Raw genomic sequence first — 67,913 nt, forward strand, 5'->3', positions numbered from 1 at the left:
TGATGGAATCGTTTCAAATTATTAACAATCTCGACCAGACTTTGGAACAGCTTGTTTGTTACGAGACAAGCTTTAAGCAATTGCTTTGACGAATAGAGCTTAAAACTAAGGCTCATATAGAGATTTTGATGAAATGAAAGGGTCTAGCTAACGGGCATGATGATGTATATATTCAATAGTTGTGGTCACGTGTTTAAGAAATTAAAGTTAAATTATTTGTGAACAAACAGAGATTGATTTGTTTGTAAACAAACATAAAATTTGATCTTGAACAGTTTATTATCAAACAAACAACGATCTAAATATTTTTATTTGCAAATATGATAAAAGAGCAAAATACATGGCTGAAGATTTTTACATAACATATACGTTACTTTTGTTGATTTAACTAATCCCTTAATAAGCAAGTTTTATGCGAAATTTAAAAAGAATTTATTGAGGATATAAACTAATCTGCCTATACCTTATAAAATTTGCGAGTATTGATTAATAATAAAAACAGAAAGTCAACTATTTTTTCAGACTAAAATTGAAAAAAAAAAACGAAAAAAATAGAAGGATATAAAAGTAATTTTTTCAAATAAAAATTGCCTAAATAATTCAGATCGGCTAGTTATTTAAAATTATGTAAATTATGGCTATATATTAATTGTTGTGCAATTCTAAGAAATACCATCTTCAAAATAAGTCGTTTATTGAATATCCGTGATGAAATATCCGGAAATGGCATTTGCATAAGATCAACCGTTGTGATTTTTTGGGCTTGGCATTAATGACACCAATACTTTGGGCCAATATTCTTCCTACGTACTAGGCTGAAGTGGTGTGTTCAGTTGGATGGGCCTTAGTTTTATGGGCCATTAGAAACTTTCTAAAGATTATTATTCATTATTTTATATAATTACTCGTTATTACGATAAACTTGTTTATGTTTTTTTTAATAATTTTTTACGTGCTCTAAAACTTTGAATATAGTTTTTACATTGTAATAATTTTTTTTGAAATTTACATGCATGCAATTTTTTATATGCAAAATTATCTAATGAAGTTCACAATTAAATTATTTAGTTCAATGGCATGTATTTTATTAAAAGTGTAAAATACCTATAATATATTACGAAGTACAACTGATTAATTATCCATGTGAGTGAACATCCCGTACAAACCTTTTTCTATATCTACATATTTTTATTGCCTAAGCTTTTTAATGGCTCATCTATAATTAAGGGCAATATTCTTAATAAAATTGGCAAGTATAATTTGTAAATTCGTAAGTTGCGTTATTAGAAAATATAATTATTTAAATAAATTGTAGCTAATTAAGAGCATTTAAGATCTGGAATGGATGTATAATTCTCATAATCGTACAACACTTCATCTTAGGTTGAATCATTGAGATTGAGGGAAATATATTTAGATAGATTAGAATATATAAAGATCTTAAATGATCCCATAAGATTGACATTAAAGTAGTACAATCGTTTATAGTACTCATAAAAGAGAGATATATAGAAATACAGAATATTTCCAGATTCATCTAGGCATAATGCCGTAGCTCAATTATAATACTAAGGAGAAGATATTTGGTGCAACAAAGTGATTACGTCACTTAAACTATAGATAAAAATATATAAACGATATGGAAAAGGAGAGATAATGAGCGAATCTTTCACACAACTTCTGCGCAATTGCCGCTGATAGATGGCTTTGGCTTGGAGTTCCTCACTAAAGCTTGAGAAATTTTGTAAGCCTGAATTTAAGGAAAAATAATAATCATTTAAAAGTAAGCTATAAGAAATAATTGCATGAGAAAATTAGAAGCCGTTTGCAATAAATACGACAGAAAAATTTACCAAAAATAAAAATAAAAAACTATTTGTACCCTTGGATACATATGGACATATATTTCTTTAGATGTAATAATAATAAGAATAATAGTAGTAGTAGTAGTAATTGTAGTAGTACCTCACTTTGGAGCACAATAATACAAAATAATGCAATGTATGTCAGAAGCCTTTATAGGCACGGAAAAAAATGATATTTACAAACATCATATTCAAACATAATGATTTTGTATATCTCCCACATTCTTTTTCTTTGTTAATTTGGCCGGTGGTGATAGGTACTAGATATCAAAATATCAAATTGGAATAGTACACGTCATGCATGTGCAATTTCTCTAGGATTAGGAAACATGATAAGAAGATGAATGGATTGTTCAGCTTTTATGACTCAGAACATTAATAAGGCTTAAGAGAAGAGAACCCAAGTTTTCTAGCCAAAAAAAAATAATAATAAGAAGAAGAGAACCCAAGTCTTATTTCACTTGATCGAATTGCAAAAAAACTAAGAAAAACAAATATATTGCGCTTTTTTTGTCCACTAGTCTTTCCCCTATTAAACTAGCGTTTGAAGTTTATATAGTTTATACAAAAAATAATAAACCATTATAAAGCTAGAAAACTCTCCACCTTTTAATATTTTGGACCACGTGAGCAAGCGATCACCAATGACTTTAGCTACCCACTTTTTCTCTCTTTTATATATATATATATATATATATATATATTGGATTGAATAGTTTGAAGTTTGAACAGGTCAATCACGTAAGAGCAGGTCCCACGGGGAAATAGAATTCGTTATTTTAATATATTATTTTACATAACATATTCACTCATCACTCTTTTTAGTATACTCGATGATGATATATATATATATATATTCTGCTATAGCTCTACGATGCCTTATTAGTATTTAGTAGTGTTATGCATGCATGCATGAAAAGACAAAAACTAGTAATTTTAATATAAAATAATCAATATATGTAATGTAACTACCTGTCTTCTTCGTCGTGGCCAGAAGACCTGTAATTAGGGATGGGAATACGATCGGACTCGATTTGGAGAAGATCCACGATGAGGATCTGGTAGTGACGGCGGACCTCATTGGCGGTTTTTCCGCCGCCGACGGCCTTGGCCACATTCTGCCACCTGTCCGGCGTGTCCTTGTCGTACAACGCCAAAGCCGTCTCAAACAGCTTGTTCTGTTTCTCGGTCCAAGATGAGCTAAAGCTTTGCTTGGTCATAGAGCTTGTTTCCATTTTTTTTTATTTGAGAAAAAAATAAGAGAACAAATATTTGAGATAAGAGACTGTGGTTTGGGTGTGGGAAATAGTGATGAGATTTGGGGTGTATTTATACACGATTTTCAGGAAGGTAAAATTTAGTTGGAGAATCTTAATTGACCCCAAAATTAAAAAAAAAAATGAAATTAAAAGAAAAAAAAAAAAGGTTAAGGTGAGAGAAGCGAGTACGTGACTCGTTTATTTTCGAACCACAAAATCAAGCAGAGAGATCAGGCGGAACCAGATACTTTTGCAGCGTTTCTGATTTATTTTATCTATGTATTTTTGGAATGGAATAATAAATTTATGAAGAAAAATCTAATGCACTTTGGTATATATTGTATCCTTTTTCTTTTTCTAATTATTGTAGTCCTCTTAAAGTGCATAAAAGTAGCATATATATATGCATACATATATACATCAACATGATCGCACTTATAATAATAGAATTTATAGTGACGTTCGAGCAGACATATGATTGTTTTTGTTATATATACTATATATGCGTGAGTGATGTAACCTACGTCCCTTTATTAAAGAAAGGAATATTAATAGAATAATAATAAATTTTAACCATGTTTTGAATTTTTAGTTTGCAATATATATAAATTTCTCTTTGATTTTGATTTTCCTGATTAAATTATTGGGGCTACTAAGACCTTTGACATATCTTTTAGCCTATTACACAAGTCGCTCAAATGTGCAATAGACATCTAAATCTTCTCCACAATCATGTCGACTATTATTTTCCATAATTAAAATGAGACATTTCATGTATTATCGACTATTGTCTTATTTAATAAAAAAAATTAGATAACTTATTTAATAACTTTTATTTTTGGAAAGCTACGGTTATTTTATGATTGTGTTTTTTTTTTTTCAGCCCACCCAGCTACATCAGACTCAATCAGCTTTTTTTATTATGTCACTACTTCAGACACATAATTCACATGGCATATGGGAAAGCCCTTGGAATGTTGTTAAGGACAATAGTACATTTTGAAAAGAAAACACCCGATAGCATGGCATGGAAGGTTTATTTATTACAGCATAAAGCTGTTAAAATAAAAGTTACCTAAAGAGATAAAACATATAATATTAGTTTTTGTTGTTTCACTTTCACCCGTGAAAGGATCTGTACTGGTTTGATCTTGTGGCCTAATTCTAGATCCTTGTAAGGATTAATATCAAACACATAATTCACCCCGTGAAAGGATCATAAACACATAATATATTATGATCGTGTTTTTTTTTTCAGCCCACCCAGCTACATCAGACTCAATCAGCTTTTTTTTATTATGTCACTACTTCAGACACATAATTCACATGGCATATGGGAAAGCCCTTGGAATGTTGTTAAGGACTATAGTACATTTTGAAAAGAAAACACCCGATAGCATGGCATGGAAGGTTTATTTATTACAGCAGAAAGCTGTTAAAATAAAAGTTAGCTAAAGAGATAAAACATATAATATTAGTTTTTGTTGTTTCACTTTCACCCGTGAAAGGATCTGTACTGGTTTGATTTTGTGGCCTAATTCTAGATCCTTGTAAGGATTAATATCAAACACATAATTCACCCCGTGAAAGGATCATAAACACATACAACACTAGAGTAACAACAAGAGCTACACATATTACTTATTTAGACAATTACGTTAAAATTTTAGTCTAATTATCTAATAACTTAAAAAATAGTCTTAATTAAAACAAGATGTGTACGCCATTTTATTTATGCATGAACTAGACTATGATTTTCATATTTTTATAAAGCATAATTTTAATTGAGCGTAAAAGTTATTTGACTATCTTTAAATAATATTAGGGTATGGAAAAATTGTATTCAATTTAGTGAAGTAAATACTCAAAATTTGAGATCTCACATGCAAATATATGATCGTGTAATGATTGATTGCTATATTGACGCAAAACCATGAAGAAACTTGGATTTGTCACGAAAGCAGATATATTTAAAGAGAATATTCTAGCTGTTATTAGCTTACAATATCTTTTAACACTTTTATTCATTTTCACTATTTTTAGTGGGGTTGTCTTTAAACACCAAAATATTTATTATTTTTCTAATAGTCAGATTTGGTTTAACATTTTAACTAAATTTGATATATCTAATTATATTTTAGATTGTCTAGATTAAGCAACTATCTTTAACAATATATATGAAAAAAAGATATATTCGGAAGTTGTATAATTACCTCTCTCTCGGATACCATTTAGATATTTCTAAAAAAAATAAAATGATACCATTTATATTTATTTCAAATGATTCTTTTCTAATTATTGAGAGGCGACTAAAGGAGGAGCTGGGTGGTGCAAAAGAAAAAAAAAATGCACTGACTTCATCCATGTGATCGACTGAATTAGCGTCTTCAATTGAACCAATAAGCACAATATTATTTCACGTCCTACTTGAACAACTACCACCAAATTCAGGAGTATATATATCCGTACCACCAAGTGCCAATTTGGGTGGAGTTACATAAGCAATATTGCCAACCTTTTCATTCAAGGACAAAAAGCATATGTTGGTGATGTTCGATGTCCAGTTGTGGAACTAGAGACTTTATGGACGTAAAGATCAACATAATTCAAGTGACTGAACATGTTATAAAACCAAAAACGCGTTTATTAAAAGGAACTCTTGTGTGCTTATTATACTTTCATCGCCATGTTTCATTAGTGAAGGCTAAATCGTAACTGTTTTACGTGTCTGTAATAACTAAGAATCTTGATTAACTTTTTTTTTTAATTAAGATTTACCAAATGATACTTGACATATGAACCTTTTTTTTTCCTAGGAGCTATATCAAATAATTATTGCTATTGGCTTTGCTAAAAGAGACGTCACTCAAAACGTCCTTATTTTTGACATCATAAAATTAAAGGATAAACAAAAAAATGGGACTATCAGTTTCAAATAGTGGAAAGAACTTTGAACAACAAACAAAAGAAAGAAGAAAAAAAAGTTGCGGAAAGGACTAATAGCTCGCAATACATGCAAATGCAAGTGTACATATATATATTTTTTTCATTATTACACAAGCGAGCGTACTATCTATTCCTTAAGGCATATTCTGCTACCCAAGATGTTCGAACTTGGAGAGATTTTAGAAATATACGCCCCTAATAAGAAATATATACTCGTCCGATTACAGCACATAAAATGAAGGGGCGTGAATGAAAACAAGTCAACTATGAAACTTTTATATCAATTTATTAATATTTTATAAAATAACTTAAAATAGTGGTTTATCGCAGAAATCAAGGAATAATCTCAATACTTACAGTTATAGTGGCGATATAGTAATTAAATATATTATATATAAATATAATAATTTTGGAGCCCATATCCAAGTATCCAACACAAGACAACGGAATTATAATCATATATTTCTGCCCAAAAAAAAACCAACAATAACTCCAACACAAAGACAAACATGATTTGACACCACCAGGACGTGCTTGTACAATCTATTGCAGATACCTAACTAGCTCGGTCACAGTGAGAGATTTATTTGACTGGGCTCAGCTTGCAAGATTTCTACAACTGTTGAAGAAAAAACAAAAACAAAAATGCTTGCAAGATTCGTTGCAGCCTATGAGCAGCTGATAGCTAGCTAGTTTCGTACCAGGCTTTATTAGAGATAAAGAAAAGCTTTCTACCATAGTTATTTCTTCCGGACATTTTTAGTAGAAACGTGTCGATATATAATAGGGGCTAAGCTTATAGCCATGCAAAATAAATAAAAAATAGCCATGCAGCTTAAAGAACGTTGCAAAGAACTTTCATTATACTTCCCGTACGATACGACCCTACAAAACCATGCGCATCTCGGAAATTATGTTATATATGGAAATATGCGATCAAAATTAACGAGCGTGTGTTTAAGGGGTCCATAAAATTTTATCCAACATTTCGTATTGGTAAATAAGAATTTATGCTATTTGGTCACATAGCTATAATTTGTAGGATTATGTTGCTGTGACCATAAATAGTCAATTTATTGTGATAATTTTATGGTAGTAAAAAACTTGCAGTAAAAATAGAGTACTGTTTTAGAGACTTTAAGTCTTAATTGACTAATTCCTAGTAAGTCTACGACTATATTATCAATATCTATATGCGCTATATATGTGTACATTGTTTTATATTGTTAATTTATTTATTTCAGAAAGTCTATTCTAAGTAATTCAATATAGACCGTCCCTTAAAATTATAGCTCAGTTATCTTGATATTAAAGATATATAGGCAAAACTCAAACGTAATTAGATAATTATTATATATATTTCTTAATAATTAGATAATCAGATTAAAATGTCAACGTAAGTGGTATAAATGAGTCATAAATCTAGCTTTTCGTTTATTAATTTTTTTTATGTCTATATATTTATTATTTAAAATTTAATTTTTCTATCTATTCTGAATTATTTTTCTTGAAATCAAAGTAATTCTATTAATTAATTATAACGAACCTTTGAATAAAATAAACTATTACAATAAATCTTGCATATTAACAACCAAAATTTGTGTGATACCTAGTTTGATCTATTGGTAAATTTCACACCACCTTTAAAATATGGGTTATGGATTCAATCCCTACCGACAGCAAATTCTCTTTAACAAAAACATACAAATTTTTTATATCATAATATATGTCAAATGTTTTAATGTTGTATTGTTGATTTACAACATTGATGTTACAACTTGAGGATATAATGGTTTCGAATTAAAAAAAATTATATATTAACCTCAAATACCCTTACTTATTCTAAAGAATAATGACCCCATAATTTATTTTAAAAATAATTACAACTTATAACTTCAATAATAAATTTTTAATCGATCTTTTTTACTGGATATATAATAATAATAGATATTATCCCCAAGGGCTTAACTTGTGTGGCAAGACCTTCTGCCTGTGAAGTGACCTCTGCGAGAGGACAATGGTTCAATCCTAAAAAACGTATTATTGACGTTTGAATATTAGATTTTGTAATTTGTGCTTAAATGTTTAATGTAATTGATGATATGATGTATGATATAAAAATTGAATTATATTAAAAAAAAAAAGTAATTATTAATAATCTACGATGTTACAAATTTATATTTAACCTCCCTGGAAAAAGTTCCTAACTTCATCTCATTTGAGAAAGACAAAACTTGACTTCACACGTGTGTTACACACGTGACCCAATATTCTTACACACTGATAGTACCTCTACATGAAGAAGAGATTATTCGTATTTTGTGAAATCAAGACGTTCTTCATTTTGAATAATGACATCGAGATATTTATAAATATTTTTTGATAACATTTCATTTTAATTTTATATAATACGTAGTAATTATCATCGACCACTTTTATCGTCGCTATACAATTAGCGACGAAGAAATCGTCGCTAAATGTTTTCGAATTTTGGCGAATTTTAAAGAGGGAAAAATCCCTCCCATTAAATTACAACGAAATGATTTAGCGACGATATTATCGTCGCTAAAACTCTATGATTCGTCGCTAAATGCCTGGTTATTTAAGTGCATTTAGCGACGAAATTTAATCATTGCTAAATGTCTTTAAATACCAGATCGCGAATCAGTTTCCCCATTTCGTTTTTCCTGACCTAAATCGAGTTTTTCTCTCAGTTTCGCCTCTCCCGCCGTTCGTCCGCCGTGTGCCCTCCTCCGCCGTGTGCCGCCGACGCCGTCGAAGCCGAAGTCGTCCTCTCTGGTAAGTCTCTCTCTCTCCTCAGTTCTCTCTCTCCTCACAGCTCTCTCCTTACCTCTCTCTCTCCCATTGCAGCTCCTCCGCCGCGCTCCGCCACTACTCCGCCGCTCCGTCGCCGACGCCGTAGCCGCTTCCCCGCCGACGCCGTCCTTGACCGCTTCCCCTTCTCTCTAGCCGCGCGCTCTCCCTCTGGCCGTGGATCAGTAAGTTTTTTTTAAAAAAAACTTTATATATATAATATATATATATATATATTAGTTAGTTATAGAATTAATATATTAGTTATAAATTTATTTTAATTAGTTATATTTACATAATTTATATTTTTAGAATTATATATTTGTTATAAATTTTATAAATTATAAATGAATTAATTAGTTATAAATGAATTATATATTTGTTATAAATTTTATAAATATTGAAAATAGTTTAATTAGTTATATTTACATAATTTATATCTTTAGAATTATATATTTGTTATAAATTTTATAAATTATAAATGAATTAATTAGTTATAAATGAATTACATATTTGTTATAAATTTTATAAATATTGAAATTAGTTTTGTTTACACAAATATTTAAATTAGTTATAAATTTTAATATTAGTTATAAATATTTATATTTGGTAAAATTATGTAAAAACATGTAAAAACAATTAGTTAGTTTATGTAAATTAAATGGAATTGTATTTAATTGTTGTTAGAAATGATTAAAAATGTGATGGATTATGAATTTTAATAATCGAACCACTGAGGTTGGATTTATTGTTAGTTTTAGGATGTTTCTATGCAGGTTTTAAAGTTAAAGGCTTGATGTCGGGTTGTTAAGTTTATAGGGGAGGTTCTGCCGAAATTTCGGTAGGATCGTGAAATTATAAAAAAATCTGAAAACTACTAAATTTTGAAATGTTCAATCTATAGGTAAAATGAGTTATCCAAATAGGAATTGGATAATCGAGGACCAACGTTTGAGCATTGAGTTTGCGGCTGGCATGACAGAGTTCATGGCAATGGCCCGACAACACGTAAATTTCGAAGGACGAGTTAAGTGTCCATGCAAGAGGTGTAACAACGTGTTGATGCAAAAAATTCCTGATATAGAGAATCATCTCTTTATCAGAGGATTTAAGAGGAATTACACGAGGTGGAACTTTCACGGGGAGGAAGAAGATGACGTAATGCAGTATCAGACGAATTACAGAGGAGGAGGCGGGATGTTTGATGCTGTACACGATATCTTAGATCACAACGACGTAGACGGTGACGATGACAATATTGACCCGATTGCAGAATACCAGAGTGGACAGTTCGATGACCTTTTCAACGACCTGAACACAGAATTATGGCCGGGTTGTACGGAGTATTCGTCACTCTCCTTTGTTGTCACGTTGATGCATTTGAAAACGATGAACAAGTGGACGAATAAGTCGTTTAATCAGCTACTGAAAGTACTGAAAAAGTCTCATCCGATCGGCAACACGATTCCAGAGTCACACTACGAAGCAAAGGCGAAATTGCGTCGATTTGGTATGGGTTACGAGTCGATTCACGTCTGCAAACACGATTACGCGTTGTTTTGGAAGGACAACGCCAATCTAGACGAGTGTCCAGTTTGTAATGAGAGCCGGTGGCTGAAGAAAGACGGTGGAAAAAAGTAGCGCATAAAGTGTTGCGCTACTTTCCACTGAAAGATCGACTTAAGCGACTGTACGCGAGTCGGCACACAGCTCTAGAGATGCAGTGGCACGAGAATGAACGCATTAAAGAGGATGGTGTACTGCGACATCCTGCAGACGGAGCAATGTGGAAGGAGATCGACCGAAAATATCCCACGTTTGCGGCAGAACCGAGGAACGTCCGGCTTGGACTTGCCGCCGATGGTTTCAACCCATTTGGTGACATGAGTTTATCGTACATTATGTGGCCGGTTGTCTTGACTGCGTACAATTTACCGCCGTGGTTGTGCATGAAAACATCGTACTTGATGTTAACATTGCTTATACCAGATCGTAGTGCGCCGGGAAAAGACATGGACGTTTTCTTACAACCGCTGATTGATGAGCTGAAGGAATTGTGGGAAACCGGTGTTGTGTTGAGAGATGGTTCGACCGGTGAGCTATTCAGGTTGTTTTCCGTACTTCTATGGACGGTGAATGATTTTCCAGCGAGAAGCAGTTTGTCGAGATGGAGTGGTTAAGGGTACCTTGCTTGTCCGACGTGTAACAACGACACACCATTTTTCAAGGCTCGAAAAAGTCGTCGCTAATTACCTGTTTCAAAATGACAAAAAAATTCCTGTCACGACATTTAGGGACGACATTATCGTCTCTAATATCGTCGGTAAATATTTAGCGACGAATAAATCGTCGCTAAATATATTTAGGCACGGACATTTAGCGACGATAATAATTGTCGCTAAAATCGTCGCTAAATACATTTAGCGACGATTCGCGGGTTATTACCGACGAAAAAAATCGTCGGTAAATGTTGTAATTGTTGTAGTGTTAAAATAAATACATTTTTAAAGGATTAAAATGTAGTGTTGTTTTAAATAAAGACTAAAATGTAAAATGAGAAAATTGAGAGTAATTTAGTTTTTAAACTCATAAAATCTTTCAAACTATATTCTAAATTTATATATGAAAATTACATATTAAAATTATATTACAAACTATATATGAAGAAGAACAAAAAAAAAGTGAACCACTGGAAGGAACATTTTCGTACCATTTTCACTTATTTTCGCTGGTCAACGGAAGAAATAATTCCTACCACGCTTTATCAGTGGAAGAAAAATTCCATTCCTTAAAATCGACCGGAAGGAATGGAATTCCACCCTATTTCCATTCCAAATGCACAGGTTTAAGCGGGACAGTATATTTAAGATTTTTTAAAAAATAATTGATAAGTGATGTCTTATATAAAAATAAATAAATAATAGGTAAAGACAGTGGCGAGGATAGTTGAAGGGGAAGCTGGGAAAGTGATATGCAATGAAGCAGCGAGGCTTAAACCTGCGTGCGTGATCATGGGCACCCGAGGCAGAACCTTAATCCAAAGGTTCATATTATTTAATTTATTAAACTATATATAATACTTTAGATAAATAAGTAATTAATATACTGTTTTGATTTTGTTACAGTGTACTACAGGGAAGCGTGAGCGAATATGTTTTCCACAACTGCAAATCAGCTCCTGTAGTTATTGTTCCTGGGAAAGGTAATTTTTTACTTCTCCTATTCTCAATTATGTATTTATTATTTGTATCACAACATAATTCATGGATTTTCATTTTGAGAGTTTTAATTCATTTTGTTTTGGTTGATGCTGAATTGCAGAAGCTGGTGATGAGTCTTTAGTCTAGTCGGAGCTCTGCTTTGTTTGTAATGAAGTCTATGTATTTTTTTTATATTTGTAGTAAGCTCCTAGTTTTTTTTTTGTGTTTTTTTTAATCTACGTTTTTTTTTAAATTTTATGGCTCCTAGTTGTGTTGTAGTAATAGTGTTATATTCAGCGTCCAGATTTATGACCATTTTTCTCCTTAAAATTTCCATCCTTACCTATGCCTAGCCAAGGTAGTTTGAGTTCGAAACAAATTATAGCATTTGAATCTAAACCACATGTGACAAAGAAAAAAAATTGAGCATAGAGAAAAAATAATTGAAGATCCGAATGAAAACAAATACAAAATCAGACCTATACTTTGACATCAAGTGGAGATGTATTTACTATCAAAATCAGACTTATATGGGATCCCGATCAATACATGAGATATACGAAATAACTATATTATAAAAAAATGGTACATAAATTTTGTCACATGCAATCCGGATAGTGGGATGAAGCTTGGATCGCCGGTCAGTCTCATTTAGTACCATTTAGTGTTTTTTTTTCAATTTATGATTTTTCTGCTTAGGTAATTTACTTTATTTGAATAATTAGTAAAAAAAAATTAAAAATAAAATATAGTACTACGCGACGCGTGAATTATTTCTAACAATGAGCAAATGAATTATCTGACATAGTACTACGCGTAGCGTTATTATAATCATAGTACATATTTTCTAGATTAATTATTAGGTCTCAGAGATGACAGAAGAGTGAGTGAGTGTGTGTACTATAAGAACATGAAAGTAACGTTAGCAATTGAAAATTGTTGAAATTAATACAAAACAGAATAGATATGTATATATGTCCACACTGCAACTGCTTTCATAGGGTAGATTTTTTTTTCTTCTTTTTTCTCAGCTGAAATATGATATATCAGCGTCCCTATCGACAAATATTATTGAATATTCTGGCACAAAAGAGAGAGGGTTTTTTAAGGTCCACCAATTTAGGGTATGTCTCTTATCAAATTGGAAAGCAAGTGGTTTGGTTGGAGTTTTGTCTTGTGAGGATGGCCAATCAGAGAGACAGAGCTTAGAAGTGGATTAATTGCGAAGAGCGACACTGCTTAGGCTCAGTAGTTATGGATGACTCTATTCAATGAAAGTTTGTAGTTATATATATATATATATATATATATATATATATATATATATATATATAAACTTCTCTTCACTTGTAACGAGTGGTGACTGAAATTAAAAAAGTTGACAAACGTGACCTATTTTCTAGGTCAAAATCGCCATACGATGTGATTATATATTTAAATTCATCTTGTTTACTATATATCAACTCCAGTAGTTATGGATGTCTTGTACCCGACGGTTATGCCGAGCACCCGAGGAACAACCACCAACTACATATGTTCTGGGAGCGGTTATTTTATAACTATCAAAACGTCTATAAATAAAAGAGAAGCTCACCGAAAAAGGACACTTCATTTTTTTTCACGTACAAAATCTTACCTAATTACTTAGAATTATCGAGACTGCGTTCTCGATACCAAGTTGTACTAATTTTACTTGTCAACAATAACATAATTAAACATGAATTCAAAAGTCTTGAAGAAACAAATAGGAAATTAAGTCTCAACAAATAAAACAGTGAATTTAAAAGGATCTCGGCTTAGGCGGTCGCGCGAGGGGTCTTCTCGGTCTTGCGGCCACTCTTGGACTCCTAGTAAAAACAGAAAATAACGGTAAGATTTAAAAACAATAATCAATTGAGGGATTATAATTTCAAGATTCAACTTTTCTGCAAGAGAAAATGTAAGAAATTTTACATGGTCAGATTAGGCAAAATTGAAAGAGGTAATTGGTGGATCTTAAAAGCATATTGGATTTGTAATGCTCTCCTTGAAGTGTCTAGCCTCGACGAAAGCGTTATATGATTATATTTCTACACCACGTGAACGTGAAGATGTGTTACAAGAAAATAAAAATTATAATTAATTTGATGTTATTATAATTATTTTTTTAGGTGTGAGAAACCATCTCGTCTACGAGGCAACTCAGCATTTGATGGAGAAGCTTGCTGTTGATGCCTTCGAAATAGCCATAGTTTGTTTGTGGTTTAATTTGTTAATTTTTTTTAAAAAATTATTATTACTATTTTGTGGTTGTTTGTGCGAATTTTTAACGATTTCTGATTGAAGCATTACTAAAACAAAAATGAAAAACGCTTGGGTTATTTATTTATTTATTTTGTTTTTTTTTTTTGGGTTTTTAGACATCAAATTGTGGCTTTCACTCTGTTTATTATGATATACCTAATTCCTTCTATTTTCAATTTTCTTACGCAAAAAAAAAAAAAAAAAAGTCAAGATATACCCTTTGGCTTTTTAGCATTAGGCAAAGTGTTTGAAAAAAGAAGAAACAGTTGTTTTTTTTTTTTAGTAAGAAAATCGAAAATTTAAAGGAATAAATATCTTATCTTAAGTAAATATAAACAGGGAAAATATATATAACGGACTCAATTCCAAATAAGTGAAGCGTTTCATTTTTTCTTCTCCACTCTTTGATTTTTCCAAGACCAAGGGAACAAATAAGGTGCTACTGATACATTACTTAAGTCATATGGTACTCAATAAATGAAACATTTTCAAAATCACTTACCCTGGTCCAACGATAACGCCGAGCAACGTCCCGAACGCTTTTGTCGTCAAACTCAGCCGCGACCTTCACGTACTGCTCGATGGTGGGTTGAGTACCATACCTAGAACACACAGAGAAAATCAACACATGAAACTATGAAGCTAAATGATACTGATAATGATAATAAGAATGTATATATAACAAATGACATACTTCAGCATCTCTCTCTCCAGCTGGATCTGCTCTTCAGCAGACCACTGGACCACCTCATCGCCGCTCGTCAACAGCCCCGTACACTACTACAAATTAACATATTAGATGCGGAAGGGTATTAGGTGCGACATGTCGCACCTAAGCACATATTAGGTGCGACATGTCGCACCAGATAATCTTCCAAGCGACTAAAAATTTCGCTGATGATTAGTGCTATCCGGTGCGACTTTGTCGTACCCGATATGATAATGTCGCACTTGATACTATTGGGTGCGACAGTTGTCGCACCTAATACAATTAGATGCGACAAGTGTCGCACCTAATGGGTTTAAAAATTTAAAACGGTCAGAAATTCCCACCGAATATTTTTGGTTCTGGAATTTCACATTGGGTGCGACACTGATGACTATTAGGTGCGACAGTGTCGCACCTAATAGTTTTAGGGTATTTTAAATACCCGAGCGTCTTCTTCCTCGCCCAAACCACCTCTCTCTCTCTCTAACTCTCTCTCTCTCTCTCCGACGCTCGTTCTTCTTCCTCCGCCGTGACCTCCCCCGCCGCCGTGACCTCTTCGTCGTCCTCCTCCAAGGTACGTCTCTCTCTCTCTCTCTCTCTCTCTCTCTCTCTCTCTCTCTCTATCTATCTATCTATCTCTCTATCTCTCTCTTATTCTCTGTGTCTCCGACTTGCATGTCGTCCCCCGCGCCGCCCGTGACCACCTCGGCTCAGTCCGGTCATCCCCCGCCGCCCGTGACCTCCCCGCCGCCCGTGCGCCTCTCTGCCGCTGTGACCTCACCCGCACCGTGACGTACGTCTCTCTCTCTCTCTCTCTCTCTCTCTCTCTCTCTCTCTCTCTCTCTTATTTCTGTCTTTCTCCGACCTGCAGGTCGTCCCCCGTCGCCCGTGACCACCTCGGCTCAGCCCGGTCGTCCCCCGCCGTCCGTGACCATCCCTCGACTCAGCCCGGTCCTCCCCCCGTACCCGCTGCCACCCTAACAGCCCTCGGCCCGCCCTCGGCCCACCCGCTGCCGCCCAAATAGCCCTCGGCCCTCTCTTGGCTCAGCCCCGGCCTCGCGTTTAGCTCGTCGCCTCGTCGTCGTCTCGGAAAAGGTTAGATTAGAAATGGATTGAAATTATGTGTTTGAAATGGATTGAAATTAATTAGTAAGTTATATGAAAATAGTAATATGTTAGATTAGAAATGGATTGAAATTATGTGTTTGATGTGGATAAATGTTTAGTTAATTAGTAATTTTGAAATGGATTGAAATTAATTAGTAATATATATGAAAATAGTAATATGTTTAGTTAATTAATTAATTAATATTGAAATTGAATTTGAAATGGATATATGTTTAAATTAGAATATTGAGTTAAATGGTTGAAATTAAAATGAATAAATGTTGAAATTGGAATGTTGAGTTAAATTGTTATATGTTGAAATTAGAAAGTTGAATTGGAATATTGAAATGGATATTCGTGTGTTAATTAGTTAATTAGTATCATATGTAGTTAGATTAATTACTAATATATTTTAAAATGATTAGTAATAGGATAGACCTGGTTGGTTATATTAATATGCAATATATATGTGATTCATATTTTTTCGTTGAAAAATTACAGCGAAGAGAAGATGGGAGTATAGGCTCGGCTTTAGCGATATGGTCAGAAAAACACCATGACGCTAAGGGATCGTGGACGACGGACTTCGCGAAGACGCAATACGTAAGTTAATTTTTTTATTTACTATATTTAATTACTTTATTTCTTCTTATCTGATAAGTTTTTTGTGGTTTTATTTTGAAGGATCAAATCACCGCCCAGACGATAGATATTATGCGGCAAGCGGCGGAGCAAAACGCTGTGATCTCCCAAGAAGATGCGGAGATGTACGCGATGCGCGATGTTTTGGGAGTACGCAGAGACTGTGAAGTCGGTTTAGGGCCTTCGATCCCAAGGTCATCGTTGGGTGTTGTCCAAACGCTAGATAGAGGCTCGTCAAGTTCGTCATCTCAGACCGATCCATTGGTTGCCAAGATGCGAGCTCAGATGGATGCCCAACAAGCCGAGCTGCAAGTGATGCGGCAACAGATCGCCTTCCTCGGCCAGCAGCACAACCAGCCTCCCACGACTCCTCAACCTCCGCCTGCATCGCAACCAGGTGGGACGGATCATCAAATTCCAGGTTCCACGCCGGGTTCTACGCCTGGTTCTATGGATTACTTGCGAGACCGTCATTACGGAAGCGGCGGAATGAGCGGCAGCGCGTCAGGCAGCGGTGGACGAGGACGCGGAAGCGGTTCTCGAAGTTCTGGCAACTTATTCGGTAGAGGAAATTCTACTATCGATAAGTTTTATAGGAAAAAAAATTAGGAATTCATTTTTTTCGCTTTTTTTTTTGTAAGAATTTGTATTTTTAATTAAGAATTCTATTTTCAGAATATTATTTCTAATACATTTAGAATTTTGTTAATTAATTTTTATTTAATTTTAAATGAATTTTAATTTACTTTTTTAATTTTGAATTTTTTTTTAATTTAAAAAACATATTCGGTGCGACATTGTCGCACCAAATATCATGGCGGGAACGTCATTAGGTGCGACACTGTCGCACCTGATATGAATTTACCCGCCAATTTTATAAAATTTGGCAGGAAAATAACTTGAGCATTAGGTGCGGTAAGTCGCACCTGTAAATGTCGCACCTAAAGGGGTACTTATTAGGTGCGACATGTCGCACCCAATACCTTCTGCGACGGGTTATCCGGTGCGACGCTGTCGCACCCAATGTCGCACCTAATAAACTTTTAGGTGCGACATTTTAAGCATTGGGTGCGACATTCGTCGCACCGGATAACGTATTTTGTCATAGTGGTAACTGAATCGATTTGGAGCCATTTCGAACATTCTTTTCCACCACGATAGCCCATCGCCAAAGTGTATAGAGAGTAAGAGAGAAAGAGAGTTTCTTTTGACAACGCAATAGAAGTAGTGTGAAGAGAGTGTTTCTTCGACAATTTAAATAGAATGTATGTGGGTGTGTGAGAGAGATTTTTTTTACCGAGGGGTGATAATAAAGAGAGAAAATTACTCTACTAACATATTTATGTGAGTCTACATATGTGAGTCTAACATATTTTTATAAGTACCCTTATAAAAATTACCTACCCCTTCGTTGGTGTATATATGTGAGTCTCTACTAACATATTTATTATGATGGACGGACACGTGTGAGCTTTCACCAACCCTAGCTAGCTTATGTAGCCTATTCCTCACAGTCTGAAGCACAGCAGCGAGATGGATGGACGCAAACCTCTTTGCTCTCATTTTATGTCATTATTTATTTATATATATATATATATTGTTGAGAAATAATAAAACTGATGTCCCCATGTAATAATTACCAACCCTAGCTAGCTTATGTAGCCTATTCCTCACAGTCTCATCACATATAATATATATAATTACATTACATACACACACTCGCACGCAAGCGATCGATGTTAAGTTGAGGTTTGCCATATGCCATGCCTCTTGGCTGTCGCTCCATCACCTCCAAGTCCAAACCACCGCACCTTAACCCTATAAAACCGACTTCTCACATTATTGTATTCGCATATCGCATGTTCAGCTTGCTTTTCAAAATTAATACATACGGGAGGCCTTAATTAATATACTAATAAAATAATTATAAATGAGGGATGCAAAAAACAAAAGAGCAAGTGTTTGTGCGAGAGATTAGTGGTCCTAATGATTCGTAGGTATAGGTGAATAAAGGCAGGGACAGAGGAGGATTTCCAAGTGGCGGTTTCTAACATTTCTTTAAAAAAAAAAAAAAAAAAAATTGTTCATCCGAGGAAATTTTATGATTTCTTTCATATTTTTATTCCTGAAAAAAATATTTTATTCCGTTAGATATATGTTCACGAAAATAGTTTTCCTCCAACTATTGAGATTTACAGCAAGGTATTAAAGTAAAGTCTACCTACCTATTTTCCCTAAAAAAAAAAGTCTACCTACCTATTTTAATATAATTTAATGGAGAAGCATGCGTTTTTTATTTTATTTTTTGGGAGCAAGAAAACGTTAACCATGGTGAAGTATTAGACAGAGAACACAAGTACACAACAGTCAACACTCTCTGTTTGGTGTTTGTCAAACAGTTGCTATACTCTCAAATTCAATGGTCCCCAAAAAACAAACAAAATCCAATAGTTTCTCACTCATCTCATCTCTATCTCAGATTCTGAAATTCTCAAAAACCCAACTCACACTGAGAATAAAATACTTCTACACTCAAGTGTCAAAATACAAATGATGGCTACACAAATAAAAGTATCTAGATGATTTTATATCCGGGTTTATTTTACTCTTTAAATCACATATTTTCATAATCTATTAGTTTCTTTAGCAAAATCTAAACTATGCGTACTCATCACTTACAAGACTTACAAGTTACAAAAGAAAAAAAGTGCGCAAGTACTTCACTACTTTACCGGTCAATAAAAACTAATATAAATATAAAAAAGGAAGAAAAAAAAAACTATAGTTATATATGAAGACATAATTTCTCCTCATTTTCGGAGCTGCACTACATTCATGGCTTCTTAAAGAGAAGCAAACGACCAACAAAACTATAGTTTTCATTTTAAAGTCCATGTTGTTATCTAACTAAAACATTGAAAAGCCATTTCTCTCACTTATTTATATTATGTTTGGTGTATATCTGCCAGCCTCGATCAGCCATAGCTAATGAGATAACCATAAAATGAGTTAAGATATATATGCCTTTGTAGATATTAATTAATATTGTCTGTATTTTCATTCAATGAGACATTTATTTCCCATATTGATGAAGTGATAAGGTTTCACCATAATACAACAATTCATAGCATATAACGGGAAGAGAAACAAATAGAAAAGGGTTTGCAATGTAATACACTGTATTTATAAGCATGTTCAATGTTAACACATATTCATTGTTATATCATTGGTCAATTCATTTCACTATCAAATAGTCAAAAGTGATGACAACATTTTAGTTTCTTAATATTAACTAATATGCATTAAAGCTTAGTGGAAAATAACAAACTACATCACTATTCATTTATAGAGTGCAAATTGGCATATAAATATATTTTGATGTAGACCGTAGAGTGCTGTTTGGAACAGTCAGTCATAAATAACAAAATTAAATTTACGGATTAAAGAGAATGCGGCGACCACATAACGGCCACAATTACGGTGGGAGAAAATGACGAAAAAACATGAAGAATTTTTTTTAATAATTTATACGAGGAGGCACAGCCAAGACGTGGCGGAGGAAATTCCTGCCAAAGGGACGAGCGACGAAAGATGCGATGGAAGGAGATACGAGTCGTGTCGGATCTCATATTAGATCATGTGGACGCATTTATTGTAACATTAGTACCATCTGAAAAATAAACTAATATTCTAAAAAATTATATCGAGATTTTTTTTCCAGTATCCTGCGGAAAGTAGGACGGAATTGATATCATCATTCGTTCCCATTTCGTAATGTTGTAGTGTTTTTTTTAAGTTGTTTATGATTTTTGCTTATATAAAATACATTAAAATTGAATTAATTAGTAACAAACTAAAAGAAAATAAAAGTATGAACTCCTAGAATCGTAAAATATGGTACAAGAAATTTTCGATTCCGTGGAAAATGGTTTGGGAATTCATTGGTACCGTTTTTTATGATTTCGGGGGTTCCATTTTCCGCAAACTATGAGATGGATAAAGGGATCCTATTTCCTCGGTTCCATATATATGGCCAACTTTATGTATGATCAAGTGGGCCGGTAGAAGGAAGGTGGCTAATTAGCCGATTAATAATTTACCACCACGATCAAATAAAGTTTAGCTGATTATATATATAACCATGATTGGCGGTTAAACATAACGGTGCAGTTAAACTTAACCGATCATACTTTGGCTAAACCGACGCGCTATTAATAAGGGCTAGCGGTGTGAATATCCTATTTTTTCGTCAAAGACTTGGACAGTGTGTTTATTTGTTATTTTACTTCAACTTCGATAATAAATGTTTAGTACATATACCAACGGTATGTGTATGATTTTTTTTTTCATAAATGTAAATTTTTTTAGGGAATTTTTTTTTTCATTTTTGAAACTTAAGTCAAATCTATAATTTTGTATTTCGTTGGAGGACCAAACGTTTTTATGTCAAAGGCTTGGTGGGTGTTGTATCTATAATTTTATATTTTTATTAATGTAGTTTTTTATTTTATTTTTGTCATTTCAAGGATGTGTTGTTAAAACTTGAATCAAATTTCGAATCTATACTTTTGTTTTCCGTTGGATGACCAAATATTCCCTCGCGCATTTTTGTGACATTAGTTACAAGGATTAAGTATTTCAATAAAATAAACAGTGGATGAGAGAAAAAAAAGGGTCAAATGTGTGCAAAGGTAATAAAAATCTCTCACTATTTTCGTATACAATGCTCAAACACGAATATAAAGACGGTTAACTGTGAAAAAATCGTGGTACCTAGAATAGCCTAGTGGTAATTCCACACCACCTCCCGTGTGGTGGTCGTCGGTTCAATCTCCTCTGCAGCAAAGCTGCCTTAAAAAAAAAAAAAAAAAAAAAAAAAAAAAAAAAAAACTGTGAAAAAATCAATTGAGAGACGGGAAAAAGAAGAATCCGAACATTGATTTAACCTATAGGTCGGACTGTAGCGACATTGTCGACAATGACTCTATAGAATATAAAAAATCATTGATGGTAAAGTGATCGAGATTCAATAATAACATTAAAAGGAAAAAAAATCACGGCTTAAGATTTTGCCAAATTTTTTAAACATAAAATGAATCTTCCTAAAATATTTCAAAATTATATACCGACAAAGATTTCATAAAATATAGCACCAAATAATCACATAATTTATTTAGATTTTTGACATTCTTTGATTGCCACGCATGATCAAATAATGTCAAAGACCTGTGAATTAACAAACTTTTTAATATGATTTTTTTTTTTTTTTACAATTTGTTATATGATTTTTTTTGGTTCGCGGGGACTATGTCGTCGCTGATTCCTTGATATCATCAATAAATACATACGCATTTATTCTGCCTTAATTCCATGATTTGTTGTAATGATCACCATAGGATAAATAAATAAATCAGTTGCTGTTCCCAGGACAAGTCTCTGTAAAAATATTTTTATGAGTTAACATCCACCATATGCTAAACACTAAGTTAAAATAATAATTCATTTAAAAATGCCAAATTTTTTAAACATAAAATGAATCTTCCTAAAATATTTCAAAATTATATACCGACAAAGATTTCATAAAATATAGCACCAAATAATCACACAATTTATTTAGATTTTTGACATTCTTTGATTGCCACGCATGATCAAATAATGTCACAGACCTGTGAATTAACAAACTTTTTAATATGATTTTTTTTTTTTTTACAATTTGTTATATGATTTTTTTTGGTTCGCAGGGACTATGTCGTTGCTGATTCCTTGATATCATCAATAAATACATACGCATTTATTCTGCCTTATTTCCATGATTTGTTGTAATGATCACTATAGGATAAATAAATAAATCAGTTGCTGTTCCCAGGACAAGTCTCTGTAAAAATATTTTTATGAGTTAACATCCACCATATGCTAAACACTAAGTTAAAATAATAATTCATTTAAAAAATAAATCGTTATTAGTCTCATCTCATGAATCATTTTTCATTTTATCAATTTTCATTTTCTAAATAATTAATCAATAATTGCGATGACTTGCGTGTTGAAGAACAATAAATATAGGGGTTGGTGCACGTGCATTGCATTACATTTTCATTTACGTATCCCTTTAAAAAAAAATTTGCTTTGCAGTCAAACATTCATGAGACCTAATAACGTGAACGAAGCAAATATAAAGGTATACGAATATTTGCGTGGAAGAAACTATGGAAGAAATTATATTAATATATAACTTGTCAACAAACTCAACCACCGCATTACATTCACACAGTGGTCCAAAATGGCATTTTCAACTTTGATTTTGAGTACACTTCTGATTGAATACTCTCTTTTTTTTATCAACCCGTATGTGTGTGAATCAATGAGACAAGCTGTGACGAGGGATTCTCTTTTGTGTTGTCATCTCTTGGCAACGTGAGTGTTGTCATTGTAACATTAATTATTAACCTTATCTCTTTCTGAAAAAAAAAAAAAAAACTTATCTCTTGCAGCCTTTTTTTTTTTTTTACCTCAATGCTTTTATCTTCTGCCAACCGAATTTTTTTACATTTCATTCATGTTTCAAGACACATGAATGTGAACTAAAATAAATATCCACTTTCTATTCAAAAAGCCATGTTTAGGCATGAAACATTATATATAATACGACACCAATATATATATATATATATATATATATATATATATATATATATGTGTGTGTGTGTGTGTGTGTATATATTGAGCTAAAATAAAATTTCAGGAAAGGCAGATGTGTCTAAATTTATTTCATAAGGGTAAATTAAAATAATTATTTTATCATATGCTTAATTATTTCAACTCATTTAATTGTTCACTTGATTAAAAAATATGATTATAAGTATATACTTGTAATGTGTAAACATATAAGATATATGTATGTCTATGGAATTTATGTATGGTATTATATATGTATTTGTGTTATTATAAACCAAACCATTAAAAAAAAGGGAGAAATTGTCAAAATAGTCAACGTTATGTTTATTTTGTACAATAGTCGATAAACCACATAAACTCACTTGAAGAGATAATAATACCTTTCATTTAAATTGAAGAGTTACCGAATATAAATTAGTTAATAAAAATAAATAAATAAATGAAAAATATTACAATAAATAACTCTTTCATTAATATATTAAGAAATTCTCTAAAGATATTACGAGGTCTTCACCGACGATCTTCACCGTCGGTCCCAACTTGCGTAATTTTCTGCCGATCTTCACCGCTGATCTGTCTCGAACCGCCAATTCTCCGACGGGAGACACAGAGTCGCCGATTCTCCTACAAATAAATCGAAATTAATACGAATAAACATAAATAAACTGAATTAACATGAATTAATTACGAAATAAACTGAATTCATGCATTAACACGAATCAACACAAATTTTCTTACATATATCGGCGGCATGATGGTCGTCTCGCTACTGGTGCCGCAGATTTGTGTCAGTGCGTCCGGAGACCGTGCGAGTCTTAGCCCGCAGATCTTTGGCTCAAAATCAATGAAGGCAAAATGTCGTTCGTCGATTCGAATCCTTTGATCCATATAGTTTACGTCTTCACCGTTTGAATCCTTTATGGCAATCAGAACAGCCAACTTTGAGATTCTCCGAGAGCTCTCCGACGGAATTTTTCGCCGCCGCGATATAGGCTCCTCTCCTAGAAGATGAAGCCGAACAAAGGCTACGAATCGGTGGCGATCCGTGCCATCGCGGAGGAGCTCGGATCAGTCGCATAAATCTCGGATTGAATTCAAAATGAAACAAGCAGGAATTAATTGTACATGTATGTATAATATGCTCAGTTGGGAGATTTGTTAATCCTTTTTTTTCACCCAAATTTAATGTACTTAACAAGGTGGGAGATCTTTTGGTGGAGGAAAAACAGATTGATCTTTACCTTTCTAATTTTCCACAAATGCTGTTTTCAAACCCCAAAATTTAGTTGGAGAATCTTAATTGACCCCAAAATTAAAAAAAAAATGAAATTAAAAGAAAAAAAAAAAGGTTAAGGTGAGAGAAGCGAGTACGTGACTCGTTTATTTTCGAACCACAAAATCAAGCAGAGAGATCAGGCGGAACCAGATACTTTTGCAGCGTTTCTGATTTATTTTATCTATGTATTTTTGGAATGGAATAATAAATTTATGAAGAAAAATCTAATGCACTTTGGTATATATTGTATCCTTTTTCTTTTTCTAATTATTGTAGTCCTCTTAAAGTGCATAAAAGTAGCATATATATATGCATACATATATACATCAACATGATCGCACTTATAATAATAGAATTTATAGTGACGTTCGAGCAGACATATGATTGTTTTTGTTATATATACTATATATGCGTGAGTGATGTAACCTACGTCCCTTTATTAAAGAAAGAAATATTAATAGAATAATAATAAATTTTAACCATGTTTTGAATTTTTAGTTTGCAATATATATAAATTTCTCTTTGATTTTGATTTTCCTGATTAAATTATTGGGGCTACTAAGACCTTTGACATATCTTTTAGCCTATTACACAAGTCGCTCAAATGTGCAATAGACATCTAAATCTTCTCCACAATCATGTCGACTATTATTTTCCATAATTAAAATGAGACATTTCATGTATTATCGACTATTGTCTTATTTAATAAAAAAAATTAGATAACTTATTTAATAACTTTTATTTTTGGAAAGCTACGGTTATTTTATGATTGTGTTTTTTTTTTCAGCCCACCCAGCTACATCAGACTCAATCAGCTTTTTTTATTATGTCACTACTTCAGACACATAATTCACATGGCATATGGGAAAGCCCTTGGAATGTTGTTAAGGACAATAGTACATTTTGAAAAGAAAACACCCGATAGCATGGCATGGAAGGTTTATTTATTACAGCATAAAGCTGTTAAAATAAAAGTTACCTAAAGAGATAAAACATATAATATTAGTTTTTGTTGTTTCACTTTCACCCGTGAAAGGATCTGTACTGGTTTGATCTTGTGGCCTAATTCTAGATCCTTGTAAGGATTAATATCAAACACATAATTCACCCCGTGAAAGGATCATAAACACATAATATATTATGATCGTGTTTTTTTTTTCAGCCCACCCAGCTACATCAGACTCAATCAGCTTTTTTTTATTATGTCACTACTTCAGACACATAATTCACATGGCATATGGGAAAGCCCTTGGAATGTTGTTAAGGACTATAGTACATTTTGAAAAGAAAACACCCGATAGCATGGCATGGAAGGTTTATTTATTACAGCAGAAAGCTGTTAAAATAAAAGTTAGCTAAAGAGATAAAACATATAATATTAGTTTTTGTTGTTTCACTTTCACCCGTGAAAGGATCTGTACTGGTTTGATTTTGTGGCCTAATTCTAGATCCTTGTAAGGATTAATATCAAACACATAATTCACCCCGTGAAAGGATCATAAACACATACAACACTAGAGTAACAACAAGAGCTACACATATTACTTATTTAGACAATTACGTTAAAATTTTAGTCTAATTATCTAATAACTTAAAAAATAGTCTTAATTAAAACAAGATGTGTACGCCATTTTATTTATGCATGAACTAGACTATGATTTTCCTATTTTTATAAAGCATAATTTTAATTGAGCGTAAAAGTTATTTGACTATCTTTAAATAATATTAGGGTATGGAAAAATTGTATTCAATTTAGTGAAGTAAATACTCAAAATTTGAGATCTCACATGCAAATATATGATCGTGTAATGATTGATTGCTATATTGACGCAAAACCATGAAGAAACTTGGATTTGTCACGAAAGCAGATATATTTAAAGAGAATATTCTAGCTGTTATTAGCTTACAATATCTTTTAACACTTTTATTCATTTTCACTATTTTTAGTGGGGTTGTCTTTAAACACCAAAATATTTATTATTTTTCTAATAGTCAGATTTGGTTTAACATTTTAACTAAATTTGATATATCTAATTATATTTTAGATTGTCTAGATTAAGCAACTATCTTTAACAATATATATGAAAAAAAGATATATTCGGAAGTTGTATAATTACCTCTCTCTCGGATACCATTTAGATATTTCTAAAAAAAATAAAATGATACCATTTATATTTATTTCAAATGATTCTTTTCTAATTATTGAGAGGCGACTAAAGGAGGAGCTGGGTGGTGCAAAAGAAAAAAAAAATGCACTGACTTCATCCATGTGATCGACTGAATTAGCGTCTTCAATTGAACCAATAAGCACAATATTATTTCACGTCCTACTTGAACAACTACCACCAAATTCAGGAGTATATATATCCGTACCACCAAGTGCCAATTTGGGTGGAGTTACATAAGCAATATTGCCAACCTTTTCATTCAAGGACAAAAAGCATATGTTGGTGATGTTCGATGTCCAGTTGTGGAACTAGAGACTTTATGGACGTAAAGATCAACATAATTCAAGTGACTGAACATGTTATAAAACCAAAAACGCGTTTATTAAAAGGAACTCTTGTGTGCTTATTATACTTTCATCGCCATGTTTCATTAGTGAAGGCTAAATCGTAACTGTTTTACGTGTCTGTAATAACTAAGAATCTTAATTAACTTTTTTTTTTAATTAAGATTTACCAAATGATACTTGACATATGAACCTTTTTTTTTCCTAGGAGCTATATCAAATAATTATTGCTATTGGCTTTGCTAAAAGAGACGTCACTCAAAACGTCCTTATTTTTGACATCATAAAATTAAAGGATAAACAAAAAAATGGGACTATCAGTTTCAAATAGTGGAAAGAACTTTGAACAACAAACAAAAGAAAGAAGAAAAAAAAGTTGCGGAAAGGACTAATAGCTCGCAATACATGCAAATGCAAGTGTACATATATATATTTTTTTCATTATTACACAAGCGAGCGTACTATCTATTCCTTAAGGCATATTCTGCTACCCAAGATGTTCGAACTTGGAGAGATTTTAGAAATATACGCCCCTAATAAGAAATATATACTCGTCCGATTACAGCACATAAAATGAAGGGGCGTGAATGAAAACAAGTCAACTATGAAACTTTTATATCAATTTATTAATATTTTATAAAATAACTTAAAATAGTGGTTTATCGCAGAAATCAAGGAATAATCTCAATACTTACAGTTATAGTGGCGATATAGTAATTAAATATATTATATATAAATATAATAATTTTGGAGCCCATATCCAAGTATCCAACACAAGACAACGGAATTATAATCATATATTTCTGCCCAAAAAAAAACCAACAATAACTCCAACACAAAGACAAACATGATTTGACACCACCAGGACGTGCTTGTACAATCTATTGCAGATACCTAACTAGCTCGGTCACAGTGAGAGATTTATTTGACTGGGCTCAGCTTGCAAGATTTCTACAACTGTTGAAGAAAAAACAAAAACAAAAATGCTTGCAAGATTCGTTGCAGCCTATGAGCAGCTGATAGCTAGCTAGTTTCGTACCAGGCTTTATTAGAGATAAAGAAAAGCTTTCTACCATAGTTATTTCTTCCGGACATTTTTAGTAGAAACGTGTCGATATATAATAGGGGCTAAGCTTATAGCCATGCAAAATAAATAAAAAATAGCCATGCAGCTTAAAGAACGTTGCAAAGAACTTTCATTATACTTCCCGTACGATACGACCCTACAAAACCATGCGCATCTCGGAAATTATGTTATATATGGAAATATGCGATCAAAATTAACGAGCGTGTGTTTAAGGGGTCCATAAAATTTTATCCAACATTTCGTATTGGTAAATAAGAATTTATGCTATTTGGTCACATAGCTATAATTTGTAGGATTATGTTGCTGTGACCATAAATAGTCAATTTATTGTGATAATTTTATGGTAGTAAAAAACTTGCAGTAAAAATAGAGTACTGTTTTAGAGACTTTAAGTCTTAATTGACTAATTCCTAGTAAGTCTACGACTATATTATCAATATCTATATGCGCTATATATGTGTACATTGTTTTATATTGTTAATTTATTTATTTCAGAAAGTCTATTCTAAGTAATTCAATATAGACCGTCCCTTAAAATTATAGCTCAGTTATCTTGATATTAAAGATATATAGGCAAAACTCAAACGTAATTAGATAATTATTATATATATTTCTTAATAATTAGATAATCAGATTAAAATGTCAACGTAAGTGGTATAAATGAGTCATAAATCTAGCTTTTCGTTTATTAATTTTTTTTATGTCTGTATATTTATTATTTAAAATTTAATTTTTCTATCTATTCTGAATTATTTTTCTTGAAATCAAAGTAATTCTATTAATTAATTATAACGAACCTTTGAATAAAATAAACTATTACAATAAATCTTGCATATTAACAACCAAAATTTGTGTGATACCTAGTTTGATCTATTGGTAAATTTCACACCACCTTTAAAATATGGGTTATGGATTCAATCCCTACCGACAGCAAATTCTCTTTAACAAAAACATACAAATTTTTTATATCATAATATATGTCAAATGTTTTAATGTTGTATTGTTGATTTACAACATTGATGTTACAACTTGAGGATATAATGGTTTCGAATTAAAAAAAATTATATATTAACCTCAAATACCCTTACTTATTCTAAAGAATAATGACCCCATAATTTATTTTAAAAATAATTACAACTTATAACTTCAATAATAAATTTTTAATCGATCTTTTTTACTGGATATATAATAATAATAGATATTATCCCCAAGGGCTTAACTTGTGTGGCAAGACCTTCTGCCTGTGAAGTGACCTCTGCGAGAGGACAATGGTTCAATCCTAAAAAACGTATTATTGACGTTTGAATATTAGATTTTGTAATTTGTGCTTAAATGTTTAATGTAATTGATGATATGATGTATGATATAAAAATTGAATTATATTAAAAAAAAAAGTAATTATTAATAATCTACGATGTTACAAATTTATATTTAACCTCCCTGGAAAAAGTTCCTAACTTCATCTCATTTGAGAAAGACAAAACTTGACTTCACACGTGTGTTACACACGTGATCCAATATTCTTACACACTGATAGTACCTCTACATGAAGAAGAGATTATTCGTATTTTGTGAAATCAAGACGTTCTTCATTTTGAATAATGACATCGAGATATTTATAAATATTTTTTGATAACATTTCATTTTAATTTTATATAATACGTAGTAATTATCATCGACCACTTTTATCGTCGCTATACAATTAGCGACGAAGAAATCGTCGCTAAATGTTTTCGAATTTTGGCGAATTTTAAAGAGGGAAAAATCCCTCCCATTAAATTACAACGAAATGATTTAGCGACGATATTATCGTCGCTAAAACTCTATGATTCGTCGCTAAATGCCTGGTTATTTAAGTGCATTTAGCGACGAAATTTAATCATTGCTAAATGTCTTTAAATACCAGATCGCGAATCAGTTTCCCCATTTCGTTTTTCCTGACCTAAATCGAGTTTTTCTCTCAGTTTCGCCTCTCCCGCCGTTCGTCCGCCGTGTGCCCTCCTCCGCCGTGTGCCGCCGACGCCGTCGAAGCCGAAGTCGTCCTCTCTGGTAAGTCTCTCTCTCTCCTCAGTTCTCTCTCTCCTCACAGCTCTCTCCTTACCTCTCTCTCTCCCATTGCAGCTCCTCCGCCGCGCTCCGCCACTACTCCGCCGCTCCGTCGCCGACGCCGTAGCCGCTTCCCCGCCGACGCCGTCCTTGACCGCTTCCCCTTCTCTCTAGCCGCGCGCTCTCCCTCTGGCCGTGGATCAGTAAGTTTTTTTTAAAAAAAACTTTATATATATAATATATATATATATATATATTAGTTAGTTATAGAATTAATATATTAGTTATAAATTTATTTTAATTAGTTATATTTACATAATTTATATTTTTAGAATTATATATTTGTTATAAATTTTATAAATTATAAATGAATTAATTAGTTATAAATGAATTATATATTTGTTATAAATTTTATAAATATTGAAAATAGTTTAATTAGTTATATTTACATAATTTATATCTTTAGAATTATATATTTGTTATAAATTTTATAAATTATAAATGAATTAATTAGTTATAAATGAATTACATATTTGTTATAAATTTTATAAATATTGAAATTAGTTTTGTTTACACAAATATTTAAATTAGTTATAAATTTTAATATTAGTTATAAATATTTATATTTGGTAAAATTATGTAAAAACATGTAAAAACAATTAGTTAGTTTATGTAAATTAAATGGAATTGTATTTAATTGTTGTTAGAAATGATTAAAAATGTGATGGATTATGAATTTTAATAATCGAACCACTGAGGTTGGATTTATTGTTAGTTTTAGGATGTTTCTATGCAGGTTTTAAAGTTAAAGGCTTGATGTCGGGTTGTTAAGTTTATAGGGGAGGTTCTGCCGAAATTTCGGTAGGATCGTGAAATTATAAAAAAATCTGAAAACTACTAAATTTTGAAATGTTCAATCTATAGGTAAAATGAGTTATCCAAATAGGAATTGGATAATCGAGGACCAACGTTTGAGCATTGAGTTTGCGGCTGGCATGACAGAGTTCATGGCAATGGCCCGACAACACGTAAATTTCGAAGGACGAGTTAAGTGTCCATGCAAGAGGTGTAACAACGTGTTGATGCAAAAAATTCCTGATATAGAGAATCATCTCTTTATCAGAGGATTTAAGAGGAATTACACGAGGTGGAACTTTCACGGGGAGGAAGAAGATGACGTAATGCAGTATCAGACGAATTACAGAGGAGGAGGCGGGATGTTTGATGCTGTACACGATATCTTAGATCACAACGACGTAGACGGTGACGATGACAATATTGACCCGATTGCAGAATACCAGAGTGGACAGTTCGATGACCTTTTCAACGACCTGAACACAGAATTATGGCCGGGTTGTACGGAGTATTCGTCACTCTCCTTTGTTGTCACGTTGATGCATTTGAAAACGATGAACAAGTGGACGAATAAGTCGTTTAATCAGCTACTGAAAGTACTGAAAAAGTCTCATCCGATCGGCAACACGATTCCAGAGTCACACTACGAAGCAAAGGCGAAATTGCGTCGATTTGGTATGGGTTACGAGTCGATTCACGTCTGCAAACACGATTGCGCGTTGTTTTGGAAGGACAACGCCAATCTAGACGAGTGTCCAGTTTGTAATGAGAGCCGGTGGCTGAAGAAAGACGGTGGAAAAAAGTAGCGCATAAAGTGTTGCTCTACTTTCCACTGAAAGATCGACTTAAGCGACTGTACGCGAGTCGGCACACAGCTCTAGAGATGCAGTGGCACGAGAATGAACGCATTAAAGAGGATGGTGTACTGCGACATCCTGCAGACGGAGCAATGTGGAAGGAGATCGACCGAAAATATCCCACGTTTGCGGCAGAACCGAGGAACGTCCGGCTTGGACTTGCCGCCGATGGTTTCAACCCATTTGGTGACATGAGTTTATCGTACATTATGTGGCCGGTTGTCTTGACTGCGTACAATTTACCGCCGTGGTTGTGCATGAAAACATCGTACTTGATGTTAACATTGCTTATACCAGATCGTAGTGCGCCGGGAAAAGACATGGACGTTTTCTTACAACCGCTGATTGATGAGCTGAAGGAATTGTGGGAAACCGGTGTTGTGTTGAGAGATGGTTCGACCGGTGAGCTATTCAGGTTGTTTTCCGTACTTCTATGGACGGTGAATGATTTTCCAGCGAGAAGCAGTTTGTCGAGATGGAGTGGTTAAGGGTACCTTGCTTGTCCGACGTGTAACAACGACACACCATTTTTCAAGGCTCGAAAAAGTCGTCGCTAATTACCTGTTTCAAAATGACAAAAAAATTCCTGTCACGACATTTAGGGACGACATTATCGTCTCTAATATCGTCGGTAAATATTTAGCGACGAATAAATCGTCGCTAAATATATTTAGGCACGGACATTTAGCGACGATAATAATTGTCGCTAAAATCGTCGCTAAATACATTTAGCGACGATTCGCGGGTTATTACCGACGAAAAAAATCGTCGGTAAATGTTGTAATTGTTGTAGTGTTAAAATAAATACATTTTTAAAGGATTAAAATGTAGTGTTGTTTTAAATAAAGACTAAAATGTAAAATGAGAAAATTGAGAGTAATTTAGTTTTTAAACTCATAAAATCTTTCAAACTATATTCTAAATTTATATATGAAAATTACATATTAAAATTATATTACAAACTATATATGAAGAAGAACAAAAAAAAAGTGAACCACTGGAAGGAACATTTTCGTACCATTTTCACTTATTTTCGCTGGTCAACGGAAGAAATAATTCCTACCACGCTTTATCAGTGGAAGAAAAATTCCATTCCTTAAAATCGACCGGAAGGAATGGAATTCCACCCTATTTCCATTCCAAATGCACAGGTTTAAGCGGGACAGTATATTTAAGATTTTTTAAAAAATAATTGATAAGTGATGTCTTATATAAAAATAAATAAATAATAGGTAAAGACAGTGGCGAGGATAGTTGAAGGGGAAGCTGGGAAAGTGATATGCAATGAAGCAGCGAGGCTTAAACCTGCGTGCGTGATCATGGGCACCCGAGGCAGAACCTTAATCCAAAGGTTCATATTATTTAATTTATTAAACTATATATAATACTTTAGATAAATAAGTAATTAATATACTGTTTTGATTTTGTTACAGTGTACTACAGGGAAGCGTGAGCGAATATGTTTTCCACAACTGCAAATCAGCTCCTGTAGTTATTGTTCCTGGGAAAGGTAATTTTTTACTTCTCCTATTCTCAATTATGTATTTATTATTTGTATCACAACATAATTCATGGATTTTCATTTTGAGAGTTTTAATTCATTTTGTTTTGGTTGATGCTGAATTGCAGAAGCTGGTGATGAGTCTTTAGTCTAGTCGGAGCTCTGCTTTGTTTGTAATGAAGTCTATGTATTTTTTTTATATTTGTAGTAAGCTCCTAGTTTTTTTTTTGTGTTTTTTTTAATCTACGTTTTTTTTTTAAATTTTATGGCTCCTAGTTGTGTTGTAGTAATAGTGTTATATTCAGCGTCCAGATTTATGACCATTTTTCTCCTTAAAATTTCCATCCTTACCTATGCCTAGCCAAGGTAGTTTGAGTTCGAAACAAATTATAGCATTTGAATCTAAACCACATGTGACAAAGAAAAAAAATTGAGCATAGAGAAAAAATAATTGAAGATCCGAATGAAAACAAATACAAAATCAGACCTATACTTTGACATCAAGTGGAGATGTATTTACTATCAAAATCAGACTTATATGGGATCCCGATCAATACATGAGATATACGAAATAACTATATTATAAAAAAATGGTACATAAATTTTGTCACATGCAATCCGGATAGTGGGATGAAGCTTGGATCGCCGGTCAGTCTCATTTAGTACCATTTAGTGTTTTTTTTTCAATTTATGATTTTTCTGCTTAGGTAATTTACTTTATTTGAATAATTAGTAAAAAAAAATTAAAAATAAAATATAGTACTACGCGACGCGTGAATTATTTCTAACAATGAGCAAATGAATTATCTGACATAGTACTACGCGTAGCGTTATTATAATCATAGTACATATTTTCTAGATTAATTATTAGGTCTCAGAGATGACAGAAGAGTGAGTGAGTGTGTGTACTATAAGAACATGAAAGTAACGTTAGCAATTGAAAATTGTTGAAATTAATACAAAACAGAATAGATATGTATATATGTCCACACTGCAACTGCTTTCATAGGGTAGATTTTTTTTTCTTCTTTTTTCTCAGCTGAAATATGATATATCAGCGTCCCTATCGACAAATATTATTGAATATTCTGGCACAAAAGAGAGAGGGTTTTTTAAGGTCCACCAATTTAGGGTATGTCTCTTATCAAATTGGAAAGCAAGTGGTTTGGTTGGAGTTTTGTCTTGTGAGGATGGCCAATCAGAGAGACAGAGCTTAGAAGTGGATTAATTGCGAAGAGCGACACTGCTTAGGCTCAGTAGTTATGGATGACTCTATTCAATGAAAGTTTGTAGTTATATATATATATATATATATATATATATATATATATATATATATATATATAAACTTCTCTTCACTTGTAACGAGTGGTGACTGAAATTAAAAAAGTTGACAAACGTGACCTATTTTCTAGGTCAAAATCGCCATACGATGTGATTATATATTTAAATTCATCTTGTTTACTATATATCAACTCCAGTAGTTATGGATGTCTTGTACCCGACGGTTATGCCGAGCACCCGAGGAACAACCACCAACTACATATGTTCTGGGAGCGGTTATTTTATAACTATCAAAACGTCTATAAATAAAAGAGAAGCTCACCGAAAAAGGACACTTCATTTTTTTTCACGTACAAAATCTTACCTAATTACTTAGAATTATCGAGACTGCGTTCTCGATACCAAGTTGTACTAATTTTACTTGTCAACAATAACATAATTAAACATGAATTCAAAAGTCTTGAAGAAACAAATAGGAAATTAAGTCTCAACAAATAAAACAGTGAATTTAAAAGGATCTCGGCTTAGGCGGTCGCGCGAGGGGTCTTCTCGGTCTTGCGGCCACTCTTGGACTCCTAGTAAAAACAGAAAATAACGGTAAGATTTAAAAACAATAATCAATTGAGGGATTATAATTTCAAGATTCAACTTTTCTGCAAGAGAAAATGTAAGAAATTTTCCATGGTCAGATTAGGCAAAATTGAAAGAGGTAATTGGTGGATCTTAAAAGCATATTGGATTTGTAATGCTCTCCTTGAAGTGTCTAGCCTCGACGAAAGCGTTATATGATTATATTTCTACACCACGTGAACGTGAAGATGTGTTACAAGAAAATAAAAATTATAATTAATTTGATGTTATTATAATTATTCTTTTAGGTGTGAGAAACCATCTCGTCTACGAGGCAACTCAGCATTTGATGGAGAAGCTTGCTGTTGATGCCTTCGAAATAGCCATAGTTTGTTTGTGGTTTAATTTGTTAATTTTTTTTAAAAAATTATTATTACTATTTTGTGGTTGTTTGTGCGAATTTTTAACGATTTCTGATTGAAGCATTACTAAAACAAAAATGAAAAACGCTTGGGTTATTTATTTATTTATTTTGTTTTTTTTTTTTTTGGGTTTTTAGACATCAAATTGTGGCTTTCACTCTGTTTATTATGATATACCTAATTCCTTCTATTTTCAATTTTCTTACGCAAAAAAAAAAAAAAAAGTCAAGATATACCCTTTGGCTTTTTAGCATTAGGCAAAGTGTTTGAAAAAAGAAGAAACAGTTGTTTTTTTTTTTTAGTAAGAAAATCGAAAATTTAAAGGAATAAATATCTTATCTTAAGTAAATATAAACAGGGAAAATATATATAACGGACTCAATTCCAAATAAGTGAAGCGTTTCATTTTTTCTTCTCCACTCTTTGATTTTTCCAAGACCAAGGGAACAAATAAGGTGCTACTGATACATTACTTAAGTCATATGGTACTCAATAAATGAAACATTTTCAAAATCACTTACCCTGGTCCAACGATAACGCCGAGCAACGTCCCGAACGCTTTTGTCGTCAAACTCAGCCGCGACCTTCACGTACTGCTCGATGGTGGGTTGAGTACCATACCTAGAACACACAGAGAAAATCAACACATGAAACTATGAAGCTAAATGATACTGATAATGATAATAAGAATGTATATATAACAAATGACATACTTCAGCATCTCTCTCTCCAGCTGGATCTGCTCTTCAGCAGACCACTGGACCACCTCATCGCCGCTCGTCAACAGCCCCGTACACTACTACAAATTAACATATTAGATGCGGAAGGGTATTAGGTGCGACATGTCGCACCTAAGCACATATTAGGTGCGACATGTCGCACCAGATAATCTTCCAAGCGACTAAAAATTTCGCTGATGATTAGTGCTATCCGGTGCGACTTTGTCGCACCCGATATGATAATGTCGCACCTGATACTATTGGGTGCGACAGTTGTCGCACCTAATACAATTAGATGCGACAAGTGTCGCACCTAATGGGTTTAAAAATTTAAAACGGTCAGAAATTCCCACCGAATATTTTTGGTTCTGGAATTTCACATTGGGTGCGACACTGATGACTATTAGGTGCGACAGTGTCGCACCTAATAGTTTTAGGGTATTTTAAATACCCGAGCGTCTTCTTCCTCGCCCAAACCACCTCTCTCTCTCTCTAACTCTCTCTCTCTCTCTCCGACGCTCGTTCTTCTTCCTCCGCCGTGACCTCCCCCGCCGCCGTGACCTCTTCGTCGTCCTCCTCCAAGGTACGTCTCTCTCTCTCTCTCTCTCTCTCTCTCTCTCTCTATCTATCTCTCTATCTCTCTCTTATTCTCTGTGTCTCCGACTTGCATGTCGTCCCCCGCGCCGCCCGTGACCACCTCGGCTCAGTCCGGTCATCCCCCGCCGCCCGTGACCTCCCCGCCGCCCGTGCGCCTCTCTGCCGCTGTGACCTCACCCGCACCGTGACGTACGTCTCTCTCTCTCTCTCTCTCTCTCTCTCTCTCTCTTATTTCTGTCTTTCTCCGACCTGCAGGTCGTCCCCCGTCGCCCGTGACCACCTCGGCTCAGCCCGGTCGTCCCCCGCCGTCCGTGACCATCCCTCGACTCAGCCCGGTCCTCCCCCCGTACCCGCTGCCACCCTAACAGCCCTCGGCCCGCCCTCGGCCCACCCGCTGCCGCCCAAATAGCCCTCGGCCCTCTCTTGGCTCAGCCCCGGCCTCGCGTTTAGCTCGTCGCCTCGTCGTCGTCTCGGAAAAGGTTAGATTAGAAATGGATTGAAATTATGTGTTTGAAATGGATTGAAATTAATTAGTAAGTTATATGAAAATAGTAATATGTTAGATTAGAAATGGATTGAAATTATGTGTTTGATGTGGATAAATGTTTAGTTAATTAGTAATTTTGAAATGGATTGAAATTAATTAGTAATATATATGAAAATAGTAATATGTTTAGTTAATTAATTAATTAATATTGAAATTGAATTTGAAATGGATATATGTTTAAATTAGAATATTGAGTTAAATGGTTGAAATTAAAATGAATAAATGTTGAAATTGGAATGTTGAGTTAAATTGTTATATGTTGAAATTAGAAAGTTGAATTGGAATATTGAAATGGATATTCGTGTGTTAATTAGTTAATTAGTATCATATGTAGTTAGATTAATTACTAATATATTTTAAAATGATTAGTAATAGGATAGACCTGGTTGGTTATATTAATATGCAATATATATGTGATTCATATTTTTTCGTTGAAAAATTACAGCGAAGAGAAGATGGGAGTATAGGCTCGGCTTTAGCGATATGGTCAGAAAAACACCATGACGCTAAGGGATCGTGGACGACGGACTTCGCGAAGACGCAATACGTAAGTTAATTTTTTTATTTACTATATTTAATTACTTTATTTCTTCTTATCTGATAAGTTTTTTGTGGTTTTATTTTGAAGGATCAAATCACCGCCCAGACGATAGATATTATGCGGCAAGCGGCGGAGCAAAACGCTGTGATCTCCCAAGAAGATGCGGAGATGTACGCGATGCGCGATGTTTTGGGAGTACGCAGAGACTGTGAAGTCGGTTTAGGGCCTTCGATCCCAAGGTCATCGTTGGGTGTTGTCCAAACGCTAGATAGAGGCTCGTCAAGTTCGTCATCTCAGACCAATCCATTGGTTGCCAAGATGCGAGCTCAGATGGATGCCCAACAAGCCGAGCTGCAAGTGATGCGGCAACAGATCGCCTTCCTCGGCCAGCAGCACAACCAGCCTCCCACGACTCCTCAACCTCCGCCTGCATCGCAACCAGGTGGGACGGATCATCAAATTCCAGGTTCCACGCCGGGTTCTACGCCTGGTTCTATGGATTACTTGCGAGACCGTCATTACGGAAGCGGCGGAATAAGCGGCAGCGCGTCAGGCAGCGGTGGACGAGGACGCGGAAGCGGTTCTCGAAGTTCTGGCAACTTATTCGGTAGAGGAAATTCTACTATCGATAAGTTTTATAGGAAAAAAAATTAGGAATTCATTTTTTTCGCTTTTTTTTTTGTAAGAATTTGTATTTTTAATTAAGAATTCTATTTTCAGAATATTATTTCTAATACATTTAGAATTTTGTTAATTAATTTTTATTTAATTTTAAATGAATTTTAATTTACTTTTTTAATTTTGAATTTTTTTTTAATTTAAAAAACATATTCGGTGCGACATTGTCGCACCAAATATCATGGCGGGAACGTCATTAGGTGCGACACTGTCGCACCTGATATGAATTTACCCGCCAATTTTATAAAATTTGGCAGGAAAATAACTTGGGCATTAGGTGCGGTAAGTCGCACCTGTAAATGTCGCACCTAAAGGGGTACTTATTAGGTGCGACATGTCGCACCCAATACCTTCTGCGACGGGTTATCCGGTGCGACGCTGTCGCACCCAATGTCGCACCTAATAAACTTTTAGGTGCGACATTTTAAGCATTGGGTGCGACATTCGTCGCACCGGATAACGTATTTTGTCATAGTGGTAACTGAATCGATTTGGAGCCATTTCGAACATTCTTTTCCACCACGATAGCCCATCGCCAAAGTGTATAGAGAGTAAGAGAGAAAGAGAGTTTCTTTTGACAACGCAATAGAAGTAGTGTGAAGAGAGTGTTTCTTCGACAATTTAAATAGAATGTATGTGGGTGTGTGAGAGAGATTTTTTTTACCGAGGGGTGATAATAAAGAGAGAAAATTACTCTACTAACATATTTATGTGAGTCTACATATGTGAGTCTAACATATTTTTATAAGTACCCTTATAAAAATTACCTACCCCTTCGTTGGTGTATATATGTGAGTCTCTACTAACATATTTATTATGATGGACGGACACGTGTGAGCTTTCACCAACCCTAGCTAGCTTATGTAGCCTATTCCTCACAGTCTGAAGCACAGCAGCGAGATGGATGGACGCAAACCTCTTTGCTCTCATTTTATGTCATTATTTATTTATATATATATATATATTGTTGAGAAATAATAAAACTGATGTCCCCATGTAATAATTACCAACCCTAGCTAGCTTATGTAGCCTATTCCTCACAGTCTCATCACATATAATATATATAATTACATTACATACACACACTCGCACGCAAGCGATCGATGTTAAGTTGAGGTTTGCCATATGCCATGCCTCTTGGCTGTCGCTCCATCACCTCCAAGTCCAAACCACCGCACCTTAACCCTATAAAACCGACTTCTCACATTATTGTATTCGCATATCGCATGTTCAGCTTGCTTTTCAAAATTAATACATACGGGAGGCCTTAATTAATATACTAATAAAATAATTATAAATGAGGGATGCAAAAAACAAAAGAGCAAGTGTTTGTGCGAGAGATTAGTGGTCCTAATGATTCGTAGGTATAGGTGAATAAAGGCAGGGACAGAGGAGGATTTCCAAGTGGCGGTTTCTAACATTTCTTTAAAAAAAAAAAAAAAAAAAATTGTTCATCCGAGGAAATTTTATGATTTCTTTCATATTTTTATTCCTGAAAAAAATATTTTATTCCGTTAGATATATGTTCACGAAAATAGTTTTCCTCCAACTATTGAGATTTACAGCAAGGTATTAAAGTAAAGTCTACCTACCTATTTTCCCTAAAAAAAAAAGTCTACCTACCTATTTTAATATAATTTAATGGAGAAGCATGCGTTTTTTATTTTATTTTTTGGGAGCAAGAAAACGTTAACCATGGTGAAGTATTAGACAGAGAACACAAGTACACAACAGTCAACACTCTCTGTTTGGTGTTTGTCAAACAGTTGCTATACTCTCAAATTCAATGGTCCCCAAAAAACAAACAAAATCCAATAGTTTCTCACTCATCTCATCTCTATCTCAGATTCTGAAATTCTCAAAAACCCAACTCACACTGAGAATAAAATACTTCTACACTCAAGTGTCAAAATACAAATGATGGCTACACAAATAAAAGTATCTAGATGATTTTATATCCGGGTTTATTTTACTCTTTAAATCACATATTTTCATAATCTATTAGTTTCTTTAGCAAAATCTAAACTATGCGTACTCATCACTTACAAGACTTACAAGTTACAAAAGAAAAAAAGTGCGCAAGTACTTCACTACTTTACCGGTCAATAAAAACTAATATAAATATAAAAAAGGAAGAAAAAAAAAACTATAGTTATATATGAAGACATAATTTCTCCTCATTTTCGGAGCTGCACTACATTCATGGCTTCTTAAAGAGAAGCAAACGACCAACAAAACTATAGTTTTCATTTTAAAGTCCATGTTGTTATCTAACTAAAACATTGAAAAGCCATTTCTCTCACTTATTTATATTATGTTTGGTGTATATCTGCCAGCCTCGATCAGCCATAGCTAATGAGATAACCATAAAATGAGTTAAGATATATATGCCTTTGTAGATATTAATTAATATTGTCTGTATTTTCATTCAATGAGACATTTATTTCCCATATTGATGAAGTGATAAGGTTTCACCATAATACAACAATTCATAGCATATAACGGGAAGAGAAACAAATAGAAAAGGGTTTGCAATGTAATACACTGTATTTATAAGCATGTTCAATGTTAACACATATTCATTGTTATATCATTGGTCAATTCATTTCACTATCAAATAGTCAAAAGTGATGACAACATTTTAGTTTCTTAATATTAACTAATATGCATTAAAGCTTAGTGGAAAATAACAAACTACATCACTATTCATTTATAGAGTGCAAATTGGCATATAAATATATTTTGATGTAGACCGTAGAGTGCTGTTTGGAACAGTCAGTCATAAATAACAAAATTAAATTTACGGATTAAAGAGAATGCGGCGACCACATAACGGCCACAATTACGGTGGGAGAAAATGACGAAAAAACATGAAGAATTTTTTTTAATAATTTATACGAGGAGGCACAGCCAAGACGTGGCGGAGGAAATTCCTGCCAAAGGGACGAGCGACGAAAGATGCGATGGAAGGAGATACGAGTCGTGTCGGATCTCATATTAGATCATGTGGACGCATTTATTGTAACATTAGTACCATCTGAAAAATAAACTAATATTCTAAAAAATTATATCGAGATTTTTTTTCCAGTATCCTGCGGAAAGTAGGACGGAATTGATATCATCATTCGTTCCCATTTCGTAATGTTGTAGTGTTTTTTTTAAGTTGTTTATGATTTTTGCTTATATAAAATACATTAAAATTGAATTAATTAGTAACAAACTAAAAGAAAATAAAAGTATGAACTCCTAGAATCGTAAAATATGGTACAAGAAATTTTCGATTCCGTGGAAAATGGTTTGGGAATTCATTGGTACCGTTTTTTATGATTTCGGGGGTTCCATTTTCCGCAAACTATGAGATGGATAAAGGGATCCTATTTCCTCGGTTCCATATATATGGCCAACTTTATGTATGATCAAGTGGGCCGGTAGAAGGAAGGTGGCTAATTAGCCGATTAATAATTTACCACCACGATCAAATAAAGTTTAGCTGATTATATATATAACCATGATTGGCGGTTAAACATAACGGTGCAGTTAAACTTAACCGATCATACTTTGGCTAAACCGACGCGCTATTAATAAGGGCTAGCGGTGTGAATATCCTATTTTTTCGTCAAAGACTTGGACAGTGTGTTTATTTGTTATTTTACTTCAACTTCGATAATAAATGTTTAGTACATATACCAACGGTATGTGTATGATTTTTTTTTTCATAAATGTAAATTTTTTTAGGGAATTTTTTTTTTCATTTTTGAAACTTAAGTCAAATCTATAATTTTGTATTTCGTTGGAGGACCAAACGTTTTTATGTCAAAGGCTTGGTGGGTGTTGTATCTATAATTTTATATTTTTATTAATGTAGTTTTTTATTTTATTTTTGTCATTTCAAGGATGTGTTGTTAAAACTTGAATCAAATTTCGAATCTATACTTTTGTTTTCCGTTGGATGACCAAATATTCCCTCGCGCATTTTTGTGACATTAGTTACAAGGATTAAGTATTTCAATAAAATAAACAGTGGATGAGAGAAAAAAAAGGGTCAAATGTGTGCAAAGGTAATAAAAATCTCTCACTATTTTCGTATACAATGCTCAAACACGAATATAAAGACGGTTAACTGTGAAAAAATCGTGGTACCTAGAATAGCCTAGTGGTAATTCCACACCACCTCCCGTGTGGTGGTCGTCGGTTCAATCTCCTCTGCAGCAAAGCTGCCTTAAAAAAAAAAAAAAAAAAAAAAAAAAAAAACTGTGAAAAAATCAATTGAGAGACGGGAAAAAGAAGAATCCGAACATTGATTTAACCTATAGGTCGGACTGTAGCGACATTGTCGACAATGACTCTATAGAATATAAAAAATCATTGATGGTAAAGTGATCGAGATTCAATAATAACATTAAAAGGAAAAAAAATCACGGCTTAAGATTTTGCCAAATTTTTTAAACATAAAATGAATCTTCCTAAAATATTTCAAAATTATATACCGACAAAGATTTCATAAAATATAGCACCAAATAATCACATAATTTATTTAGATTTTTGACATTCTTTGATTGCCACGCATGATCAAATAATGTCAAAGACCTGTGAATTAACAAACTTTTTAATATGATTTTTTTTTTTTTTTACAATTTGTTATATGATTTTTTTTGGTTCGCGGGGACTATGTCGTCGCTGATTCCTTGATATCATCAATAAATACATACGCATTTATTCTGCCTTAATTCCATGATTTGTTGTAATGATCACTATAGGATAAATAAATAAATCAGTTGCTGTTCCCAGGACAAGTCTCTGTAAAAATATTTTTATGAGTTAACATCCACCATATGCTAAACACTAAGTTAAAATAATAATTCATTTAAAAATGCCAAATTTTTTAAACATAAAATGAATCTTCCTAAAATATTTCAAAATTATATACCGACAAAGATTTCATAAAATATAGCACCAAATAATCACACAATTTATTTAGATTTTTGACATTCTTTGATTGCCACGCATGATCAAATAATGTCACAGACCTGTGAATTAACAAACTTTTTAATATGATTTTTTTTTTTTTTTACAATTTGTTATATGATTTTTTTTGGTTCGCAGGGACTATGTCGTTGCTGATTCCTTGATATCATCAATAAATACATACGCATTTATTCTGCCTTATTTCCATGATTTGTTGTAATGATCACTATAGGATAAATAAATAAATCAGTTGCTGTTCCCAGGACAAGTCTCTGTAAAAATATTTTTATGAGTTAACATCCACCATATGCTAAACACTAAGTTAAAATAATAATTCATTTAAAAAATAAATCGTTATTAGTCTCATCTCATGAATCATTTTTCATTTTATCAATTTTCATTTTCTAAATAATTAATCAATAATTGCGATGACTTGCGTGTTGAAGAACAATAAATATAGGGGTTGGTGCACGTGCATTGCATTACATTTTCATTTACGTATCCCTTTAAAAAAAATTTGCTTTGCAGTCAAACATTCATGAGACCTAATAACGTGAACGAAGCAAATATAAAGGTATACGAATATTTGCGTGGAAGAAACTATGGAAGAAATTATATTAATATATAACTTGTCAACAAACTCAACCACCGCATTACATTCACACAGTGGTCCAAAATGGCATTTTCAACTTTGATTTTGAGTACACTTCTGATTGAATACTCTCTTTTTTTTATCAACCCGTATGTGTGTGAATCAATGAGACAAGCTGTGACGAGGGATTCTCTTTTGTGTTGTCATCTCTTGGCAACGTGAGTGTTGTCATTGTAACATTAATTATTAACCTTATCTCTTTCTGAAAAAAAAAAAAAAAAACTTATCTCTTGCAGCCTTTTTTTTTTTTTTACCTCAATGCTTTTATCTTCTGCCAACCGAATTTTTTTACATTTCATTCATGTTTCAAGACACATGAATGTGAACTAAAATAAATATCCACTTTCTATTCAAAAAGCCATGTTTAGGCATGAAACATTATATATAATACGACACCAATATATATATATATATATATATATATATATATATATATATATATATATATGTGTGTGTGTGTGTGTGTGTATATATTGAGCTAAAATAAAATTTCAGGAAAGGCAGATGTGTCTAAATTTATTTCATAAGGGTAAATTAAAATAATTATTTTATCATATGCTTAATTATTTCAACTCATTTAATTGTTCACTTGATTAAAAAATATGATTATAAGTATATACTTGTAATGTGTAAACATATAAGATATATGTATGTCTATGGAATTTATGTATGGTATTATATATGTATTTGTGTTATTATAAACCAAACCATTAAAAAAAAGGGAGAAATTGTCAAAATAGTCAACGTTATGTTTATTTTGTACAATAGTCGATAAACCACATAAACTCACTTGAAGAGATAATAATACCTTTCATTTAAATTGAAGAGTTACCGAATATAAATTAGTTAATAAAAATAAATAAATAAATGAAAAATATTACAATAAATAACTCTTTCATTAATATATTAAGAAATTCTCTAAAGATATTACGAGGTCTTCACCGACGATCTTCACCGTCGGTCCCAACTTGCGTAATTTTCTGCCGATCTTCACCGCTGATCTGTCTCGAACCGCCAATTCTCCGACGGGAGACACAGAGTCGCCGATTCTCCTACAAATAAATCGAAATTAATACGAATAAACATAAATAAACTGAATTAACATGAATTAATTACGAAATAAACTGAATTCATGCATTAACACGAATCAACACAAATTTTCTTACATATATCGGCGGCATGATGGTCGTCTCGCTACTGGTGCCGCAGATTTGTGTCAGTGCGTCCGGAGACCGTGCGAGTCTTAGCCCGCAGATCTTTGGCTCAAAATCAATGAAGGCAAAATGTCGTTCGTCGATTCGAATCCTTTGATCCATATAGTTTACGTCTTCACCGTTTGAATCCTTTATGGCAATCAGAACAGCCAACTTTGAGATTCTCCGAGAGCTCTCCGACGGAATTTTTCGCCGCCGCGATATAGGCTCCTCTCCTAGAAGATGAAGCCGAACAAAGGCTACGAATCGGTGGCGATCCGTGCCATCGCGGAGGAGCTCGGATCAGTCGCATAAATCTCGGATTGAATTCAAAATGAAACAAGCAGGAATTAATTGTACATGTATGTATAATATGCTCAGTTGGGAGATTTGTTAATCCTTTTTTTTCACCCAAATTTAATGTACTTAACAAGGTGGGAGATCTTTTGGTGGAGGAAAAACAGATTGATCTTTACCTTTCTAATTTTCCACAAATGCTGTTTTCAAACCCCAAAATTTAGTTGGAGAATCTTAATTGACCCCAAAATTAAAAAAAAAATGAAATTAAAAGAAAAAAAAAAAGGTTAAGGTGAGAGAAGCGAGTACGTGACTCGTTTATTTTCGAACCACAAAATCAAGCAGAGAGATCAGGCGGAACCAGATACTTTTGCAGCGTTTCTGATTTATTTTATCTATGTATTTTTGGAATGGAATAATAAATTTATGAAGAAAAATCTAATGCACTTTGGTATATATTGTATCCTTTTTCTTTTTCTAATTATTGTAGTCCTCTTAAAGTGCATAAAAGTAGCATATATATATGCATACATATATACATCAACATGATCGCACTTATAATAATAGAATTTATAGTGACGTTCGAGCAGACATATGATTGTTTTTGTTATATATACTATATATGCGTGAGTGATGTAACCTACGTCCCTTTATTAAAGAAAGAAATATTAATAGAATAATAATAAATTTTAACCATGTTTTGAATTTTTAGTTTGCAATATATATAAATTTCTCTTTGATTTTGATTTTCCTGATTAAATTATTGGGGCTACTAAGACCTTTGACATATCTTTTAGCCTATTACACAAGTCGCTCAAATGTGCAATAGACATCTAAATCTTCTCCACAATCATGTCGACTATTATTTTCCATAATTAAAATGAGACATTTCATGTATTATCGACTATTGTCTTATTTAATAAAAAAAATTAGATAACTTATTTAATAACTTTTATTTTTGGAAAGCTACGGTTATTTTATGATTGTGTTTTTTTTTTCAGCCCACCCAGCTACATCAGACTCAATCAGCTTTTTTTATTATGTCACTACTTCAGACACATAATTCACATGGCATATGGGAAAGCCCTTGGAATGTTGTTAAGGACAATAGTACATTTTGAAAAGAAAACACCCGATAGCATGGCATGGAAGGTTTATTTATTACAGCATAAAGCTGTTAAAATAAAAGTTACCTAAAGAGATAAAACATATAATATTAGTTTTTGTTGTTTCACTTTCACCCGTGAAAGGATCTGTACTGGTTTGATCTTGTGGCCTAATTCTAGATCCTTGTAAGGATTAATATCAAACACATAATTCACCCCGTGAAAGGATCATAAACACATAATATATTATGATCGTGTTTTTTTTTTCAGCCCACCCAGCTACATCAGACTCAATCAGCTTTTTTTTATTATGTCACTACTTCAGACACATAATTCACATGGCATATGGGAAAGCCCTTGGAATGTTGTTAAGGACTATAGTACATTTTGAAAAGAAAACACCCGATAGCATGGCATGGAAGGTTTATTTATTACAGCAGAAAGCTGTTAAAATAAAAGTTAGCTAAAGAGATAAAACATATAATATTAGTTTTTGTTGTTTCACTTTCACCCGTGAAAGGATCTGTACTGGTTTGATTTTGTGGCCTAATTCTAGATCCTTGTAAGGATTAATATCAAACACATAATTCACCCCGTGAAAGGATCATAAACACATACAACACTAGAGTAACAACAAGAGCTACACATATTACTTATTTAGACAATTACGTTAAAATTTTAGTCTAATTATCTAATAACTTAAAAAATAGTCTTAATTAAAACAAGATGTGTACGCCATTTTATTTATGCATGAACTAGACTATGATTTTCCTATTTTTATAAAGCATAATTTTAATTGAGCGTAAAAGTTATTTGACTATCTTTAAATAATATTAGGGTATGGAAAAATTGTATTCAATTTAGTGAAGTAAATACTCAAAATTTGAGATCTCACATGCAAATATATGATCGTGTAATGATTGATTGCTATATTGACGCAAAACCATGAAGAAACTTGGATTTGTCACGAAAGCAGATATATTTAAAGAGAATATTCTAGCTGTTATTAGCTTACAATATCTTTTAACACTTTTATTCATTTTCACTATTTTTAGTGGGGTTGTCTTTAAACACCAAAATATTTATTATTTTTCTAATAGTCAGATTTGGTTTAACATTTTAACTAAATTTGATATATCTAATTATATTTTAGATTGTCTAGATTAAGCAACTATCTTTAACAATATATATGAAAAAAAGATATATTCGGAAGTTGTATAATTACCTCTCTCTCGGATACCATTTAGATATTTCTAAAAAAAATAAAATGATACCATTTATATTTATTTCAAATGATTCTTTTCTAATTATTGAGAGGCGACTAAAGGAGGAGCTGGGTGGTGCAAAAGAAAAAAAAAATGCACTGACTTCATCCATGTGATCGACTGAATTAGCGTCTTCAATTGAACCAATAAGCACAATATTATTTCACGTCCTACTTGAACAACTACCACCAAATTCAGGAGTATATATATCCGTACCACCAAGTGCCAATTTGGGTGGAGTTACATAAGCAATATTGCCAACCTTTTCATTCAAGGACAAAAAGCATATGTTGGTGATGTTCGATGTCCAGTTGTGGAACTAGAGACTTTATGGACGTAAAGATCAACATAATTCAAGTGACTGAACATGTTATAAAACCAAAAACGCGTTTATTAAAAGGAACTCTTGTGTGCTTATTATACTTTCATCGCCATGTTTCATTAGTGAAGGCTAAATCGTAACTGTTTTACGTGTCTGTAATAACTAAGAATCTTAATTAACTTTTTTTTTTAATTAAGATTTACCAAATGATACTTGACATATGAACCTTTTTTTTTCCTAGGAGCTATATCAAATAATTATTGCTATTGGCTTTGCTAAAAGAGACGTCACTCAAAACGTCCTTATTTTTGACATCATAAAATTAAAGGATAAACAAAAAAATGGGACTATCAGTTTCAAATAGTGGAAAGAACTTTGAACAACAAACAAAAGAAAGAAGAAAAAAAAGTTGCGGAAAGGACTAATAGCTCGCAATACATGCAAATGCAAGTGTACATATATATATTTTTTTCATTATTACACAAGCGAGCGTACTATCTATTCCTTAAGGCATATTCTGCTACCCAAGATGTTCGAACTTGGAGAGATTTTAGAAATATACGCCCCTAATAAGAAATATATACTCGTCCGATTACAGCACATAAAATGAAGGGGCGTGAATGAAAACAAGTCAACTATGAAACTTTTATATCAATTTATTAATATTTTATAAAATAACTTAAAATAGTGGTTTATCGCAGAAATCAAGGAATAATCTCAATACTTACAGTTATAGTGGCGATATAGTAATTAAATATATTATATATAAATATAATAATTTTGGAGCCCATATCCAAGTATCCAACACAAGACAACGGAATTATAATCATATATTTCTGCCCAAAAAAAAACCAACAATAACTCCAACACAAAGACAAACATGATTTGACACCACCAGGACGTGCTTGTACAATCTATTGCAGATACCTAACTAGCTCGGTCACAGTGAGAGATTTATTTGACTGGGCTCAGCTTGCAAGATTTCTACAACTGTTGAAGAAAAAACAAAAACAAAAATGCTTGCAAGATTCGTTGCAGCCTATGAGCAGCTGATAGCTAGCTAGTTTCGTACCAGGCTTTATTAGAGATAAAGAAAAGCTTTCTACCATAGTTATTTCTTCCGGACATTTTTAGTAGAAACGTGTCGATATATAATAGGGGCTAAGCTTATAGCCATGCAAAATAAATAAAAAATAGCCATGCAGCTTAAAGAACGTTGCAAAGAACTTTCATTATACTTCCCGTACGATACGACCCTACAAAACCATGCGCATCTCGGAAATTATGTTATATATGGAAATATGCGATCAAAATTAACGAGCGTGTGTTTAAGGGGTCCATAAAATTTTATCCAACATTTCGTATTGGTAAATAAGAATTTATGCTATTTGGTCACATAGCTATAATTTGTAGGATTATGTTGCTGTGACCATAAATAGTCAATTTATTGTGATAATTTTATGGTAGTAAAAAACTTGCAGTAAAAATAGAGTACTGTTTTAGAGACTTTAAGTCTTAATTGACTAATTCCTAGTAAGTCTACGACTATATTATCAATATCTATATGCGCTATATATGTGTACATTGTTTTATATTGTTAATTTATTTATTTCAGAAAGTCTATTCTAAGTAATTCAATATAGACCGTCCCTTAAAATTATAGCTCAGTTATCTTGATATTAAAGATATATAGGCAAAACTCAAACGTAATTAGATAATTATTATATATATTTCTTAATAATTAGATAATCAGATTAAAATGTCAACGTAAGTGGTATAAATGAGTCATAAATCTAGCTTTTCGTTTATTAATTTTTTTTATGTCTGTATATTTATTATTTAAAATTTAATTTTTCTATCTATTCTGAATTATTTTTCTTGAAATCAAAGTAATTCTATTAATTAATTATAACGAACCTTTGAATAAAATAAACTATTACAATAAATCTTGCATATTAACAACCAAAATTTGTGTGATACCTAGTTTGATCTATTGGTAAATTTCACACCACCTTTAAAATATGGGTTATGGATTCAATCCCTACCGACAGCAAATTCTCTTTAACAAAAACATACAAATTTTTTATATCATAATATATGTCAAATGTTTTAATGTTGTATTGTTGATTTACAACATTGATGTTACAACTTGAGGATATAATGGTTTCGAATTAAAAAAAATTATATATTAACCTCAAATACCCTTACTTATTCTAAAGAATAATGACCCCATAATTTATTTTAAAAATAATTACAACTTATAACTTCAATAATAAATTTTTAATCGATCTTTTTTACTGGATATATAATAATAATAGATATTATCCCCAAGGGCTTAACTTGTGTGGCAAGACCTTCTGCCTGTGAAGTGACCTCTGCGAGAGGACAATGGTTCAATCCTAAAAAACGTATTATTGACGTTTGAATATTAGATTTTGTAATTTGTGCTTAAATGTTTAATGTAATTGATGATATGATGTATGATATAAAAATTGAATTATATTAAAAAAAAAAGTAATTATTAATAATCTACGATGTTACAAATTTATATTTAACCTCCCTGGAAAAAGTTCCTAACTTCATCTCATTTGAGAAAGACAAAACTTGACTTCACACGTGTGTTACACACGTGATCCAATATTCTTACACACTGATAGTACCTCTACATGAAGAAGAGATTATTCGTATTTTGTGAAATCAAGACGTTCTTCATTTTGAATAATGACATCGAGATATTTATAAATATTTTTTGATAACATTTCATTTTAATTTTATATAATACGTAGTAATTATCATCGACCACTTTTATCGTCGCTATACAATTAGCGACGAAGAAATCGTCGCTAAATGTTTTCGAATTTTGGCGAATTTTAAAGAGGGAAAAATCCCTCCCATTAAATTACAACGAAATGATTTAGCGACGATATTATCGTCGCTAAAACTCTATGATTCGTCGCTAAATGCCTGGTTATTTAAGTGCATTTAGCGACGAAATTTAATCATTGCTAAATGTCTTTAAATACCAGATCGCGAATCAGTTTCCCCATTTCGTTTTTCCTGACCTAAATCGAGTTTTTCTCTCAGTTTCGCCTCTCCCGCCGTTCGTCCGCCGTGTGCCCTCCTCCGCCGTGTGCCGCCGACGCCGTCGAAGCCGAAGTCGTCCTCTCTGGTAAGTCTCTCTCTCTCCTCAGTTCTCTCTCTCCTCACAGCTCTCTCCTTACCTCTCTCTCTCCCATTGCAGCTCCTCCGCCGCGCTCCGCCACTACTCCGCCGCTCCGTCGCCGACGCCGTAGCCGCTTCCCCGCCGACGCCGTCCTTGACCGCTTCCCCTTCTCTCTAGCCGCGCGCTCTCCCTCTGGCCGTGGATCAGTAAGTTTTTTTTAAAAAAAACTTTATATATATAATATATATATATATATATATATATATATATTAGTTAGTTATAGAATTAATATATTAGTTATAAATTTATTTTAATTAGTTATATTTACATAATTTATATTTTTAGAATTATATATTTGTTATAAATTTTATAAATTATAAATGAATTAATTAGTTATAAATGAATTATATATTTGTTATAAATTTTATAAATATTGAAAATAGTTTAATTAGTTATATTTACATAATTTATATCTTTAGAATTATATATTTGTTATAAATTTTATAAATTATAAATGAATTAATTAGTTATAAATGAATTACATATTTGTTATAAATTTTATAAATATTGAAATTAGTTTTGTTTACACAAATATTTAAATTAGTTATAAATTTTAATATTAGTTATAAATATTTATATTTGGTAAAATTATGTAAAAACATGTAAAAACAATTAGTTAGTTTATGTAAATTAAATGGAATTGTATTTAATTGTTGTTAGAAATGATTAAAAATGTGATGGATTATGAATTTTAATAATCGAACCACTGAGGTTGGATTTATTGTTAGTTTTAGGATGTTTCTATGCAGGTTTTAAAGTTAAAGGCTTGATGTCGGGTTGTTAAGTTTATAGGGGAGGTTCTGCCGAAATTTCGGTAGGATCGTGAAATTATAAAAAAATCTGAAAACTACTAAATTTTGAAATGTTCAATCTATAGGTAAAATGAGTTATCCAAATAGGAATTGGATAATCGAGGACCAACGTTTGAGCATTGAGTTTGCGGCTGGCATGACAGAGTTCATGGCAATGGCCCGACAACACGTAAATTTCGAAGGACGAGTTAAGTGTCCATGCAAGAGGTGTAACAACGTGTTGATGCAAAAAATTCCTGATATAGAGAATCATCTCTTTATCAGAGGATTTAAGAGGAATTACACGAGGTGGAACTTTCACGGGGAGGAAGAAGATGACGTAATGCAGTATCAGACGAATTACAGAGGAGGAGGCGGGATGTTTGATGCTGTACACGATATCTTAGATCACAACGACGTAGACGGTGACGATGACAATATTGACCCGATTGCAGAATACCAGAGTGGACAGTTCGATGACCTTTTCAACGACCTGAACACAGAATTATGGCCGGGTTGTACGGAGTATTCGTCACTCTCCTTTGTTGTCACGTTGATGCATTTGAAAACGATGAACAAGTGGACGAATAAGTCGTTTAATCAGCTACTGAAAGTACTGAAAAAGTCTCATCCGATCGGCAACACGATTCCAGAGTCACACTACGAAGCAAAGGCGAAATTGCGTCGATTTGGTATGGGTTACGAGTCGATTCACGTCTGCAAACACGATTGCGCGTTGTTTTGGAAGGACAACGCCAATCTAGACGAGTGTCCAGTTTGTAATGAGAGCCGGTGGCTGAAGAAAGACGGTGGAAAAAAGTAGCGCATAAAGTGTTGCTCTACTTTCCACTGAAAGATCGACTTAAGCGACTGTACGCGAGTCGGCACACAGCTCTAGAGATGCAGTGGCACGAGAATGAACGCATTAAAGAGGATGGTGTACTGCGACATCCTGCAGACGGAGCAATGTGGAAGGAGATCGACCGAAAATATCCCACGTTTGCGGCAGAACCGAGGAACGTCCGGCTTGGACTTGCCGCCGATGGTTTCAACCCATTTGGTGACATGAGTTTATCGTACATTATGTGGCCGGTTGTCTTGACTGCGTACAATTTACCGCCGTGGTTGTGCATGAAAACATCGTACTTGATGTTAACATTGCTTATACCAGATCGTAGTGCGCCGGGAAAAGACATGGACGTTTTCTTACAACCGCTGATTGATGAGCTGAAGGAATTGTGGGAAACCGGTGTTGTGTTGAGAGATGGTTCGACCGGTGAGCTATTCAGGTTGTTTTCCGTACTTCTATGGACGGTGAATGATTTTCCAGCGAGAAGCAGTTTGTCGAGATGGAGTGGTTAAGGGTACCTTGCTTGTCCGACGTGTAACAACGACACACCATTTTTCAAGGCTCGAAAAAGTCGTCGCTAATTACCTGTTTCAAAATGACAAAAAAATTCCTGTCACGACATTTAGGGACGACATTATCGTCTCTAATATCGTCGGTAAATATTTAGCGACGAATAAATCGTCGCTAAATATATTTAGGCACGGACATTTAGCGACGATAATAATTGTCGCTAAAATCGTCGCTAAATACATTTAGCGACGATTCGCGGGTTATTACCGACGAAAAAAATCGTCGGTAAATGTTGTAATTGTTGTAGTGTTAAAATAAATACATTTTTAAAGGATTAAAATGTAGTGTTGTTTTAAATAAAGACTAAAATGTAAAATGAGAAAATTGAGAGTAATTTAGTTTTTAAACTCATAAAATCTTTCAAACTATATTCTAAATTTATATATGAAAATTACATATTAAAATTATATTACAAACTATATATGAAGAAGAACAAAAAAAAAGTGAACCACTGGAAGGAACATTTTCGTACCATTTTCACTTATTTTCGCTGGTCAACGGAAGAAATAATTCCTACCACGCTTTATCAGTGGAAGAAAAATTCCATTCCTTAAAATCGACCGGAAGGAATGGAATTCCACCCTATTTCCATTCCAAATGCACAGGTTTAAGCGGGACAGTATATTTAAGATTTTTTAAAAAATAATTGATAAGTGATGTCTTATATAAAAATAAATAAATAATAGGTAAAGACAGTGGCGAGGATAGTTGAAGGGGAAGCTGGGAAAGTGATATGCAATGAAGCAGCGAGGCTTAAACCTGCGTGCGTGATCATGGGCACCCGAGGCAGAACCTTAATCCAAAGGTTCATATTATTTAATTTATTAAACTATATATAATACTTTAGATAAATAAGTAATTAATATACTGTTTTGATTTTGTTACAGTGTACTACAGGGAAGCGTGAGCGAATATGTTTTCCACAACTGCAAATCAGCTCCTGTAGTTATTGTTCCTGGGAAAGGTAATTTTTTACTTCTCCTATTCTCAATTATGTATTTATTATTTGTATCACAACATAATTCATGGATTTTCATTTTGAGAGTTTTAATTCATTTTGTTTTGGTTGATGCTGAATTGCAGAAGCTGGTGATGAGTCTTTAGTCTAGTCGGAGCTCTGCTTTGTTTGTAATGAAGTCTATGTATTTTTTTTATATTTGTAGTAAGCTCCTAGTTTTTTTTTTGTGTTTTTTTTAATCTACGTTTTTTTTTAAATTTTATGGCTCCTAGTTGTGTTGTAGTAATAGTGTTATATTCAGCGTCCAGATTTATGACCATTTTTCTCCTTAAAATTTCCATCCTTACCTATGCCTAGCCAAGGTAGTTTGAGTTCGAAACAAATTATAGCATTTGAATCTAAACCACATGTGACAAAGAAAAAAAATTGAGCATAGAGAAAAAATAATTGAAGATCCGAATGAAAACAAATACAAAATCAGACCTATACTTTGACATCAAGTGGAGATGTATTTACTATCAAAATCAGACTTATATGGGATCCCGATCAATACATGAGATATACGAAATAACTATATTATAAAAAAATGGTACATAAATTTTGTCACATGCAATCCGGATAGTGGGATGAAGCTTGGATCGCCGGTCAGTCTCATTTAGTACCATTTAGTGTTTTTTTTTCAATTTATGATTTTTCTGCTTAGGTAATTTACTTTATTTGAATAATTAGTAAAAAAAAATTAAAAATAAAATATAGTACTACGCGACGCGTGAATTATTTCTAACAATGAGCAAATGAATTATCTGACATAGTACTACGCGTAGCGTTATTATAATCATAGTACATATTTTCTAGATTAATTATTAGGTCTCAGAGATGACAGAAGAGTGAGTGAGTGTGTGTACTATAAGAACATGAAAGTAACGTTAGCAATTGAAAATTGTTGAAATTAATACAAAACAGAATAGATATGTATATATGTCCACACTGCAACTGCTTTCATAGGGTAGATTTTTTTTTCTTCTTTTTTCTCAGCTGAAATATGATATATCAGCGTCCCTATCGACAAATATTATTGAATATTCTGGCACAAAAGAGAGAGGGTTTTTTAAGGTCCACCAATTTAGGGTATGTCTCTTATCAAATTGGAAAGCAAGTGGTTTGGTTGGAGTTTTGTCTTGTGAGGATGGCCAATCAGAGAGACAGAGCTTAGAAGTGGATTAATTGCGAAGAGCGACACTGCTTAGGCTCAGTAGTTATGGATGACTCTATTCAATGAAAGTTTGTAGTTATATATATATATATATATATATATATATATATATATATATATATAAACTTCTCTTCACTTGTAACGAGTGGTGACTGAAATTAAAAAAGTTGACAAACGTGACCTATTTTCTAGGTCAAAATCGCCATACGATGTGATTATATATTTAAATTCATCTTGTTTACTATATATCAACTCCAGTAGTTATGGATGTCTTGTACCCGACGGTTATGCCGAGCACCCGAGGAACAACCACCAACTACATATGTTCTGGGAGCGGTTATTTTATAACTATCAAAACGTCTATAAATAAAAGAGAAGCTCACCGAAAAAGGACACTTCATTTTTTTTCACGTACAAAATCTTACCTAATTACTTAGAATTATCGAGACTGCGTTCTCGATACCAAGTTGTACTAATTTTACTTGTCAACAATAACATAATTAAACATGAATTCAAAAGTCTTGAAGAAACAAATAGGAAATTAAGTCTCAACAAATAAAACAGTGAATTTAAAAGGATCTCGGCTTAGGCGGTCGCGCGAGGGGTCTTCTCGGTCTTGCGGCCACTCTTGGACTCCTAGTAAAAACAGAAAATAACGGTAAGATTTAAAAACAATAATCAATTGAGGGATTATAATTTCAAGATTCAACTTTTCTGCAAGAGAAAATGTAAGAAATTTTCCATGGTCAGATTAGGCAAAATTGAAAGAGGTAATTGGTGGATCTTAAAAGCATATTGGATTTGTAATGCTCTCCTTGAAGTGTCTAGCCTCGACGAAAGCGTTATATGATTATATTTCTACACCACGTGAACGTGAAGATGTGTTACAAGAAAATAAAAATTATAATTAATTTGATGTTATTATAATTATTCTTTTAGGTGTGAGAAACCATCTCGTCTACGAGGCAACTCAGCATTTGATGGAGAAGCTTGCTGTTGATGCCTTCGAAATAGCCATAGTTTGTTTGTGGTTTAATTTGTTAATTTTTTTTAAAAAATTATTATTACTATTTTGTGGTTGTTTGTGCGAATTTTTAACGATTTCTGATTGAAGCATTACTAAAACAAAAATGAAAAACGCTTGGGTTATTTATTTATTTATTTTGTTTTTTTTTTTTTTTGGGTTTTTAGACATCAAATTGTGGCTTTCACTCTGTTTATTATGATATACCTAATTCCTTCTATTTTCAATTTTCTTACGCAAAAAAAAAAAAAAAAGTCAAGATATACCCTTTGGCTTTTTAGCATTAGGCAAAGTGTTTGAAAAAAGAAGAAACAGTTGTTTTTTTTTTTTAGTAAGAAAATCGAAAATTTAAAGGAATAAATATCTTATCTTAAGTAAATATAAACAGGGAAAATATATATAACGGACTCAATTCCAAATAAGTGAAGCGTTTCATTTTTTCTTCTCCACTCTTTGATTTTTCCAAGACCAAGGGAACAAATAAGGTGCTACTGATACATTACTTAAGTCATATGGTACTCAATAAATGAAACATTTTCAAAATCACTTACCCTGGTCCAACGATAACGCCGAGCAACGTCCCGAACGCTTTTGTCGTCAAACTCAGCCGCGACCTTCACGTACTGCTCGATGGTGGGTTGAGTACCATACCTAGAACACACAGAGAAAATCAACACATGAAACTATGAAGCTAAATGATACTGATAATGATAATAAGAATGTATATATAACAAATGACATACTTCAGCATCTCTCTCTCCAGCTGGATCTGCTCTTCAGCAGACCACTGGACCACCTCATCGCCGCTCGTCAACAGCCCCGTACACTACTACAAATTAACATATTAGATGCGGAAGGGTATTAGGTGCGACATGTCGCACCTAAGCACATATTAGGTGCGACATGTCGCACCAGATAATCTTCCAAGCGACTAAAAATTTCGCTGATGATTAGTGCTATCCGGTGCGACTTTGTCGCACCCGATATGATAATGTCGCACCTGATACTATTGGGTGCGACAGTTGTCGCACCTAATACAATTAGATGCGACAAGTGTCGCACCTAATGGGTTTAAAAATTTAAAACGGTCAGAAATTCCCACCGAATATTTTTGGTTCTGGAATTTCACATTGGGTGCGACACTGATGACTATTAGGTGCGACAGTGTCGCACCTAATAGTTTTAGGGTATTTTAAATACCCGAGCGTCTTCTTCCTTGCCCAAACCACCTCTCTCTCTCTCTAACTCTCTCTCTCTCTCTCCGACGCTCGTTCTTCTTCCTCCGCCGTGACCTCCCCCGCCGCCGTGACCTCTTCGTCGTCCTCCTCCAAGGTACGTCTCTCTCTCTCTCTCTCTCTCTCTCTCTCTCTCTCTCTATCTATCTCTCTATCTCTCTCTTATTCTCTGTGTCTCCGACTTGCATGTCGTCCCCCGCGCCGCCCGTGACCACCTCGGCTCAGTCCGGTCATCCCCCGCCGCCCGTGACCTCCCCGCCGCCCGTGCGCCTCTCTGCCGCTGTGACCTCACCCGCACCGTGACGTACGTCTCTCTCTCTCTCTCTCTCTCTCTCTCTCTCTCTCTCTTATTTCTGTCTTTCTCCGACCTGCAGGTCGTCCCCCGTCGCCCGTGACCACCTCGGCTCAGCCCGGTCGTCCCCCGCCGTCCGTGACCATCCCTCGACTCAGCCCGGTCCTCCCCCCGTACCCGCTGCCACCCTAACAGCCCTCGGCCCGCCCTCGGCCCACCCGCTGCCGCCCAAATAGCCCTCGGCCCTCTCTTGGCTCAGCCCCGGCCTCGCGTTTAGCTCGTCGCCTCGTCGTCGTCTCGGAAAAGGTTAGATTAGAAATGGATTGAAATTATGTGTTTGAAATGGATTGAAATTAATTAGTAAGTTATATGAAAATAGTAATATGTTAGATTAGAAATGGATTGAAATTATGTGTTTGATGTGGATAAATGTTTAGTTAATTAGTAATTTTGAAATGGATTGAAATTAATTAGTAATATATATGAAAATAGTAATATGTTTAGTTAATTAATTAATTAATATTGAAATTGAATTTGAAATGGATATATGTTTAAATTAGAATATTGAGTTAAATGGTTGAAATTAAAATGAATAAATGTTGAAATTGGAATGTTGAGTTAAATTGTTATATGTTGAAATTAGAAAGTTGAATTGGAATATTGAAATGGATATTCGTGTGTTAATTAGTTAATTAGTATCATATGTAGTTAGATTAATTACTAATATATTTTAAAATGATTAGTAATAGGATAGACCTGGTTGGTTATATTAATATGCAATATATATGTGATTCATATTTTTTCGTTGAAAAATTACAGCGAAGAGAAGATGGGAGTATAGGCTCGGCTTTAGCGATATGGTCAGAAAAACACCATGACGCTAAGGGATCGTGGACGACGGACTTCGCGAAGACGCAATACGTAAGTTAATTTTTTTATTTACTATATTTAATTACTTTATTTCTTCTTATCTGATAAGTTTTTTGTGGTTTTATTTTGAAGGATCAAATCACCGCCCAGACGATAGATATTATGCGGCAAGCGGCGGAGCAAAACGCTGTGATCTCCCAAGAAGATGCGGAGATGTACGCGATGCGCGATGTTTTGGGAGTACGCAGAGACTGTGAAGTCGGTTTAGGGCCTTCGATCCCAAGGTCATCGTTGGGTGTTGTCCAAACGCTAGATAGAGGCTCGTCAAGTTCGTCATCTCAGACCAATCCATTGGTTGCCAAGATGCGAGCTCAGATGGATGCCCAACAAGCCGAGCTGCAAGTGATGCGGCAACAGATCGCCTTCCTCGGCCAGCAGCACAACCAGCCTCCCACGACTCCTCAACCTCCGCCTGCATCGCAACCAGGTGGGACGGATCATCAAATTCCAGGTTCCACGCCGGGTTCTACGCCTGGTTCTATGGATTACTTGCGAGACCGTCATTACGGAAGCGGCGGAATGAGCGGCAGCGCGTCAGGCAGCGGTGGACGAGGACGCGGAAGCGGTTCTCGAAGTTCTGGCAACTTATTCGGTAGAGGAAATTCTACTATCGATAAGTTTTATAGGAAAAAAAATTAGGAATTCATTTTTTTCGCTTTTTTTTTTGTAAGAATTTGTATTTTTAATTAAGAATTCTATTTTCAGAATATTATTTCTAATACATTTAGAATTTTGTTAATTAATTTTTATTTAATTTTAAATGAATTTTAATTTACTTTTTTAATTTTGAATTTTTTTTTAATTTAAAAAACATATTCGGTGCGACATTGTCGCACCAAATATCATGGCGGGAACGTCATTAGGTGCGACACTGTCGCACCTGATATGAATTTACCCGCCAATTTTATAAAATTTGGCAGGAAAATAACTTGGGCATTAGGTGCGGTAAGTCGCACCTGTAAATGTCGCACCTAAAGGGGTACTTATTAGGTGCGACATGTCGCACCCAATACCTTCTGCGACGGGTTATCCGGTGCGACGCTGTCGCACCCAATGTCGCACCTAATAAACTTTTAGGTGCGACATTTTAAGCACTGGGTGCGACATTCGTCGCACCGGATAACGTATTTTGTCATAGTGGTAACTGAATCGATTTGGAGCCATTTCGAACATTCTTTTCCACCACGATAGCCCATCGCCAAAGTGTATAGAGAGTAAGAGAGAAAGAGAGTTTCTTTTGACAACGCAATAGAAGTAGTGTGAAGAGAGTGTTTCTTCGACAATTTAAATAGAATGTATGTGGGTGTGTGAGAGAGATTTTTTTTACCGAGGGGTGATAATAAAGAGAGAAAATTACTCTACTAACATATTTATGTGAGTCTACATATGTGAGTCTAACATATTTTTATAAGTACCCTTATAAAAATTACCTACCCCTTCGTTGGTGTATATATGTGAGTCTCTACTAACATATTTATTATGATGGACGGACACGTGTGAGCTTTCACCAACCCTAGCTAGCTTATGTAGCCTATTCCTCACAGTCTGAAGCACAGCAGCGAGATGGATGGACGCAAACCTCTTTGCTCTCATTTTATGTCATTATTTATTTATATATATATATATATTGTTGAGAAATAATAAAACTGATGTCCCCATGTAATAATTACCAACCCTAGCTAGCTTATGTAGCCTATTCCTCACAGTCTCATCACATATAATATATATAATTACATTACATACACACACTCGCACGCAAGCGATCGATGTTAAGTTGAGGTTTGCCATATGCCATGCCTCTTGGCTGTCGCTCCATCACCTCCAAGTCCAAACCACCGCACCTTAACCCTATAAAACCGACTTCTCACATTATTGTATTCGCATATCGCATGTTCAGCTTGCTTTTCAAAATTAATACATACGGGAGGCCTTAATTAATATACTAATAAAATAATTATAAATGAGGGATGCAAAAAACAAAAGAGCAAGTGTTTGTGCGAGAGATTAGTGGTCCTAATGATTCGTAGGTATAGGTGAATAAAGGCAGGGACAGAGGAGGATTTCCAAGTGGCGGTTTCTAACATTTCTTTAAAAAAAAAAAAAAAAAAAATTGTTCATCCGAGGAAATTTTATGATTTCTTTCATATTTTTATTCCTGAAAAAAATATTTTATTCCGTTAGATATATGTTCACGAAAATAGTTTTCCTCCAACTATTGAGATTTACAGCAAGGTATTAAAGTAAAGTCTACCTACCTATTTTCCCTAAAAAAAAAAGTCTACCTACCTATTTTAATATAATTTAATGGAGAAGCATGCGTTTTTTATTTTATTTTTTGGGAGCAAGAAAACGTTAACCATGGTGAAGTATTAGACAGAGAACACAAGTACACAACAGTCAACACTCTCTGTTTGGTGTTTGTCAAACAGTTGCTATACTCTCAAATTCAATGGTCCCCAAAAAACAAACAAAATCCAATAGTTTCTCACTCATCTCATCTCTATCTCAGATTCTGAAATTCTCAAAAACCCAACTCACACTGAGAATAAAATACTTCTACACTCAAGTGTCAAAATACAAATGATGGCTACACAAATAAAAGTATCTAGATGATTTTATATCCGGGTTTATTTTACTCTTTAAATCACATATTTTCATAATCTATTAGTTTCTTTAGCAAAATCTAAACTATGCGTACTCATCACTTACAAGACTTACAAGTTACAAAAGAAAAAAAGTGCGCAAGTACTTCACTACTTTACCGGTCAATAAAAACTAATATAAATATAAAAAAGGAAGAAAAAAAAAACTATAGTTATATATGAAGACATAATTTCTCCTCATTTTCGGAGCTGCACTACATTCATGGCTTCTTAAAGAGAAGCAAACGACCAACAAAACTATAGTTTTCATTTTAAAGTCCATGTTGTTATCTAACTAAAACATTGAAAAGCCATTTCTCTCACTTATTTATATTATGTTTGGTGTATATCTGCCAGCCTCGATCAGCCATAGCTAATGAGATAACCATAAAATGAGTTAAGATATATATGCCTTTGTAGATATTAATTAATATTGTCTGTATTTTCATTCAATGAGACATTTATTTCCCATATTGATGAAGTGATAAGGTTTCACCATAATACAACAATTCATAGCATATAACGGGAAGAGAAACAAATAGAAAAGGGTTTGCAATGTAATACACTGTATTTATAAGCATGTTCAATGTTAACACATATTCATTGTTATATCATTGGTCAATTCATTTCACTATCAAATAGTCAAAAGTGATGACAACATTTTAGTTTCTTAATATTAACTAATATGCATTAAAGCTTAGTGGAAAATAACAAACTACATCACTATTCATTTATAGAGTGCAAATTGGCATATAAATATATTTTGATGTAGACCGTAGAGTGCTGTTTGGAACAGTCAGTCATAAATAACAAAATTAAATTTACGGATTAAAGAGAATGCGGCGACCACATAACGGCCACAATTACGGTGGGAGAAAATGACGAAAAAACATGAAGAATTTTTTTTAATAATTTATACGAGGAGGCACAGCCAAGACGTGGCGGAGGAAATTCCTGCCAAAGGGACGAGCGACGAAAGATGCGATGGAAGGAGATACGAGTCGTGTCGGATCTCATATTAGATCATGTGGACGCATTTATTGTAACATTAGTACCATCTGAAAAATAAACTAATATTCTAAAAAATTATATCGAGATTTTTTTTCCAGTATCCTGCGGAAAGTAGGACGGAATTGATATCATCATTCGTTCCCATTTCGTAATGTTGTAGTGTTTTTTTTAAGTTGTTTATGATTTTTGCTTATATAAAATACATTAAAATTGAATTAATTAGTAACAAACTAAAAGAAAATAAAAGTATGAACTCCTAGAATCGTAAAATATGGTACAAGAAATTTTCGATTCCGTGGAAAATGGTTTGGGAATTCATTGGTACCGTTTTTTATGATTTCGGGGGTTCCATTTTCCGCAAACTATGAGATGGATAAAGGGATCCTATTTCCTCGGTTCCATATATATGGCCAACTTTATGTATGATCAAGTGGGCCGGTAGAAGGAAGGTGGCTAATTAGCCGATTAATAATTTACCACCACGATCAAATAAAGTTTAGCTGATTATATATATAACCATGATTGGCGGTTAAACATAACGGTGCAGTTAAACTTAACCGATCATACTTTGGCTAAACCGACGCGCTATTGATAAGGGCTAGCGGTGTGAATATCCTATTTTTTCGTCAAAGACTTGGACAGTGTGTTTATTTGTTATTTTACTTCAACTTCGATAATAAATGTTTAGTACATATACCAACGGTATGTGTATGATTTTTTTTTTCATAAATGTAAATTTTTTTAGGGAATTTTTTTTTTCATTTTTGAAACTTAAGTCAAATCTATAATTTTGTATTTCGTTGGAGGACCAAACGTTTTTATGTCAAAGGCTTGGTGGGTGTTGTATCTATAATTTTATATTTTTATTAATGTAGTTTTTTATTTTATTTTTGTCATTTCAAGGATGTGTTGTTAAAACTTGAATCAAATTTCGAATCTATACTTTTGTTTTCCGTTGGATGACCAAATATTCCCTCGCGCATTTTTGTGACATTAGTTACAAGGATTAAGTATTTCAATAAAATAAACAGTGGATGAGAGAAAAAAAAGGGTCAAATGTGTGCAAAGGTAATAAAAATCTCTCACTATTTTCGTATACAATGCTCAAACACGAATATAAAGACGGTTAACTGTGAAAAAATCGTGGTACCTAGAATAGCCTAGTGGTAATTCCACACCACCTCCCGTGTGGTGGTCGTCGGTTCAATCTCCTCTGCAGCAAAGCTGCCTTAAAAAAAAAAAAAAAAAAAAAAAAAAAAAAAAAAAAAAAACTGTGAAAAAATCAATTGAGAGACGGGAAAAAGAAGAATCCGAACATTGATTTAACCTATAGGTCGGACTGTAGCGACATTGTCGACAATGACTCTATAGAATATAAAAAATCATTGATGGTAAAGTGATCGAGATTCAATAATAACATTAAAAGGAAAAAAAATCACGGCTTAAGATTTTGCCAAATTTTTTAAACATAAAATGAATCTTCCTAAAATATTTCAAAATTATATACCGACAAAGATTTCATAAAATATAGCACCAAATAATCACATAATTTATTTAGATTTTTGACATTCTTTGATTGCCACGCATGATCAAATAATGTCAAAGACCTGTGAATTAACAAACTTTTTAATATGATTTTTTTTTTTTTTTTACAATTTGTTATATGATTTTTTTTGGTTCGCGGGGACTATGTCGTCGCTGATTCCTTGATATCATCAATAAATACATACGCATTTATTCTGCCTTAATTCCATGATTTGTTGTAATGATCACTATAGGATAAATAAATAAATCAGTTGCTGTTCCCAGGACAAGTCTCTGTAAAAATATTTTTATGAGTTAACATCCACCATATGCTAAACACTAAGTTAAAATAATAATTCATTTAAAAATGCCAAATTTTTTAAACATAAAATGAATCTTCCTAAAATATTTCAAAATTATATACCGACAAAGATTTCATAAAATATAGCACCAAATAATCACACAATTTATTTAGATTTTTGACATTCTTTGATTGCCACGCATGATCAAATAATGTCACAGACCTGTGAATTAACAAACTTTTTAATATGAATTTTTTTTTTTTTTTTACAATTTGTTATATGATTTTTTTTGGTTCGCGGGGACTATGTCGTTGCTGATTCCTTGATATCATCAATAAATACATACGCATTTATTCTGCCTTATTTCCATGATTTGTTGTAATGATCACTATAGGATAAATAAATAAATCAGTTGCTGTTCCCAGGACAAGTCTCTGTAAAAATATTTTTATGAGTTAACATCCACCATATGCTAAACACTAAGTTAAAATAATAATTCATTTAAAAAATAAATCGTTATTAGTCTCATCTCATGAATCATTTTTCATTTTATCAATTTTCATTTTCTAAATAATTAATCAATAATTGCGATGACTTGCGTGTTGAAGAACAATAAATATAGGGGTTGGTGCACGTGCATTGCATTACATTTTCATTTACGTATCCCTTTAAAAAAAAATTTGCTTTGCAGTCAAACATTCATGAGACCTAATAACGTGAAGGTGGCAAGAAGCAAACATAAATTGCAATGAATGGAGTTTTCTCTGCTTCTCTCCCTAGAGCGACAGTCAGAGTTGTGTCACCGGCTCTCCGTAGGTCTCTTTGACTATGGATGACTTGTGTGACAAATGCTCCGAGTTGGGCATTGAAGAGGAGGAGGAGGTGCTATCCTTCGAGGAGGACGATCTGTCGAGCTCTAGAGCTGACCTTTCGGGGTGCCTCTTGGGAAAGCTTCTGCGGCGAAAGGCCTTCAACCGGAACGCCTTTAAATCTGTGATGGCAAATATTTGGAGATCCTCGGGAAAGCTCGAAATCAGTGACCGGAGCGACGGCTCCTTTTGCTTCAACTTTGAAAAGAAGGCTGATAAACAACGTGTCTGGGACTCGGGGCCGTGGCTTTTCGACAGGTCACTTGTGGTGCTGAGCAACCCGGAGATAGAGAAACCAAAAGAGGACGAGTTCAGACTTGTTGAGTTTTGGGCTCAGCTGCACGGAATCCCAATCCTGAACAGATCGGCTAAAATGGGCGAACTGATCGGAAAGAGGATTGGCCGAGTCCTACGAGTGGATGTTGATAAAGGAGGTCGCATCAGAGACGAATTTGTTCGGATTCGTGTGGAACTTGATATCGGCAAACCTCTGCAGCTGGGCGTCTTCGTCAACCTCGGCTCAGGGGGATCGAAAACTTGGGTCGAGTTCAAATATGAAAGAATGGCCGATTTTTGCTTCCTATGTGGAAGGCTAGGTCATGGAATCTCAGAGTGCTCTCAGGAGGGATGCAAGGAGATCGGGATTGGGAAGCATAAGTTTGGGCCGTGGCTGAGAGGGGAGGCTCCGAGCAAGCTCGCCGGCACCACCAGAAGGTTCACCGGGGTTGGGTCTAAAATGGCTATGGGTTGGGCTGGCCCTGAGCACATCTCTACCCCCAAAGAATCGCCGGAGATACCCAAACAGAACTCTCAAGCCCCTAAACCGACGGCGGCTAGCTCGGAATCTGAGAAGAGAGGAAACACTCACCGGCAGGAGGCGCCACCTGAGGCTTCGACGACGGTGGAGATGGAGACTGAAGTCCCAGAGACGAGCAGGGCCGGAGCCACCGAGCAGAGGTCCAACGAGGCTGGGATCCACAGCGCCCATGGCTCCAAGACCCTGAAGCGAGCCGAGACGAAAGTTGGGGTCGGCTCCAAGCCCGAGGTCAGCAGCGGCGAGCCGAGAGAGGAGCTTACCCAGGTTCAGAGCACGCCCTCCCAGACGGTAGCTTCAGAGCCGTTGAGAGATGAGGTTTTTTCCCTCAGTCGGCAAGACCACCTCTGTACGCCTCCGGATCTGGAGGAACTTTGCCAAAAACCGCAAAACGCCAAGAGAGTGGTTAGCGTGAAGCAGAGGAAACGTTCAGGAGGTAGAGAGGAGAGAAGGAAAAGAGGCGTGGGGCGCGAGGAGGTTTTTAGGGCTTCGGTACCTTCTGACACTCTGGGTACAGAGGTTTTTAAGGAAGCCCCTGCGTCGTTTGCTGCTTCTGCGAATTTGAGGGAAGTGGGTTCCACTCCTGGTCTCACCATTCCGAGAGAGACAGTTGGGCAGATCTCTACAGACCCTCTCTACGTGGGCTTGGGCTTGTCTAACACTTCTGTTGGGCTTCAAGTGGACGGGGCTTCCTCTCCGATGCAAGTGGGCTCTAATGTTGGGCTTGCTGCTGATAAGAAAAAAATTCCTGCTCTCAGGGAAAGTGCCTCTACTCACCCTATTGTGGGTCATGCCTCCTCCAGCATATCTGAAGCCGCTCCAAAGGCTGGGGGAGATGCTACTTTGGGACCCAATCTTGGAAAAGGGCCGTGT

General features: G+C 34.0%; 3 protein-coding genes and 2 long non-coding RNA genes across 5 annotated transcripts; 3 read left to right on the forward strand and 2 right to left on the reverse strand.

The window, feature by feature from the left end:
* Positions 1–1,407: 1,407 nt before the first annotated feature.
* On the reverse strand, positions 1,408–3,148 carry LOC149388515 (protein RADIALIS-like 3). The gene is made up of 2 exons (XM_089623801.1): positions 2,838–3,148; positions 1,408–1,750 (listed from the first exon to the last, which is right to left on the reverse strand). The coding sequence occupies exons 1-2, from the start codon at positions 3,098–3,100 to the stop codon at positions 1,726–1,728; spliced, it is 288 nt and encodes a 95-aa protein (XP_089479927.1). The 5' UTR covers positions 3,101–3,148; the 3' UTR covers positions 1,408–1,725.
* Positions 3,149–11,778: 8,630 nt separating this feature from the next.
* LOC149388516 (uncharacterized) lies at positions 11,779–12,283 on the forward strand. The gene is made up of 3 exons (XR_016300564.1): positions 11,779–11,927; positions 12,010–12,086; positions 12,206–12,283. It is a non-coding gene; the product is annotated as an uncharacterized LOC149388516 (long non-coding RNA).
* A 1,275-nt stretch (positions 12,284–13,558) lies between these two features.
* On the forward strand, positions 13,559–33,840 carry LOC149388517 (uncharacterized). Its single transcript, XM_089622455.1, has 5 exons — positions 13,559–13,631; positions 14,235–14,314; positions 33,366–33,484; positions 33,567–33,643; positions 33,763–33,840. Exons 1-5 carry the CDS (start codon positions 13,559–13,561, stop codon positions 33,786–33,788), a joined length of 375 nt encoding a protein of 124 aa, XP_089478581.1. The 3' UTR covers positions 33,789–33,840.
* A 1,280-nt stretch (positions 33,841–35,120) lies between these two features.
* Positions 35,121–55,382, forward strand: LOC149388518 (uncharacterized). Its single transcript, XM_089622456.1, has 5 exons — positions 35,121–35,193; positions 35,797–35,876; positions 54,913–55,031; positions 55,114–55,190; positions 55,310–55,382. Exons 1-5 carry the CDS (start codon positions 35,121–35,123, stop codon positions 55,333–55,335), a joined length of 375 nt encoding a protein of 124 aa, XP_089478582.1. The 3' UTR covers positions 55,336–55,382.
* Positions 55,383–56,885: 1,503 nt separating this feature from the next.
* On the reverse strand, positions 56,886–58,245 carry LOC149388519 (uncharacterized). The gene is made up of 3 exons (XR_016300606.1): positions 58,165–58,245; positions 57,973–58,072; positions 56,886–57,033 (listed from the first exon to the last, which is right to left on the reverse strand). It is a non-coding gene; the product is annotated as an uncharacterized LOC149388519 (long non-coding RNA).
* Between the last annotated feature and the right edge of the window lie 9,668 nt (positions 58,246–67,913).

This window comes from Urtica dioica, chromosome 8 (assembly GCF_054948205.1).
Source record: "Urtica dioica subsp. dioica isolate 48M chromosome 8, U.dioica_male_clone48M_v1_H2, whole genome shotgun sequence".
Taxonomy (NCBI): domain Eukaryota; kingdom Viridiplantae; phylum Streptophyta; class Magnoliopsida; order Rosales; family Urticaceae; genus Urtica; species Urtica dioica.

Coding starts and splice junctions, on each gene's coding strand:
- LOC149388518 (XM_089622456.1), top strand. CDS start 35,121: ATGGATGTCTTGTACCCGACGGTTATGCCGAGCACCCGAGGAACAACC. Junction 35,877..54,912: donor ATGCCTTCGAAATAGCCATA/GTTTGTTTGTGG, acceptor AATAAATAATAG/GTAAAGACAGTGGCGAGGAT. Junction 55,191..55,309: donor AGTTATTGTTCCTGGGAAAG/GTAATTTTTTAC, acceptor GCTGAATTGCAG/AAGCTGGTGATGAGTCTTTA.
- LOC149388515 (XM_089623801.1), bottom strand. CDS start 3,100: ATGGAAACAAGCTCTATGACCAAGCAAAGCTTTAGCTCATCTTGGACC. Junction 1,751..2,837: donor GGCCACGACGAAGAAGACAG/GTAGTTACATTA, acceptor CCTTAAATTCAG/GCTTACAAAATTTCTCAAGC.
- LOC149388517 (XM_089622455.1), top strand. CDS start 13,559: ATGGATGTCTTGTACCCGACGGTTATGCCGAGCACCCGAGGAACAACC. Junction 13,632..14,234: donor CTACATATGTTCTGGGAGCG/GTTATTTTATAA, acceptor TTATTTTTTTAG/GTGTGAGAAACCATCTCGTC. Junction 14,315..33,365: donor ATGCCTTCGAAATAGCCATA/GTTTGTTTGTGG, acceptor AATAAATAATAG/GTAAAGACAGTGGCGAGGAT.